Source organism: Microchirus variegatus, assembly GCF_963457635.1.
Source record: "Microchirus variegatus genome assembly, chromosome: 3".
NCBI lineage: Eukaryota > Metazoa > Chordata > Actinopteri > Pleuronectiformes > Soleidae > Microchirus > Microchirus variegatus.
In genome coordinates this window covers 15,351,294-15,423,382 of record NC_139804.1, presented here as the reverse complement: position 1 = coordinate 15,423,382, position 72,089 = coordinate 15,351,294, and the positions used below count along the sequence as shown (strand labels likewise).

General features: G+C 40.2%; 2 protein-coding genes across 2 annotated transcripts; one reads left to right on the top strand and one right to left on the bottom strand.

Moving 5' to 3' along the window:
• Positions 1-13,466: 13,466 nt before the first annotated feature.
• On the bottom strand, positions 13,467-34,617 carry pxylp1 (2-phosphoxylose phosphatase 1; the record flags this gene model as incomplete). Its single annotated transcript, XM_083887304.1, has 5 exons — positions 34,496-34,617; positions 24,000-24,188; positions 22,620-22,746; positions 14,776-14,915; positions 13,467-14,479 (listed from the first exon to the last, which is right to left on the bottom strand). The coding sequence occupies exons 1-5, from the start codon at positions 34,575-34,577 to the stop codon at positions 13,467-13,469; spliced, it is 1,551 nt and encodes a 516-aa protein (XP_083743430.1). The 5' UTR covers positions 34,578-34,617.
• A 10,170-nt stretch (positions 34,618-44,787) lies between these two features.
• Positions 44,788-63,435, top strand: LOC310925344 (solute carrier family 25 member 36-A-like). The gene is made up of 7 exons (XM_083887287.1): positions 44,788-45,087; positions 50,000-50,164; positions 52,534-52,611; positions 56,372-56,472; positions 60,047-60,113; positions 60,260-60,549; positions 62,034-63,435. The coding sequence occupies exons 1-7, from the start codon at positions 45,047-45,049 to the stop codon at positions 62,225-62,227; spliced, it is 936 nt and encodes a 311-aa protein (XP_083743413.1). The 5' UTR covers positions 44,788-45,046; the 3' UTR covers positions 62,228-63,435.
• The last annotated feature ends 8,654 nt before the right edge of the window (positions 63,436-72,089 follow it).

The window sequence follows — 72,089 nt, the reverse complement described above, 5'->3', positions numbered from 1 at the left end:
CAATGTTTTGATAAAGAGTAGCAGTACATCCACCGTTCCAGAGGGGGGAGCTGTGCTTCTGAGAGCGGGTGTACTGATTATGTCACTTCTGGGTATTGGCCAATCACAAGACAGTTGGGAAGGCTCTACACTGGCTGGCCAATCACAACACAGTCTGTCTTCTCGGGCGAGATTTATGTCTGAAACAGCGCAGCTGACCAGAGCTTCAATAAGGACAGATTTAACTCGGTTCGTTTACAGCAAATAGGAGGTTTTTGACCATAAAAACAAGTTAATGTATGTAAGTAGACCTCCATATCTCACATATATGTGCAACAGGACCACTCAATGTGAGCTTTAAGACAATGCAATATACAGTAAAAAATTCCCAAAGCAAATTTGCACATACATTAGATATACATGTTTTGATTGTGTCATCTATGCTTTTACCTCATTATGTTCAGGAGTTTCATTCCAAATAAAGGATGGACATATAATATTAGAGTTTGTTACCATTGTTATGGCTGAACAGGCTTATTATGGTATAGTGGTCTGAGCGATCTTAGTTGTTAGGCCATTGTCTTCAAACATTGTCTTTAGTGTTTTCCAATACTAGTTAGCAAGTGAAAAAAAGCAGATCTCCGAAAAACTACAACAGACGAGCCTGAAATCATCAACATATCTTGATAAACAGTCGAGGCAAGTGAGAACATGAAATGTGAGTGTCCCAGTGGTTTCCATCCTCTTTCCTGCAATCTATATGCAACCTTCTACTTAATCACATACTTCCTCTCATCTCTCCTCCTGTCGTATCCACTCTCAGCAGCATGTAGCACTCTCTCTCTCTCTCTCTCTCTGATGGCAGACAGGACTGACCCATTTTACCAAACATTTTTTCCCTTCTTCCCCTTCACTCGATCTCTTACTAACCTGCCTTGCTTTACATGCATATGCATCTCTCGCTCTCTCACACACACACACACACTCTCTCACTCTGCTGATGTTCATCCTTTTATCTCATTTTTCCCTCACAGTGCTATTTTTTCCCCGCCAACAACAGTGAGGTGGTCATAATAATGGTGGGCTCCCTTTACATTTGCATTTGAGAGTTTGTTCTATGGGACGATGCTCAAACACACACACACACACACACACACACACATCACTGCTGGACTCACTCAAACACTCAGTGTGTGCAATACATAAAGATAGATGGCAGGCAAATACATTGACAAGTGCGGATAAATAAAAGCAGAGACATGAATGTGGACATACGGGTGTCTGTGTGATGTCATTACATCCAGAGTGACACAAACACAGTACCTATAGTTTCACTGACATATACAGTAGGTCCTATACACATGGAAACTGACCTTTTTCTTTGTCATCTTAAAAAAGTAGATGTGGCATTGTTTCAGGAAACGTCGTCATCCACAAGAACCACCTCCCCATTTGTTTTTAGCAACACCAGTCGATAAAAACGCTCTACATGGTATTTTGCACACGCAAACTGTGTAGTAACATGTCTATGGCTAAAATGTACACAGTACTATGAGTACGACTGATTTACTGTGACACAATTACGACAGAAGTGCTATTAACAGTATAAGTAGCCGTGTGTGTATGGTGGCAGCCATTCCAAACTTATGTGAGGTTGCTCCAAGTTAAAGCTCACATAGAGTGGTCCTGTTGCACATATATGTGAGTTATGGAGGTCTACTTACATACAAAAACGTGTTTTTATTGTTAAAAACCTCGTAGTTGCTGTAAACGAGCCGATAGAAATCCCTCTTTTCTAATGCTGTTCCTCAGCCGCGATATTTCAGACATAAATCTCACACCCAGAAGACAGAGTGTGTTGTGATTGGCCAGCCAGCGTAGAGCCTTCCCAACTGTCTTGTGATTGGCCAATACCCGGAAGTGACATAATCAGCTCACCCGCTCTCAGAAGCACAGCTCCCCCCTCTGGAACGATGGATGCACTGCTACTCATTATCAAAACAGTGTTTTAACAATGTTTAAAAATAGCTTCGTCATGACTCCCCGCCGCAGTCTCTTTTATGACTTTGACCCGGAGTCAGAAGACACTGTCGCTCGTGAAACACCTCCACAACGGACGTTATTCTTCTTCTGCGGTTCAATCAACGCAACCTAATGTGCCCAGACTAGTGCCCGGAGCAGGAGGATCTGCTGTTCAGGAGAACCGCTGTTTACGTAACTGGACCGGGTTTTTTTAAGCGATCTCGCTGAGCCCAAGATTACAATAAAACACAGCGTTCTCAGCAAGTTTGTTTGTTTCGAAACTTCAGGGTTTCTTAAACAAGGGAATGACGCAGATACACACTAAACAACAGCGTTAATTGGAACTTCCGGTCTAGGTCCGCTTTAAAATTTTTAGTTCCGACTACAAATGGAATGCATGATGCGTCTTGTTTGCTTTGTAAACTTCCCAAAGTCCACACTGATAATGAACAATACTACATCACGTCACACAGGAGTTGTTGATCTGCTGCGGGCCTCCATCATCAGTCAGTTCAAATGTGTTATTTTACTGTGTAACTTTTTAGTGATTTAAATACTTTCTTGGGATTAATGTCAGTGACGCAAACTTAGCAAACAAGGCAGCAGTAAACCAACAGCCTCTGGTGGCCTCTGTTGGTCATATTAGCAAGTGCAAGTGTGGAAGTGCAAACAAACTCCCACTCCCACTCCGTGGGGTGAAGTGAAAAGACAGCAGGAAGATATGCAGAAAGTATGTTGTTGTGCAGAGTTGATGTGGAATGCAGTGCTTTTCGATGGAGCTTGTGTTATAGTGTTTTTTGATGGGCTGAACGGCACTTGATGGAGGAAAAAGACAGTAATGACCAAACTCAATTAGCTCGACTGCGTGGGGCAAAGCCTCTGGCCCGTCACTTACAGCACACAGACTCCTAAATCCTGATTATTTGAGCTAACGATAAATCACTAAAAGGCAAGTACGCACAAGGAGCCTGCTTCACTCACACATACACACACACACACCTGCCTGGTTATTGGGATGTTTGCGTAAGTAAAGAGCTTAATAAAGCCTCACATCTGAGAAAACACACTGGTGGCACAGTCTAGACACTGACAGACAGGACACACACACACACTGCAGACCCCAATTAGTTGACCTTAAACCTAACATACAAACTCCTTTGGTCTCTCGCTCTCTCTCTCTCTCTCTCTCTCTCTCTCGTCTCCTCTGTCACCTCATCTCCCAAAAATGTCTCCCCATGTGCTAAGAATATCACTTTCCTTGCCTGGCAGGTCTTGAACTGCTGTCATTTTCCTTTACTCTAGAAAATGGAATAGTTTCACAGTGTTGAGAAATATATATTTGCTCCTTCTTTTGCAAAGTTAAATGAGGGGGGGAAAAAAACCCTGAAACTCTATCTGTATGCTAAAAATTAGCTAGTTAGCCTAGCTAGCATTAAGACTTGCCACAGTGAGAAAGATAATAGCCTCGCTGCTCATTCACTAATTAAAGCTGCAGTTATATACAGTTTATTTTTTATTATTTTATAACCCTAACCCAATGAGCTGGGGGCAAGTGAGCGTATAGTCTGGTCAATGGTCAGCCAGTCTAGAGAAAAAAGTGGAAAAAAACAACCGTTCAGTAGCAAGTGAATGATAGTCACCATTATGATATCGCAATTAAGATTCATGTTGATATTTAAAGTGCTTGTTGTGATATGGAAATATGTATACTTCACAGTAAAACATATATGATGCAACATTTAAAAAAGTAATATGTTATTGTTTTAGTTATTACTGTTATAAAAGTATTGCTAGCAAATATATGTAGTATTATGTTCTGTCTATCACCTCACTGACAGCTGGGCCTCGGCCACATACACTTTGTTTAAAGGAAGAGGGCAATGTTTTCATTATAAACATTAAAGATTTTTAGGACCACATTTTAGAAGAAGGGTTGCACCAGCACTGGTTTGAAAGGGCAGTGGGGTAAAATGAGCAATGCATGCTACGCTATGCTAGCAAAGTATGGACAGGTTTGTGAAAAGAGTGGCAGGTAAACAGAAAGCAGAAGACAAACCAAACATGACAACTACCAAAACAAAGGCGAGAAAATATGAAAAATATGATTGATATCAAGCCCCTGGCGTCACAAGTAGACCGGTAGGTGACGACCACCCAGAAAGGTTAGAGACACTGACTTCAGACAGTGTGAAGCTGAACAAGTTAAGACGCCGCATGGAGACAACATCTCAAACACAAAGAGATTTTTCATTATGTGCCAATTAAAGGAGGGAGGCCTTTCGGTAAAAGTTTGGGAACTACTGTTTCTGCTTTGTTTCCTCTGTCCAATAAGGAGCCAATGAGCAACTAGTCTGGTGAGGAGAGGGTCAGTGAAGTGAAAAACAGGACACATTCCTAGGGAAGAAACAACTGATCAGTAGCGGTGAGCAAATATGAGGTTATCAACATACTCATCATGACATCAAAATAACTTTGTGACAATGATTCGCCCTGTGATAACAGCTAGGATTGGCACCAGCACCCCCGCAATCCTCACATGGAGGAGTTGAGGGAGTGAGGGAGTGAGTGAGTCAGTGAGTCAGTGAGTGAGTGATATACGAACGGTGTAAAGTTGAAAAATGAATCCATAAATGTCAAAAACAGCAAGAAATGACTGATAATTGGAATATTTTTCAGATTAATATTTTACACAGACTGATTAATGTGGATCCTTCAGTGGCAATTCTGGGAATTATTATAATTATTGATTCAACTTTAGTGAAAAGCAGTATAACATGGTTTAATTTGTCTGTGCACAAAGATTGATATTACACAAATTGAGGGCGGAAAACAGCCACAACTGATTCAAACCTTATGACAGACGTTATAATGCACCTAGACCAAAAGTTCTACAGAATCTGGCAGCCATTTATGGATCATTTTAAACACAATACAGTCTGATGTCAAGGTTGATAATTGGTCCTTCACCTAAATATAAGGAAATTATTTATTTATTTATCTTCACTCACTCTTGCCCAAGAACACATCGACATGTAGACTATTGGACCTTAGGATCAAACCCACAATCTTCGTTGAAAAAGGACTCAGTAACTCAGTGTTTGTATTATTGTCTGTCATGTGCAACAAAAAAAAAAACAATAAAGAGAGTTGGAAAAAAGAGAATTAACTCATGATAACTTCATATTAAGTGACATGAAACCAAGTGAGGGGCTGTATACGGCCCACAGGCTGCAAGACCTCTGATTTGGCTTGAACCCCAGCTTCTCCCTCTGCCTCTGGTCCGTCATCCACAACCTGCTCTCAAAGTGAAATCTAATCTCCCTGTGACCTGTGGCTACATCTGTGGTTTTGGACAATGAGGGAGTCTGGTGCTGGTTCCACAAGGTTAACACTGAACCACAACATCAGCTTCTACCCCCTCCTCCTCCATCTTTGCCTCTCCTTGGCGCCAACCGCAATGGTGCTAAACTACTTTCTGAGCAGACAGTCCTCTGTCCTATAATCTCACCAAACAACACACACACACACCATTTACTCTTTTTTTTGTTTTTCAGCAGAAACTGAGCTGCTGGTCATGTCCGACAGCTTGGCTGTGTTTGGATATCTACAGTATATGTGGGATTCTGTGGCCAGACTGTCAAGCGGGCATCGTTCCGTAGCAAGACAAAACAAAGTCCAAAAAGCTCACACTGTTCAACGCAAGCAGGGAACTGCATCAACAAACAGCCAGTTCACCTTGATCTGTCATTACCCTTCTCCTCACAGACACACTGAGGGACACCGGTGTGTAAACCGAGGCCAGAGGCAGCGTAGCGACATCAAAGATTGAACAGGGTTGCGGCAGGAGGAAATTGCTGCTCCGCTTCAGTCTGGTGGGATGACATCAGAGGCGTGGGTGGCACAGGGATGTCAGGGCCTTGCTGAGAGAGAGTGAGAGAGAGAGCAAGACTAAACAGGGAGGAATCGGGCCGGGCCTGGTAAAGGTTAGCTCCTATCATTAACGACCCTGACGTCAGAGCACAAGATTGGAAAATGGCCTGGGAGAAGGTTTGCCTGTGAACCAGGGAAAGTTTGCGAATATATTTGCATACATTTGTGCATTTTACCTCCAAATTTAGGACTGAGACGAGTTCAGGGTTTCGATAAAAGTGAGGGAAATCAATCTCTTATCCAGTGTTTCCCAAACCTTTCAAAATGGTTTTACAGATTTACAGCCATATCTGTAACATATAATACTTTTTCAGCGTCTCCCTCTCTAGGGGGTCGCCATATCAGATGATCCACATATTTGATTTGGCACAGATCGTTTTGGCCGGACACCCTTCCTGACACAAACCTTCCATTCATACGGGCTTGGGACCGGCAAAAGAAGTACAAAGACAACTCCCTCAACCATGGTGCTACCATCGCCCCCAAATACACATAAATCTTCACTGAAAGGTTGGGGGAAAAAATTAAAATCTCATGTGACTCATCTCTGGGTCCCAACCCAGTGTTTGAGCACCACTGCTATAATCCACTGGTCCTGGAGTTTAAATCTTTTTCGAATTGATAACATTACCATGTCGCTTTTGTCAATGACAAGGTTCAGTGACTGCATGAAAACATATATAGGACTCATTATAAGATACTTAAACTCATCCAGTTTACAACTTCTCGAAACGTGGCTGCATTTTCCACTGATTTATAGCGCAGCTAAACTCCTGCTCCAGCAGATGACATCTCTAATCTGTCTACAGCATCAATTCCATAGCCTTTTATACACTGGCAAATGGCTCTTTACGGCCACGACAAATATAACATCCATATACTGCAAATGTAATTTAGCCGACTCACTCTTGTTATTGCATTTTTCCAGTCAATAGTATCCTGATTCTGATATTTCTCAGTGGGGAAAAAAAAGGGCACTTTTGAAAATGAGTCGTACAATTGATATCGTGTCAGCGTTGTGTTATGTAGCTAATGATGATGACACATGACTTGTTTAGTGGTGGTGGAATAAGCACTCAAGGTCTTTTTCATTTAGAGAAATGTATTGACGATGTTCTCTGGCCCTGAAGCACTGCTGACAAAATGGATAACTGGTAGCTGATGCCGGACTGGGAGTCAGGGATGAGTTCTGTGGTGCTAATACACCATCTAGTGGTAATATTGAGAACTGCATATGGAGTTTCAATCATGCAGAGCAGGGGTCTCAAACTCGTGGCCCCCAAATCAATTGCATGTGTCCCACCAAATAATATCAACTTCTAATGAGTTTAGAGCTGAAATAATTAACTGATTATTTATTTATTACTAAATTAATCGTCAACTATTTTGATAATCGATAATCGCTTTGAAGCTTTTTTCATGATTAAAACAAGATTTCTGATCGTTTTAGCTTCGTAAATGTGAACATTTTCTTTGTTTCTTTGCTCCACATAACAAATAAATCCTTAAAACTGAATCATTTTGGTTTGTGGACAAAAACAAGACATTCGAGAACATCGTCATTGCCAGGTTTGACAAACACTGATCAACATTTTTTTTTTTTACTTTCTGACATTTTCTGGACCAAACGATTAATCAAGAAAATAACAACAGATTAAATATCAACAAATTAATCAATTATGAAAATAATCATTAGTTGCAGCTCTAAATTTGCTATTTCTGTATGTTTTTTATTACTATGTAATGTTGCTATGTTTATTATTTCATAAATACGCTTATATTGTCAACTTTTTTCGTTCCATTCAATCAATACAATTCCATACAATCACTTTTATTTTGAAATTATGTGAAATATCATCATAAATATAATTATTTCCATTTCTTTTTCTCAAAAAGTTGGCCTTTTCTTTTAATTCACCGGTCCCTTACTTACCAAACTAGACACTCAGTGGCCCCGGGTCATATAGGTAACCCCAAACTTTTGAACAGTAGTGTATATGTGATGATGGATCCATCCATCCATCTTATACTGCTTTATCAGGGTCACTGATGACAATCTCAGATAACAAAGGGTGAAAGGCAGAGTATACACTGGACAGGTCTTATATACATATATATTATATTATATCTCCATAACCTAAAAATATCCATATATTATTTACCAGCCTTACGTCAGAGCGATGAAACTTACCCTGCATTGCATTCAACCTTTTGTTGCATTCACTTTCAGATAAACCCACATTTGATTGCTATTGGAGGACTGAAAATTAGTACTAGAGAGATTTTGTGAAAATGGACATAATCTGTCACTGATGTTACCAAACTCTTATCAACAGAACAAACAAACAAACAAACTGTCAGAACCTTCTTGCTGACATGGTTGCTACATTAGGGGACGATGCTCCAGCTGTATCAACTGTGCAATAGTGGGCATGTGAATTCAAGAGGGTTAGGGAGAGCCTTTGGAGATGAGCCAAGTTCCAGGTATCCTGCCAAAGCCACCACCAACATTCTGCAGCACAACGGACTTGGCATGTCGAAGCTTTCTGCTCGCTGGGTGCCACAGCTTTTCTTTGCTTGTAAATATATCAAAAAGTCACACAACAACAGGATGTGACATAAACATCAGAGCATCATCAGTAATCTGAAATCACATAGACTTATAACATGACACTGATAGTTTACTCTTGATATTCACATTTAGCAGATGATCGTTCAGTATGTTTATGACAGTTGAGTAGTAATTAGTGACATCTAATGGTGAGACATACTTTGTGCTCACCCCTCTCTTTTCCCATATGCAAATGCCAGAACTTATGTAAACACACTTTTCTCCTTTTTTTGTTGATTCCAATTATTATTTTGTAATATTATGTGTTAATATGTACAGTATAATTCCACAAAATGTATTTTTGCTGTCCACCGTTTCTTTTTCATCCCTTTAGATAAATATTTGATGATGTTTTCTTGTGATATGTGAATGTATTTTTATTATTTTTACTTGATAAGGAGCTCCCTGTGTCTGAGCGGTGTTTGTTTGTTTGTGTGTTTTATGTAGTTTCTGTCAAGTATGTTTTCCATTGTCTTTTTTTTTTTGCTTTATGGACTTTCTGTCAGAAATTAGAATGAAAACTGATTCCAAAAGAGTTTGTGGTCCAGTCCTGATTTCTTTTACTCAACACAAAGTAGAGTGTGACCCCCATGAATCCATCCATCCATCCATCCATCCATTATCTACCACTTTATCCTCCACCGGAGGGTCACGGGGGGTGCTGTGCCCATCTCAGCTGACATTGGGTGATAGGTGGGGTCCACCCTGGACAGTTCGCCAGTCCATATATAGAGACAAACAACCATTCACTCACACTCTCACACCTACGGTCAATTTAAAGCATGTATATCGCATGTTTTTGGACTGTGGGAGGAAGCCGGAGAACCCGGAGAAAACCCACGCACACACGAGGAGAACATGCAAACTCCTTGCAGAAAGGAGTCAGAAAGGCCCAGGAACCCCCGGCCTTTGCAAAGCAAACTTTTTATTCTAAGTCTACATGATTTGTAAGTGATTATACACTTATACTAACATAATTAGGGACAGTATCTTCAATGTCCTCCAATAGAGCTCCTCACAGTCATATAGTACCTCTGAACAAGGTACCCAGTCCCCATTCCTCCCCACATTAGCCACAGTGACGGTCCCAAGCCCGGATAAATGGGAGGCCTGTGTCAATGGTTAAATGAGGCCAATTAGGATTAAAATGAATGTGAAAACCAGTTTGATGATTGTTAAATGGACTAAACAGTGTCTTCAAACACTGGCCATCATCTGGCTAATACAAGTATATTACATGATACACCTTAACTTACCCCAGTGTCTCCATAATAGTTAAAAACATGAAGCATTATTATAGTAAGTATTAGTATTAGTAGATATCAGTAAAAAATAATAAAAAATTCAACTATTTCTGCTGCTGCTGCTTATATACATGACATCATAGTTCTATAAACATGTCATCACTGACTCTAACTTTCCTGTATAAACTTATAAGTTGATACAGTTGTATATCTGCTCCTGGTCTCCTTCTTCTTTCTCTACCTCATCTCCCTCTTGTCCCACACCTCTCCTCTGTCCCCCATTTTTCCTTTCACCCCAACCGGCCGAGTCAGATGGCCGCACATCTTTGAGTCTGGTTCTGTCAGAGATTTCATCTTCTGTTGAAAGGGAGTTCTCTCTCTCCACTGATGCCTAGTGCTTGCTCATTGTGTGAATTGTTGGGTTTCTCTGCTCTCCATGATGTTGTCTACAGTATGTACAGTGCCTTGAGATGATGTATGTTGTGATTTGGCGCTATCGAAATAAAATTGAATTAAATTGAAGGCATGTATGTTATGAATTGGCGCTATACAAATACAGTTTAATTGAAATTAATGTAGTGTTTATGATTATTTTTAGTAGGTTGCAGAGGGAGCAATGGAGCAACCGAGTCAACCAGGATTGATAAAATAACACAAGCTGGAAAAACAACTAGACAGACATTTGGGTGTCGAGTGAGTGTTAGGACTGTCTGGCAAATTTGCCCCAAAGGATATACTCTGTCTTATATACCTCAAGCAATTCAATAGCAGAGCAAGCACAGATTCTTAGACTTGTTAAAAGTTAATTGCACACAACTATTTAAATAGTGCGCAATAAGGATGATATTATCACTGGTATTTATTTCTTTTGTCTTCATGGATGAAAAGAATGTGCCAGGACTGGAGTGTGGACAAATGTAGCCCAACACTGAGGTCTTAGAAGTACAGGACACCTGGAGCAATGGAGTCACATTTTACAATGTAAAGATGACCATGAGCATGTAGCTCACGAGGGTCTGGAGCTGCTTCTGTGGGACACGACTGACTATCCCTCAACCAGGAGCAATGGGATAAAATGTCAAAAATTCAGGTGTGCACAGCTTGTGGAGACTCACCAAGAAAATTGGAAACTGTATCTGTTACCACACCTGATTCTATAAAGTACTGAATTATGGGTCTGGTTATATTTTTCTTAATTTGTTGTATTTAGTTTTGGATTTTCAATATATTTGCAAAATAAAAATTCTAAAAACATGGCACTAACATGTGGAAAAGTTACTGTACATACAAGAAGATGCTGCAATGACTGGATTCTTCATATCACGCTTAAACACACTTAAACGCATTTGCATTGAAAACACGTTTATTTTACTCCGTGCATTACAAAATAAAGTTAATCTTTTTTGTTGTACTTCCTTCAAGCTAAATGTATGTGATGTGCCCAAAGATAAAAAGTAGAAACAAATGCCCTGTTAATTAAAAACAACTTACAAACCAAAATTTTTTGTTATAACTTTCCAAATTCAAAGTACCATAATAAATTTTAATAAAAAGAAAAAAAGATTAACAACAATTACAAGAAGAAACGAGCAGTTACAAAGACAGGGACTGCAATAAACACATTTAAAGGAATGTTTAAAACAAATGAGTTCATATCACACCGAGTAACGTGGTCCAATTAGCCAAAAAGAGTATTTTCATTGAACAATTATTACAAAAATATTTCTCAGGAATGTTGAATCCAGCATAACATTTCCAGCTTTGATATTCCCTTTACTTCTTACAGACATCTGGGACTACTTCTTACAATTCCACCGTATCATGGAATGTACGGATAAAGTGGCGAAGTGCCGTACAAAGAGAGCCGTGTTCAACAAAGAGAGCTGTATTTCGTTTTGTGCTCCATAGTTTATATGACATAGATGCTGTCAGGTGAGGTAACGAGGAGTTTGTACCTTGAAGAAATTCACTTCTACAAAGATGTGAAGGTCTCCGCAATTACCTTAATCATCATGTAACCGTTTTGATACCTATGCGAGAATGACACATCAAACACTATGGACACAGTTAAAAGACAAAATTACAGTCAAGAACAAACAACAAAGGAAACTAAACTCATCTGTTGAGAAGGGTTTCTATCAAAGTGCGGTCAGTTTAGAATGGTAAAGCTCTGGGCCAGGCTTGCATTTCGACTGAGTACAGTACGTCACCTTGGCAGGCGCGAAGTGGACTGTGCCTGATGGCCGCCTCACCGAGATATGTAGCGTGAAATCGTACTGGTTGCAACGACAACTAACAATGACATCGGACGTGACACAAGAGACAACAATGGAGGACATCCAGCAGCTTGTGTTTCCCTGCTCAGGTTGTGGCTGTTTGTCTCAACAATTCGCGAGGGAGTGAGATTTTTTTGTTGCCCAATAAGCTGACTGCTGTTGGTAGAGCCGGACTAGCGCCACTCTGACCGTACCATAACATTTTACTCTGGTATCTCAAGGGAAAGGTTATTTTGGTACTATTCCTAATGGGAGAAAAAGAGATAAAAAGTATCGTACTGAACCATCCCACTCTGGAAACGCAGCTCAAACATCTGTTAAAGCTATACTTACCTTTCTTGCATGTCTCACAGCACTTAGTAAAAATTTGAACATGAACACCTCCGCCTCCCTCAAAGTCCCACCCTCTAGGGCGGAACAGCGGCGGTCATGCACCTGCTGGATTCATTGGCAGTCTGGACACAGAGAGCTGAGGTTGTCTCTACTCTGACTGTAGGCTGGGACTGCGGAGGTTACTGTGAGGGGGAACGCACGCTGCTTGTTTAGCACAGTAACTGCAGAGTGATACATGCTTTCACGTAACAGTCTTCAAACACCACAAAAAGTCTGCAGATTTAACGATAAAGACCAAATATTTTAATTGGTCATACCATTGATTCTCTAAGTGCAGCTCGGGGGCCAATGGCAGCCCGCAGAAACATTTCTGGCGGCCCGCAATGAATTACAGTTTTAATCCAGGAGCTACTTAGCTTATTAAATGTTTATTGGACATTACTGGATACAGACCAATAAGTGTAAACTGTACAACTGCAATCTGGTCATTAATATTATTACAAATGGGATTTATTTCTCTTTTTTTTTTTCCTTTGGCAGCCCTCAGTCCAACATTGGGTTCCTAAATTGGCCCTCAGGTATCAAAACTTTGAGAACCCCTGGGTCTTTTATCATAATAATAGGAGAATTAAATAATGATAAGTTTCAAAACCTGGTGGGTTTATTTTACTTTTTAGAGTGCCATACGCTTATTAGGAGCAATTTAAGATTACAAAAGAAAAGTGTAAAAATGCAAGAAAGGTAAGTATAGCTTTAAGACCTGGTCGCCAATGAAACAAATACTGATATGTGCAGTATCTATCTGGATATGATCACACAGCAACATACAACTCTCCTAAAACTGATCCTATATTCCCCACAATTGCTTGTGAAAGCACTTTCAAACTTTCAAGAGAAAACTTGACACTTATGACTAGATTGTGCAGAACTGAGTGTGTGTCTGTCACTCACTTTTTTCACAAGAATGTTAAAGGACAACATTTAAAAAATATATGGACTTTTAAGACACTGTGAGCAGCATAAAAGTGCAGCATGTTCAAAAGTGGAAACCTTCATCTTGGTATAGCTATGTCAACCAGAGTGTGTGAAGCAGGCTCCCTGGTAAGACGTGGCATTGACAATACTGAACATGTCTCTCCTGACAAAAGACAGGAAGTTCTTCAGCGGGCATAGAGGCTGGCTGGCATGGCGCTCATGGGAGCGACAGAATGTGGTATGAAACGTTACGTCTTCGCCGTTGTACAGCACCCTGATGAACACTTCCCCGCGTTTTGCTCTGCCAGCTTTCTTCTTCGGCTGCCCCTGAGTTGTTGGGGGACTCCTCCACAGTTCAAACACCACCCTCGCAGCAAACCGTGGGAACCTGGCCTCGTCCAGGCCCAGAGCGCTCAGCAGTGGGGCCATGGTGACATCGTGAGCTGAGGAGAGGGTGAAGACCTCCTCGCCTGCTGCTCGAGGCTGTCTGCCAGCCTCGCTGCTCTTGGCAACGCGCTCCATCTTGGAAGCAGTTCGGTTGAGATAGGGGTACATAGCCAGGATGGCGTATTTATGGTACAGCCCAACTCTTCTGCGATCCACTTCATCATCAAGCTGCTGCCGGCGAATCACAGCAAACTGTGCCTTTGTCAGACACCCACCTGTGCCAGCAACACCCACTGGAGCACAGGGGAATGACAGGTCATGGCACAGGTGGCACAGCAGGGAGTCTATAGGGTTAGCAGCTCGCAGCTGGCGAGTGGGCACACCCAAAGTCTGCGCCATCTCTGCGTAATTCCTCTCCAGCTCGGTGTCAGCCACTCTAAGCCGATATTGCCTCCTCTGCTCCTCATCCAGGTATCTGTTCCTGGCAGGACAGTCGCACGCCGAGCCGCAGTACAACGTGCTCCACTGGTGACGCATCGTCAGCTTCGACCAGTCAAAGTCTGGAAGGAAGCCGTAGAGGAATGCCAGTCCACTCTGGAGAGTCCGGCTCTTACCTGTGGTCTCCACCCACAGCTGACGGGGCGACCAATCACGGGAAAGGAGATTGTGATGCTTGTAGGCTTGTTGGAGGAGCTGCCCATTTCGTAGGTGTTGCACCACACCTGGAAAAAGATAGAGACTATTCAAGCAGAGAAAATTAACGTGTCTTCATGGGGGAATTCAAGGAGAGCGGAAAGGTCAACTGAAGCTAACGCCTCCAAATGCCTAGAAGTAGGCTGAGAGCTGAGTGAGGAGGGAGGGAGATTGTGTTTGATTCCTGGCTGCAGTAGACAACATGCTGATGTATTGCTCACACTGGCCTGTGTGAAAGTGTGTAGGGTATGTGAGGAACACATTTTATTTTCTCTCTTGTGTGGTTCCATGTGATATTCATTGTAATAAAAGGTTGCTTGCCTACCTGTCTGTGTGAGTTCTCCCATCTCACAGACACTGTGGTTGGGCAGGCGGGGAACTGAGCTCAGTGGAGACTCCCAGTGGCCTTGTCCTCCCTGACTCATGTGGCTGATAAAGGACTTCAGCAGAGGGTGGGTGGGCTTCCTAGAGAGAGGTGAGGAAATAGTAAGAAGAAAATAAAACAATAAAAAAAAAACACAAGGGAAAAAAATTTTTTTGGCAACAAAAAAAAAAGAAGGCTCCTAAAATCTGCTAGATCTAAGTCTGTGTTACCTTGAGCTGTTTGCAGCTTTATCACAGTGTGCCTCACAATATGATACAATACGATACATGTTCCATGACACCAATAATAAACAACAAAAAAGTTAAAAGTACAGAATTTCTCTATTTATTCACAATATTAAGGACAAAGTGCATTTCTTATTGTAACTTTTTCCACCATTATCTCACTGAAAACTCCCTCTTCTCTAGCCAGGTTTCCAAATTCCATCCAATTCTCATTTGAGCAGCGCAGCTGCAGGGAGAAATAAAGTAGTGAAACTGGAAGGGACGGTTTACTTAAGAGCACCTTAACTTGTTAATTATAAGGATATTGATATTTGCCCTGGCATATCTATTGTAGTATTGGAAGGAAGGATGACAGTATATCACCATATCGATATTTTGACCGACCCGTACTGAAGATATACTGTACGAACTTAATCAGGCGTAGACTTAATCACAGAACACCGTTTTGCCTTGTGCTGGCCTGCTGACAGCCATTTTTTCTGAGTCAGCACTGGCTATATGTCAGTACGTCTTTATATTTTGATATTATAATGGACAGACTGAAGTGTATATTTTAAATGTATATATATATATATATATATATGTCTTTTTTTATTATTTTTATTATTATTATTAATATTTTTGACAGACAGTACAACATTATATAACACCATCACAAAATGCAAGACATTATATACATCCACTGTCCCATTTCAAAAAAAAAAAAAAACAACAACACGACATGTGCCTTAGACTTATATTTAACATTTGACCTCTCATTCTACCACACAAACGCTACATTGGGTTAGCTCTCTAACCTAATATAGATCAGATAAGAATTTAAAAGTTCAATGAGGGAAAAAAAAAGAGCAAAACAAAGAAGAAAGGGAACGTGTCTCACCGTTGGAGTTTTCGCATTATCAAAAGACTCATTACTGGGCTGCATCTTTAACCTTTTTCTTCTTTGTAATCTTAGGAGTAGATTATTATTATACCTAACATAAATATCCATAATACTCACAGTCAAATTGTGATTTTTATGTTCTTTTATCTTGCAGTGTTCTTTGACTGTTTCATCTTTTTTCGGTATTTAAACTGTTTTAAAACTGTTCCCAATAGAAACCTGGATTGAAGTGGTTTTAAAACTGCAATAATAGCAATGGCTTTTTATAATGATATATTTCCCTGCAGTGTGATCTCTGCTCTTTATTACTGCACAAGATCTGCTATGCAAGCAAAACTGCCTAGCCTTAATTAATCCTGTATCCTTCCTCAACTAATTTCAAAATAAACGTTGGGTATAAAATTCAGTCCAGGGTTTGTTTAGGGTTGTATTTTTGTAAACATACATAACAATGACTGCATATGTATGGTTAACAGAACCATTGTAAAATCCAGTCCCAACATCCATCACTAGGTGTCTCCCTAACACTGCTGCGCTACAACTCATGTTCCAATATGTGTGGGTGGGAATATGGGAGATGCAGATATAAAAAGATCAAGGAATGCATTGCTTTGGGACACACACATACAAACACACACAGACAAATTGACCTGGCTTTCGCTAAATCCTCACTTCTTGTGGTTTTGTAAATGTATTGGTCCTCCCAAAAATATATGTAGAAGCACCATGTTGAGGTCAGTAAAATGAGCAGTTGGTGATCTCATAGATTTAGAGATGATTGAAGATTATGTGAAGATTTGTGATAGCTGCAGCTCAGCTGCTCAGATTAAAACCCACACTCTCTCTCTCACACACACTGTTTCCATAGTGATGGTGGACTGGTTCAGGAACATGGCATTAAAAACAGGACCCTCTGTCATCAGCCTTAACTCTCACCTGTAATTATAGTTTTACTGAGCACAGAGAAAACATGACCTAGCAGTGGCATTATGATGAAAATAACTACAAAAAACACACAACTGATGCTGGTGAAAATACCCTACCCCATACTTTATATTTTCAAGGGTGTTATTTTCTTAAGTCATACATGAACACAGAAGGAAGACATGGGTGAAACAATGAAGACTGCAGTCTCCAGTGGGACACAGGGATGTCAGTGAAGAGAAGGACACTAATGTGGACAAAGAGCCAGCCAGGCTGTCTATTCAGCTGATTGTTGCTAAACGGAGAGTACAGATCCCAATTACATTACGCAGGGATTATCATCACTGGATAGGCCAGTAAAAGAGATTAGGAACAGATGGAGGTGGGGGGGGGGGGTAAAGAAGTAGGATGAATTAGGGAAATTAATAAAGAGAAAAGGAAATGAGATGGCATGCTCTCAACTCGGGATGAAAGGAAAAGAGGAGAGTGGGTGGTGTGTCCTGCTGAAGAGAGCGCTTCAGTTAACCGCAGACGGAGACACTGGGTCAGCAAGCTGGTGCCAGGGCGTGCATGCACACACACACATGCACACACACACACACAGTGGTTTATAAAACAGAAGTACCTACATTATTACCAGGACACAGCAATAGCAAAAATGTTCCATCGAAGCCACGCAGCCTCGCTGTTCATTCTCAACTTCAGCTTTCAAACGGTTGAAGTGTTATTGTGGTTATATAATTAAATGGTGCTGATGAGCATGTTTGTCCCTTTCACTACATTTTTTCACAGCCTTTTTCAACTGGAAATATAATTTTGTGTTGCTATCTTAACTTTGCATTACCCATGCCAAAGTCCATAGAGATAATCAGAAAAAGTCCACGTGTCATTTTGAGACCTTCAGTCAGTGACACAAACTTGCCAAACAATGCAGAAGCACTAAATGCAACTTTAGTGTGGGAAATATTTGCAAGGGGTCGCACGGCACAGTCAAATACTATTTGTGAGTAAGTGATAAAAAAAAAAAAAAAAAAACACACTTCAAAAACAAAAAAAATAACATACACTAATTAATACAATTAAAAATAAAAAGTTTTTCACCTGGGAGCAATGCGAGAGGCCATACTGAACCGAGTTATCGTGGATTTTTTTTTCCCCACATAAAGAACATCCTGATGGCTAATGAATAAAAGATGTGGAATCCTTATTCCCTATAAAACATGAACATGGTAGACATTTCGATCCACTCTCGTATCACAGCTGGCTCCATCAGTTTACTGCTGCTCACTTCCTCTTTTCCAGTTGACGGCTGGTGTCGGTTAGTTGAGCATGAGAACGTGACTCACGCTCATCAAGCAAATGTTTGGAATTTGGTGCAGGACACTTAAGTTAACATCAAAACTATCATGAAAAGAACATACTAATGATGCAACTTTCTGTATCAGCTTTGACACACTGTTACTGTATTCATTCCCAAATATATAAAATAAATACAGATTAAAACTGTGTGGAAATACTCTCCACTCTCCCTAACAAACTTTTGACTGGTGTGTCCAAACTTTTGACTGGTAGTGTATATATTAATACATTTATTATTGTTAAAAATTGGGACCAGCTACCCCTGCATCCCACAACAGGATATGGGGGCCTATATGCATGAAATTATCATGGATCTATCAGCTCAAGACAAAACATATATGTAATTTCACCTGAGGATGGCGTGCCTTCTATCCATGGTTTTCTGTAGCATTCAACATCTTGTAGGACTTCTGGGATTTTGTTTTGATGATACAGGTATAGTAATTCTCTGACACAGCAAACCAGAAGAATTCATTCATCAGCAGAGCTGCAGAGCCTCCTTCTTTTATTTATATGACAAGTTTTTTTTCCAATATCGTTTTTATCGTTGCATTCACAACATGGGCCCCTACAGCTGTTTGAAAGCAAGACACTGACTGGTGATGTCCACTTGCCAATCAGGTGGACAATGTCCATTGTCATATATTAATGTTCCCAAATAGATTGTAAAAGCTCTGGTTACTGATTTTGCTTTTCGTTTATGTCCATAGATAAGTCCAACTGTCCACATTAAGGATTGTCTTTGTGGTCAGCACTAATAGGATTGTCATATTTAAGATTGGTCTTGGTCTCACGACCACATCTTGAATTTCTCGGTCGCATCTCTACATATGCGACCGAGATAGGACTTGGGACTTTAAATTCATAACTGATTTATTTGTACAAATCTTTTTGTTACAGGTTTTGTGTGTATCAAACTGGTTTTGTTACTGAAAACTGGGTCATGTTTGTGGGAGTATCCCACAGTTGAAAGCAATCCATTCAAACAGGAGCTTCAAGTAACTGAAGTTCAGCTCGAAACACTAAGAATGAGAAACTAAACCTCCTCCTGTCACTGCTCATAAACACTGGCCACATACAGTACACAGATGTGGACACAGAGAAAACCATCACTGGTTCACTCAAATACCAAGACGGACCACAGTGTTGCATACCCTGCTGTGAGAATACAGTGGAAAAACAAGTCCTAGTGGTTTGGACTGGCAAGAAGCAGCTATGGCAAATCAGCAAAGGGCCCATGGAAAAACCCTTAAACCAGTAAACACAGTTTAAACAGCAGCATGTTAGCATTTAAATCACAGTACCTTTATGCCTCAGTGCAGCCTGAAAGTGATGTCACCATGGCTATAGACTTGTTTAGAGATCCAGAACTGATCACCATGAGGCTGCTTGTGATTCTCTGCTGTGTGTGTCCACATTAAATAATCGATCAGGATGACTGGTGAGTGATCTGTTGGTTTTTTACTGACACGTTATTTCATTCATCCTTATATATATTTATACAGTGTTAACAGATCATAAATGTATCTGCTAAATAAACATTTTTAAACATTATTAACAAACAATATGTAACCGGTCAACTAATTCCAACATCTCCACAAGATGTTTCATTGTTCATCTCCATGACCCAAATTCCTCTTCTTTGTTTCTAAGATGGTAAGTGCTTTTTTTATTTCTATAATCTCATCAATTTCAATAATTCCCAAATGCTAATGGAGAGTGGGTCAACATCAAACCATTTTCTGTAATTTGTTTAAAGCAGAACTATGCAGGATGTTTACCACAATCATACAGCTTTGGTACTGATTGGCACCGGCTATAAGATCGGGCAGCGGTCAAGTAAATTTTAGAGGTTCATCATGGCAGAGCCGGTGAAAAAAAGCTGCGAAAACTGGTGTCAGAGGAAGGGAGGAAGAGGAAACGACTGTCTGACCGTAAAGAGTAAACATCAGACCACCATTTTTCGAATGGCAAGATTTGAAAAACAAAGAACCATGGAAAAAACAGACCCTCAGTATTTTGATTATCTTGTTTTGAAGGTTAAGTGTGCAAAATGTTATTATACACACTGGAACTTCAAGGCCTGCAAGCTAATAACATCACAAACGGCATTATACATCAGTATAATATGTCTTTGTGCTTTTGATCTGGTTTTGATAAAAATCAGTCAAGTATACTGAGCGTGTAACTAAAGAGACAGACAAAGGGTTGAGTGGAGTACCACAGTCAGGATGTAAAGAGGAAGAAAAGCTTGCTAGAGGAATCAGCTGTAAAAAAAAAAAAAAAATCTACTTTCTCACTATACACACATGAAGTCCACTGTGAAAGCTTTGCAACCTCCAACATAAGAGGCTTTTGTGCAGGATGGCCTACTTTGAGATCAAGTTCAAAGCTCAAGTGTATTGAAAATATCTAATAATCAAATGTGCACGACATACCAACTGATTCATATCATTCTGAAACGCAACCAGACTGCGCCAGCTCATAATATTACATCAGGCCTGTTCACATCCAGATGTGCAAAGCTGATGTGGCTGCAGTAATGAGCTCAAGCGCAGAATTAGGTTGCTGGTCGAGATGGAGTCAGGCGCAAGTTACTGACCCACATGGTTGGAATAAGTCACCCACCAGAATGTGGGTGCTGTATTAACCCATTAGAGCCGGGAGAGCGGCTGCGTGTTTTATTCTACCATAGACGCCAGTAAAGCGGATACGTCAATTTTCGGGGGGTATAAGAGTTCCTCGCGACATAGTTTTGAAATTACTTCGCGCAAACATGAAGGACTCTGACAGCGGAGAGATTTCTGAAGGCAGTGATTTTGAGGAGTTTTGTCTTCGTTGACATCATCGCTGATAACTTCGAACGCGCTGAACAAATTGACCGGGATTTATGGTTAAGACATAATTATGTTTGAGACGACGAGGTCGGCGATAATGACGATAAATACCACCTTAATCGACGGAGTGTTTACAACCGTGCAGCAGGGGTGACAGTGGATGTGGATGCAGATGCCACAGCGCTATAAGCTCCATCACCGTCACATGTGAAGCAGACTGTTACAGTCATTACATGCTGTTCTTGTTCTTCACACTCCATCAGGACTAAATCAAGGCACTGACACAAGTTGATATTACTTTATTTTCTTACTGTTTTTTAATTGAAAATAGTTATTCACTTTAATTTTACATATTTGTGTCTAAATAAACTAAATTTTACAAGAAAGCCACAGGTGTAAGCTCTCAAATACTTTTTGAAATGTGTTCCTATATCTGCTACAGAGGCTGAGAAATCAGTCATTTAGTAGCCATTGAAGCTCAGGTTTTAGAGACATTTTTTCCAGGCGCTTCAGGCCTAAATGGGTTAAGACTAAAGCCATGTTTCTACTGTGCAACAGTTTGGCTTGGTACAGTATGGTAAAACTTGTTTGTGATTCCATTCGGAATAGTACCAAAATAACCCACCACCATTCCATTTTTGACACCCTTCCTTTGGCATACCAGAATACAATGGTATGGTATGATATAGTCAGGGTGGAGCTAGACCGGCCTCACCCAGTCAGCTGATTGGGCGACAGAAAAACATAACTCCCTTGTGACCGGTGTTTCTTCAGCAAGCGAAAAAAACAGGAAAGCAGGAAAAAAGAGCAGCTCGATGTCCTCCATTGTTATCTGTTGTGTTGCGTTCAATGTCATGGTTCATTGTCATTGCACCGGTACAATGTTGTGCTACATATCTCGCACTACATATCTCTCTGACGAGATATGTAGTGCGAAATGAGTGCGTCTACCAGGTAAATATAATGTTCAATCAAAACGCAAGCCTGAACCAGGGCTTTACCATTCCAAACCATATCGCACTGTACCAAACCGAACCGACAGAAAGACAGAATTGATTACATTTTCTAGATCTGAAGGTTGAGAAAGTGAAAGTTGAGAAAGTTTTCATATTTAGAGTTCACCTAGACCTCACTTCCTGTATACATACCGTATATAAACTGTAAAAGTGTTGATTTCAGACTCTTGAAGCTCAAGTGCTGAAGTAAGCCTACTTATATTTAACTCCCTCTGAAAAAACAATAGAGCCACTGTGAGAGGAGATAGCTTACAGTGGGGGGGGAAATAAATAATAAAAGATAAAGATGACAGATTACAACATAATTAATCAAAGGAGAAAATTTTAATTTCAGTGTGTAAGTGTGTCTGTTTTTCACCTTCATTCCTACTCTGCCAGAGCTGCTAAATGAGGATGTTGCTCAAGTCGTCAAATCTGCCTCGAGAGACTGTAAATGTGTTTGTGTTTATGTATGTTAATCCATCTGTGCCAGAGCACAGCAGAGCACATGCAGCAAAACAAATGCACTTGCTATCGCTGATGCATGAAATAGCTTGAGTACCTGCTGCTGGACAGGGTGCAGTCGATGGAGGGTCGTTTGGTCTTGGGGATGGAGTAGAGTGGGTAACGGTCTCCATGACGAATCATGATGTGGACAGAGAGCAGCTTGTAGTCGGCAGGACTGTGACCTGTCAGAGGATAGTTTCATCAGTAGCCACATAAAAGCTTATATTATGAAATAAAACAGCATGTTAGAAGACGGCCAAGGGAAGTATGTACGTGCATTGTAGTGTTTGATGAGGAATATGTAAAATTTAATGAGAGCTGAGGTCAAGTTATTTGTCAACTTTTGCCTCCATCTAAAAGTTCAGATATGCACTACCAAATGAATTATATCAATTTACATCACGTAGCCTACATACTTGTGTAAATTAAAGTGTCAAAAGTGCTTATGACCTGATATTCAAGGCAATGTGTGGGCACCATTCCTGCAGAAAGCAGAATTAGCCAGGATTTTTACCCCAAACTTAACAGCTTCAGAGTGATTGTTATGGTTAAATGCCTTGTTGCGGGGGATATCAGGGGCTGTCTCCACCCCCCCTACTGAATGTCAGTGGCGTTCAAAAGTAGAGTAAACATTGGACTGACTTTTTTTAAACAATGGTAAGAACTGAAAAACACAGAAGCATGGAAAAGTGATGCCGACCAGCATGAACATAGCTCCACAGCTTGTGTTCGGGCCAGGAGAGGGGAAGGGAGGGGGAGAGTCAGCGCTGAGTTTCTATGACAGCGAGGATAAAGCAATAAAGAATGTACTCCAAATTATTGTAGGGGGAGCTCCGTAGAGAAAAGTGCGAAAAAAGCAAAAAAAAAAAAAAAACCTGAACTATCACTTAAAGCTGATCACCTCCCAAAATTGTATTAAAGCTAATATTAAGTACATAGAAGACAGCAGGGCAGTTTCAGGGTAAAATCTGTAAATCCAGCTTTTCCGAAGAAGTAAAAAAATGCTTCTGCTCAAAGGACTTTAATTAAAGGTCTATGAGCAGTGCCTTCTACAACTAGTCTTAAGTGGTGAGGGGAAAGAAAAATACCAGGCTCCACACTGCCGTGCTGTAGAGAGCACACTGCAAGCTTTATGGATGTTGCAATCTGGAGGAAATGATTTAACACATCCCCTGAGTACCGACACAATAAATCTGACATTATTGCTACATTATATACGATATCAATCAAATCATCTGTCAAATCAGTGGGAGAGATGCACTAAATTTGATTTTGATGCCCTTAAACTGGAAAGAAATGCTTCAATGAGTCTAAAGTCTTTCAGAAATAAGTCACACAACAGCATATACATGTTTGCAACAAAGTCATTGCACTTAATGCTCTTGGCCTATAGATTAGAATGTTTTTGTCCATGGGCCCCGAGTGTAGCTCTCACCCTCCCAAGCCTGTTCTGTGTGGTTGGGGGTGTTGCAATAACCATAAGCCTCCAAAATGGGGTTGGGTTGCTGGATGTGCAGCACCGGGAACACTCTCTTCCTGCTCTTTCCCAGAGCCACCCCAAAGCCTCCACCTATAGCCTGGAAGGGTTGCTCCTCCACTATTGGAGTGGTCGGGATCAGGTTCACTGTGGCAAAACAAAAACAAAAAATAAGAAAAGAGAGGGTATTGAGAAAATAAGTGAGAAGGGAGCGCCAACACAAAATCACAAAAATTGAGGAAAACAACACCAAGACTTCCTGCACACCTCCTGTGGCATGTCAAGCCATAGTTCCCTGTGATTAAGGCTCTTAAAATTAAATAAATAACATCAAGGACATCGACTGATGATTGGCTTGGTAGCAGTGGTTAATGTAACCTTGACTTATTTCCAATGACATTTGCAATAACAATGTTTAGGACAATATTAGAAAATACTAAACTGAGAAAAGGCACAGTATCTCTGCGTGATCTGAAGAATCCACTTAGGTAATGATCACGGAAATCTGGCTAGCGCCCAAACATAATGCTCACAATGGCAAAGATAACATACTAATGTTTGACAACTCTTATATTTACAATGTGCACCACACGCTAGTTTAGCACGTGTGCACAATGCACACAGAGTACAGCTGATGCCGATGGGAATTAGTTTCGGTCACAAATCACAGTGTTGGACAAAATTAAGTTTGACCCGATGATATTGCTCAATGAAAAATCAAAGAATCAACCACTTCCATTTTCTTTTACACATCAAACTTGTAAATGAAATGAAATTTCAGGGGATCAGTCCTGGTTCACGATAAGAAAGTATTCTCATGCTGACAGTGAGATGAAAAGTCATAGAATTATAATTTCACCATATGCAACTATCATCAATCTCAAAATGTCATGGTTATCCATCCAATAGAGCTCTGGGAGCTGATGTCACACAGCCAAGGTAAGACCCTCTGACAGGAAACAATGCTGTTCACCTCTAAAGATGTATATTATATATAAGAAGAGACATCTTCGCCAACTGTTTTCATCATAAAATTGAAGATGGTTGATCGATGTTGTGTCAAAGCAGATGGAAACAGGCAAACAGGAGAACATTTTACCGAATCCCCACAGATCCAGAGAGACCGCTACAGCAAGGAGAAGAAGAGGGAGCAACAGGAAATGACAATGACAAAATTGAATCTTTGACTGCTCTGCTTATGTTTGCTGTCATGGATTGATCTGTTTGAAATAAAAAAAATAAAAAACACAACACTTATTTACATTACACTGTTGCTAATGCACCGGGCAGTGTAAAACCTTTGCATATATTTAGCCTGTGGACTCTAGAGTTCAATGTTTGTCAAAAAGTAACTATAGAGTAAGATGAAGGGAAGTTAATCAGAAAGTCGAAGATGTCAGGATACTGCAGGTCTAGAATAATGTCCTCTCCACCTGGTTCCAAATTCCTAAAAAGCATGTTGGGGCATTATAAGGATCAGATATATTCACTCTGTTAAAGTTTTTCAATATATTGGTAAATCCCTGTGGATGTAAAGTACGGAATGAACTCAGGTTCAGGTTGAATCTGGTGCTGGAATTCAACCTGTCAGAGTTCACTGCGTTCATTTTTGCTGCATCACAGTGGTTCATAAAAACCGGGTCATGCAACATCAGGAGGTCTACATAGTGATGTTGGAAAAAAACTCAAACTTAAGAATTTGTTCTTGCAACTGATCTTTATACACATTATCTAAAAATCCAAATGTACAAATCCAAAAAAACATTCAACTGAGCAGGCAATGACAGGGTGTCTGAGACAAAGTTTGCCAACGCAGCCATAGTTCATCTCCATGTCAACAGCTCTATATCCGCAAACTCCTCAGTGTGACCATTGTGTTGCCTGGATGCCAGTGACCCCTGAGAGAGCGACATCCAACAAGGGGTTATAGCTGTTGTGGGAAATGCAAGGACCATTCACAAATGTCCATCTCTGAAGAAAAACAGCTGAAGAAAGACCCATGCACCCCTTTGGAAAAACACATTCCCAAATCTTACATTAGTCTCACACATGCCCATATTCCCATAAAGTAAAACATTTAGAATTTAATATCCCTGCTCCCTGCTTGCTGTTGAAGCCATGGAACAGTGTTAACAGAAGAACATTAGAGAATAGAGTAAAGATATTGTCATTGAATAAGTGAAGTACTAGTAATTAAGTGGCAGTGCAATGATTCGGTGCCTCCTATAGTCCACAGTGATGACATCTGCAAACTTCACAATGATGTCACAAGATGAGTGTCGATTGCTGATAAAAGGTACACACAGAGGATACAAACATTGGTGTTGGTTGTGTCCAGGTGTGTCAGGGTGGAGAGCAAAATGGTGGAGATGGCAGTTGGCTGGGGGGCGAAAGGCAGGACACACAACAAAATTCGAGGAGTTTGGCAACTCTCGGCTACATAAAAACAAAAAATTGCTTAAGCAACACTTAATCGTCCATTGACAACAACACCACCTTTGGCTGTTTGATTCCTGAGTTGAATGTTTGTCAAAAAAACAGATTGTGTCTATTTGTTTCCCTCCAGACTCTTGCAAACTCTCAGTGACTCTCTGGAGTAAGATGTAGGGAAGTTAAGATGTCAGTATAGTGCAGGTCTGGAATAATGTCCTCTCTGGCTACCTCCAAACTTGTAAAAAGCACAACAGGGGGCATTATAAGGATGTGATATGTTTAATCTGTCAAGCTTTGTGACACAACGGTCGATCTCTGTTCATTTAAAGTGTGCAGTGATCTGTGACATGTTGAATCCAGCACCATCCCATTAATTTTTTCATGACATCCAAAGCCTTTTTAGTCTCTTATTCACAAATGGAATGGACAAAGGATAGTGGCTTTACAATCCACAAATCTGATTTGAGCCAAGATTAATATCCTCCTCAGCACAATTAATTAAGCACTAATGCTCAGTAACACAGCAGAGGTGAGGGATATACTGATAAGCTTCTTATTTACCCTCACTGCTGATCTGAATCATGTAATACAATGTTATATAGAATGTTATCTCTTGCCTATTTAGAGTACAATTGTATTTCTTGTTGCTCATGTTGACTCATCACTGCCAAACTAAATTGACAGCTTACTGAATCATTAGTGCTGCATGGAACAATGAGGGGAAAACGCTGTGATGACCGACACCATAAGAAAGACAGTCCTTGCATTATTATTGCAAAACACACAACGCACTACAGAAGGATCAGCTTCCCACCTCACACATGATAAACTGCTGCCTGTCACAAGTTAAGACAAGTTAGTTCAAGCAACAGGCAGCTGCAGTTCACTCCACTTAAGCACCTGTACACAGGGAAATTTGTTCAGGAGGACCTGCAAAGGGTTTGTGTTGTTTAGGTGTTTCACTCACTCGTAACTGGTGTTTTCGGAGCCCTGAAACACTTTTTTTTGAAAATGGGTTGAAAATGAGTGTGTATGAAGACATTCCTTGAAACAATGCCATGTTCACAGAAAGCTTTGTCAAGGGAAAGTTGTGTTTCCGTGTGCAGAAGATCTAATGACTCTCCTTTGGCATACATGACGTGTGGTAAAATTGTTAAGAACAGGTTCTTAAACAGCAGATGTATTAGGTACTGGCACACCCCAGCTTAATAAACAGTTTAAGACAAATAATTGCAGTCAGTGAAGATTTTACTCACTTAACATTAGTATCACCCGATAGATTTTACACATGCTTAGGTTTAAGCAGGGGTGTGATTGGCAAAGGACAAAAAAAAAAGGAAAATATACGGTGCACGCTGACGCGACAGCATTGTGTTTCAAAAATTTAAATAAAGTACAGTAGCCGACATGGAAAAGAGTGATGTTTAAAAAAAATAAAATGTAAATGCTCTTTCACTACTCACAGAGACTTTCATCTTGGGAGAGATGGCCTCAGTGCCACAATATCCATCTTGAAGTGAAAGTGGTTGTCAAAGAAACACTGCTAGAGATGTATGTTCAGTGTTTAATGAAATATACTGTTTAGTTTTAGAATCAATTTGTCAATTACTTTCTCGATTAATCAAATGGGTTTTTTGTCCATAAAGCTAAAAAATCACAAAGGTTGTATTAATTGTAAAAAAAAAAAGATCTCTCTAAAATCAATTAATTCGTTGCAGCCCTACTGGTTATCTAAATGTTTCACGAATGTTACATGATAACAAAAAAAATGCCCAGCGGGCATTGCCCGGTACACCCGATGGCCAGTCCATGCCTGCACACCCCTGTTTATGATACGTTAAGAATAAATTAATCTCTTTATCTCGCCATCAGACGACTATAGAACTGAAAGCTTAGGACTTAGGAAAGCAGGCTATACCTATGGCTTCAAGGATAATTTAAGCACATCAAACACACAAAACCAACAATTATGGTGCTTCAAAGATGGATAAACAATCATCAAATTGCAATGTACAAAGAGATTTCCATCTCTAATGTTGCTACATGACCATGATTTTTGGGAGAAAAACATTTAAAAGGAGTTTGAAGAAGGTGCTTTTAATAGCTGATACAAAAAAAGTTAACTGTAAAGCAGCCGTCTCAATGAGCCAGGCTGCCAACAAAAAACAGACACGCACTTCTTCTGCTTTTATTTCTCACTTCAACAGTGGGACATCACTTCTCGGCAGCTGATGGCACTTGAAGCACAAGATGTCGAGGCAGTTGAGGACCGTATGCTAAAGCAGTAAAAGTGCTCTTGATGTTAATTATCTTTAAAGAGCAACATCTGAACAGTGGCTAAAGTGATCTCAATCAAGACTGGTCATACCGCAATAAATAACAGAAAACAGACCTAATGATAAATGTATCTTTTCAATATGAACCTCCTCTCTATCTCTGACAATAAGGTCTTTGTTAAGAAGAATTATGTTTTTCCTCTATGTAAATAGGGTTAAGTTTAAAAACTCACCACTGATGAGGAGGAAAAAAAGACGTGCGGCAGCAGCAGAGACCATTTTGACGATGGCTTGGTAGCTTGAGGTCTCGTCGCACACACAGTGGAGCTCATTCATTACCACAACCTGTCCCCCTCTCTGCTCTGTGCCCAATAGACTGCCAAACACACACTTGCACGCACAACACACACACACTGAGCTAGTGTCTGCCTGAGCTAGCCAAACTTTCAGAGGGCCAGCTTAGTCACAGTCGCCGCACAATGAGGCTTTTGTAAACTGGCTGTATACTGAGTGCATACACAGCACTAGCACCCAAAGTATAACACATTCATACACATTCACACCACAAATGGCTAAAGCAATATTCATTTCCTACATGGGATCTGCAGCACAGCAGGAGGCAATGTGACAGTGCTGACATCTCAATTTTACACCAATAAATGTCATCAATCTCTTTGGTTTTAATGATTAAAGGTTTATGTCATTAAATTCAATAACACTCTCTGCTGGGAGTCAGCAAACACCGGAGCAACGCGGTTGCTGCCGATCTAACACACCCTTGCTGGAAAATATCCAAGGTACAGTATGTCCTCACCAGGGCTTACATTAGCCGGTATCTGCCAGAGTTTGGCCGGTGTCATGTGAATTTGGCCGGCAAAAAAAATCTGTCAAAGGCAAAAATTATTTTATGTCTGAGACATGCTTATGTCAAAATGCCATAAGGATGAAGCACCATAGAAGTTCAATCACCCTGCCACAACAGCCGAATGAAACTTAAGGGACAGGAAATTACATCAGCCACAGAGGCTACTGGGAGCTAACAGTAGTTATAATTTGGAAAAGTAATCAACTGCTGTAGCAGGCACATTACTGTCATATATAACATGTATCCATGGGACAGATAAATCCTCTGAGGGTGAAAGTTTGTGTTGGACCCTGTGCTGCACTGTGCAGCCAAGAATAGAATTTTGTGGGCTTCTGGTTTTCGGATGCCGTAGCCCTCGCCAGCACTCTCACGTGTTTTATGGACAAAGTGGAGCTCTGCAAGACAACAATTCCAGGAATTAAGCGCATTCTGATGTCCCAGTGAGCGCGGAAGTCAACGTCGCATGCTTTATCTCCTGTACTTAGACTGAGGAGGACCACAAAAACAGGAGTGAGTCATCTTTTTTCACACTTTAGGGCCCTATGATTTCCGTGTTAACGGAATCGCGGACGGAATCGCGGAATTGGCCAATAAAAAACGGAATCTAATGTTAAACGCTGAATATCGCGGAAATTGACATAATGTGACTGAAATGCTGTCCCACCACCCGTGCATCTCCTCACAAACACTCACCCAGCCAGGGTTTCCCCCAGTGCGTGTTGCTAAACCGCTGAACAAGTGCGCTCAACCGCATGTAACTGGCGAGTGTCCCCTTGTCCAGGTGCTGATTGAAACTCAAGTCACACCATCAAATACGCCATTATTACAGTTATATTGTGATGTCAATAAAGATGTCATATTTAAGAAAGCACTGATAATTCGGCAGCCGAAACACAGCGAGTACACTGTGGAACATCGCCTATTATATGCTGGAAAGTCTCTTTGCGCAAAAGTGAAACTTATGAACTCCCTGCGACATTCACTTCACACCAGAGAACATTATTTCTCTTTGAGCAGTTAACTAAAGAGATCAGCTCATCTGATGCATCTGTTATTATCTTAATTGCATCGTTGTAGGGGTAAAACAGCATGTAGAGAAATTATCCAGAAATCTGTCTGCACCAGATGAGGGGGCACTACCACTTTTTTATTTATGTTAATTATTTTACTTTTAAATGTGACCAGCATTGCATGGCTTGTTTTGAGATTCACTGACCCGATTTACTTAATTAGGATTTAACTTAAGTTAAAACAATTGAACAATCGAGAAGTCAGTGGATTCAAGAAGAAAGTTGCATTTCAAAGGACATTTTATTCACCGACACAAAAGCACACACTCTATGGTGGTAAAGTACGTGTAAAAGGTAAAAAAAATGGAATTAAAAAAAACATTTAAATGGAAAAAACGGAATTCTGAAAAATTAAAACGGAAAAAATTGAATTTGGAAAAAAATAAAACAGATTTCATATGGCCCTACACTTTGGCGACTGATATGGCCTCCAGTGTCCCAAATATATGGATTAAAATTATTAAAAGTGGATTTTGCATAATATGGAACCTTTAATAGTCTTTTTATTTTATCTTGTCGAGAGTTTCCTGTGTCATCGTGTGACCAATGCAGCGCAGAAGTCAAACAGCTCCGGGTAATGTGCACATCAGCTTGATGATGAACTGAACAGGATGTCTAGAGCTAAACAGACATCTCTGGGACAGTTTTTGTTAAAAAATAATTATTTTGGGGAAATCTACCCTGACTGGGCAAAGCTGGGCAAGATCGCCACCATAATTCCTGTGTCCAGCACGCCTGCCAAAATGCGGATTCTCGCTCCAAAAACCGAATCAAAAACAGCCCAAAGAAATGATTTCACCCTGAACAAAGTGACAAGGTTGATGAGGACCATACGTTGTCACAAATACTAAGACCATTTTAATTTCACAAAAGCAGCCCAACACTTCCCTTCAATGAAACACAGACACAAACCGACATATGCAGAGGATCGTGACATTTGGACCAAGTCGTGTTTTCATACGTTATTATTTATTTAAATCCTCATTTGAATGTTTGACAGTTTTACCAACCACTGTCAATGAATAAATAAAGAATGAATGAATAAAGTCAGTCTGAAAAGACTAGATATCACTAGAACATGTCCTGTCTTTAGAGATTTCACACACATGGGTGATAAACGTGTTGAACCATAAAGAAGTAGGAGTAGTAAATACAGTAAATACAGTCGGATGGGTGTCACTCGTGCGGCTGATTTGTGCATTACTTTATTGTTAAGTATTTAGGTTTATGACAGAATGTTGCTAGATTTGTGCTCGTCGGTTTTTAATTTAATTTTATTTTTTTAAAGTCACTGGCGGTATAGTTTTGTGTCTTGGAGCTTATCGGTAACTGTACATTTCAAAAAGGTCACTGAAGTGATAATCCCTGCTTCAACTGTGAGTCAAGAGTGAGAGTAGGAATTGGAGGAATGCGAAGAAAAGAATTTGCTAAATACCCTGAACTCTGCCAACTGAACAGTTGCTGATGGACTGGTTATGGAGAAGTTACAGAAACTGGCTGTGGTGGGAAAAAATCACCACGATTAAACTGTCAAACAACTTTAAGTTCAACTCCACAACTACACATGCCTCAAGTGTCTTCTCCATTTCATTTAATCACTGAGCTCACCTCAGCTCAGGCGGTATTCATTTCTCCCTTTCAATATTTCTCAGTGTAAATCTACCCGATTCTACAGCAGCACTTAACATCCATCAGATTCTCCCCTTCATTCACACTCGGCAGTCGTCCTCTCTGTGGAGCACTGTGAGCTCTGTAACACACTCATCCTCTGGGTGTCCTTCATGTGTCAGTCAGCACAGATGCAGTCGTTTGTCGCCATGCACAATTTTAATTTCAGGCTGCCTGGAGCCAGAGAGAGGCATTTACTCTGCCAACAATCATCCTCCATCATTCAAGATTCCCACTGTGGTCAACGAACAACAATAAACACATGGATGGGCTTTTCTCAAAAGCAGGGGGAGCATGAATGACTGCAGACAACATAGTAAATAAAAGTGAGCAATATCAGAAAAATTGGAACAAAAACCGAAGCTGACCATTTATTAAACATGAGGAGAAATCCCATATGATTTCATGCTATGCTTCTCCAAGATAATAGCTCAAAACCTTCTCTGCGTATTGAATAAATGATGACACGACAGCAGCTTTACTCCAACAGTAGTCTTGATAAAAAAAATTAAGTGAGAGCATTTTTGAAAGGGACTATTCTCACAAGAAATGTACACCTGATTAAGAATTAATCTATTCATGTAAATTTCTGATGCAAACAACTGGAGGTCAAATCGAAGAAAGATGTAAAGATCAGATAAAAAAAAAAGAAGAAAGATGCAACTTAAAAAAATTGCACTGGGGCATTTTTAAATGTGGTTGTAGAAGGTATTGACACATACTGTAGTCAGCTAAGTGTCTACTGGAATAGAGTATGAAACAATCAAAAAATAATAATAAATTAAGAAGAAAAAAAATTATCATTTCAACAATGTGCTTGATTGAATCAACGGAATGTTGAAAGTACAGGCACAAACACATGCATTACTGCATCATTACATTCAATACACCTTAACCAATGAACTGGTTAAATGTCACACGGTGTGAATGTCTGCCTCATCTAGTAAGCTTTGGCAAAGATACCTGGACAAGAGCTATCGCAGAAGTGTAAAATCTGACACAGCATAATCTTGATTAGAACATGTTGGTTTCGATGACGCACGGGGAAAGAAGTGAGCTGGACAAAATCATGCTGTGTAAAACCAAACTAAAACTTTGACAACACAACCAATGTGCGACAATGTATCGTGTTACCACTCGCCATTGGAGGATAAACAGCTCCTGCTGTTGCCGATGATCAGCAAAATAAATAGTAAAAAAATGTGTTACTCTCACTATTAGTAATATATTAAAAAGATACAAAACAAATATTTTATCAGTGATTGCATTCATAAAAACAAATTGTTCTAATCCAATGACAACTTAATTTGTGGCGCATCTATTACCAGAGGATGGCAGCAGCAGCAAACATTTAGTTTAGGGATGCACAATTATTGGCATTATATCGGCTCAAGCACTCCTGATATACAGTATTAGCATGTCGGATATCGGCAAAAATTCCAATATCGTGCATCCCCAATTTAGACTTTGTGTGTTTGCAGAGGTGATAAAGTTTACAGGATTCTTGAATGCATCTTGAAGTTGCTCCCCTAAGCTGAACATGCTGTAGATCCCAAATGAAGTGATGAAATTTACCATGGCATCTTGTGCCAAACCCTAACCCTGTGAACCCAGCATTAGTTTCACTACCTCTATTTTTGCTAAAAATGACCATCCCTACGATCTATCGTCATAATCTTATGCAGAAAGTTCTAGACTGAGTTTCATTCAAACTGTACCAGAAGCATCAGTCTGTGTTTTTCCAATCATTCAAGTGAGGCAGGAATATACAGAGACTCTCCTTTTATTGAGCAATGGTTTCCTTGCATTCACTGTGGCTAGTAAACTGGGAAATGCTGTCTAGACAAAAAAAAAACACAGGAGGTGCCAAACAATGACTTAATAGTGGAAAAGAGACAATTCCATACAGCTCAGCATACACCAGCAGATGTGAGCTTGTATCAACTGAGTCTCACAGGGTCCCACTCTAGGTGGTGGATATTTATAGGAAGTCTGCAGGGGTCTCTTCTTTGTTTTTGGTATGAATAAGAAAAAAACGACGGGATGTGAATGTATGCACACAGAAGCAAAAAAAGAACACAATTGTTTCTCCAGAGAGCACTGACATGGGAGACATAAACAGTAAAATAACAGTGCACTTACAAAACTGAAGGCTCAAACTGATGATGGCCAGCAATGCCCCGCCCACCACCACCAGGAGGAGGAAACGGTTGCGAGCCAGCATCTTGTCATGTGATTGGTCCGCGTCCCTGACCGTCAGCCATCCAGACTACAGCTCATACCAGCGACCTGGAAACAAGGAGTACTGCATTTTCATCTAATAGCAGGGCATATTTTATGATTGGTTACCATTTTATCTCTGTTACTAGTTGCAACTTCACGGTAGCAGTTTAATTTTATTCTTATTTTGCCTTCCATGGAGCCGATTGTAACATTGAGCCATGGACAGCATACTTTTTTTTTTGTCTTTTGTAGCACCCTGGCATATTTAGAGAAATGTTTAGTAAGTATTCATCTCAAGTAAACCAATAAAATAATAATGAAACTTGTTTTAATTATTAAAACAACATTCAAACAGATCAATTGATTAATTATGAAACTATTTTATTAACTGGTTAATAATCATATGATCAAATTATTGTTGCAGTACTATCTTAAATTATTCAAAACGTATTAAAGGAATCCCTCCACCATAAACACACACGTTATACCGGTCATGTTCATGAATACTACATGCAAGGCCAAAGGGTTGGAAACTAAACAGAAACCTGGAGATGGACTGCAGTAAGTGTATGCCTACACACAATCAACCCTAGCATTAGATGGTCTAAAACTAAAAACATGCTTCCCAGGGATCTTGGGTTAGTCTTTGTAATTTTATTTCACAAATGTTGAGGACCTGTGGGAACCCTGGTTGTAGTACTCTACTCATGATTCTACATTTAGAAAGCTCAAGGCCAGAACATCATTTTTGTGAGTGGATGGTAAATTTCTTCAAATGCAACCAATAAGATATGATGTTTGAAAACAGCTGTGAGACCTTCACACCAAAAGTTAGGTGAATAAAGACAAGGAGAAGACCTGTGTTTTTCTATGAGCATAGATATTATGTGTTATAAACTGTTTTCCTTATTTTCCACAAATAATTCACAACTCACAGTGTGTTAGTGGACACTGACGAAAGAGAGAGGACAAGAGATGCGACAGCACAGAGTGGGGATCAATGAATGCTCTAACTCCCTGGAAAAACTGTATGAACTGCTCTGTCCTGACCAAAGAGGACAGTGCATTACTATGCTAACTGTTGCTAATGTTGAGTCCAAATGCATGGTTACAGATCACTATGCTATGTTGTCAAACCCTTTGCACATTCAGTGTGGTGAGCAGGGCTGGACATGGACTCTGGACTCTGTAGAGATAAGATTATTTATTCATACATTCATTTTCTACCACTTTATCCTCCACATGAGGGTCACGGTTGGCTGGAGGCAATCCCAGCTGACATGTGGTGAAAAGGTGGGAATACACCCTGGGAAAACATATAGCGATGAATAACCATTTACACAAATTGTCAATTTGGTGTGTCCAATTAACCTAATCTGATTTTTATAGACTATGGGAGGAAACCAAACTGCTGAAAATGGACATGTTCTTCTTCGTTTGCAACTTCACATCCATGTGGCAGAGACAATATCCATAAATCCATCTTTTACAGCCACCCATCCCATAAAATACGGAATCGTCCTTTATTTGGCAATTAAATGTTGTGTCCCGCATTGAACCGTATTGTTCGGTATTTCCTCAAATATCCAATCCACACGTCTACCACACATCAACACTTAAGATAAAGATGAAAATAAAACAGAGAATACTAAGGCCAGCAAATTGTCATACCGGGATCTACAAAGGATCCCGGCAGCCCCGGCTCCGGTTCTCTGTGCGTGTGCTGCTGTCACGGTTGCCTAGCGACAGACACCACACATCGTTGCTGCTCACAGTTAACTAAATACATCAGCTCATCTGATTAATCTGTTATTCCCTTAATTACAGCTAAACTAAAGCATTCTACAAAAAGACAACGGAATGAAAACAATGAAAAGTGCGCTGTTGTTGTCTGCCTCAGAGAGTTGTTAACACTAAGATCAACTCGGATCCCCTGCAGTTCCTCGCAACTATTATCGTCGTCTAAGACTTATTATTGGATGTAAAGATAAAACTGCGTGAAGAGAAATGATCCAGTCTGTGCTGGATACAGAGGGCCCACTTGGAGGAGAAGCGCAGAGCGCAGCTGCGGCGCACAACGCATGAGAGCGAGAAGCCACAGTGCAGGTGCGCTGTGCAGAAAAAAAGGCAATCTGCACCAGATGAGGGGGCACACTCTATAATATAATATAATTGCAATGCCTTGACTTTAGTGAGGGAAGTACACATAGTCCCTGCCATAACAACAAAATAAGATTTTTTTTTTTTTTTAAACAATGGTGCAGAATTGGCATAATAACTTATTTCGGTTTTTCGGTTTCGGCCAACTGTTTCCTGATTTTCGGTACATCCCTAGTTATATTGCTCTTGCCAATAAAGACATTTCTTGTTCATGTGTTCCCCCAGCTGCTTCCCAGTGCATATTTTCTGTAATACAGAGTTCTGTAATGTTCTGCGTCTGTGGTAACTTGCCCATTTTGAGTTACTTGCCCTTACTTCATGAGTCACCATAATGGTCCTTCAAAAAGCCTCAGAATGCCCCATTTTTACCTCAAATTTTCAAATGCTCAGCTCCGCACCAACCCTCCTCCGCTCGGTCGCTCCACTCCCTTGCCATGTACTCCCCATAGTGAAATTTTCCTGGAAAAACCCCTGACACCCTTACAACACAATCGCCTAGATGTCCTAGATTAGTCGGGTCCATGGTGGTCATGGCCCCAAGGAGCTTTCTGAAGGTGGCAACCCTATCCACATGAGGGTCGCCGGGTGAGCTGTGCCAATCTCAGCAGACATAGGGCAATAGATGGGGTACACCCAGGCTGGACATATACTGCAGATCTCACAATCACACCTATGGTTAATTTAGAGTGTCCAATTTACTTAATCCCCATCTTGCATGTTTTTGGACTGTGGAAGGAAGCCGGGGAACGGGGAGAAAATCCAAGCACACATGGGACGAACATGCAAACTCCATGCAGAAAGAGGTGTTTATTTTATCCTTTCACTGAGACGTACTTTGTACATACATTTTGTGCGGATAGAAATGGGCTATATGATGGTATAATAGCTGTTTGCCATCAACAGAAATACTATAATACTATAGAAATATAAGCTATAGAATATAAGCACCCTGCTTCTCCTCTCTCTGCATAAGGCAAAACAATTCCCACTCAGACTAAGGTGGCATTCATCAGGCAGCCCCAGTGACACGGACCCACGCTCACACAAACGCCGCCCACACAGACCCACCTCCAGACACACATATTACCTCTAGTGACAAGCAAAAACACATCCATGCCACTACACTAGTGATAGGATCGGCAGTTCATTTGAGTGTACTGAATCACTAGAATCCGTTCATTAAAATGATTCGTTCAAAAGATTTGTTCACCGAATCGTTGAGTGCTTAGCAGGAGCCCAGTGCACTGCTACGTGACTCACGTCCTCCCTGAGTGCAGTACGTTCGCGCCGCGGGTCATAGAGTGAGTGATAGAGTTTCATGTCCACAGCCACAGTTCTCCAGTTCTGTGTCAGTTAGCGAATCATGACCGAGTCAGTGACTGACAGCAAGAACGAATCACAGCAGCACGGCAGACACAGTTCTTCTTACTAATCACTCCCTCCCCACTCGGCGCACGTTGGCTGGGGTCGTTTGCCGACGATTCACGAGTGAGTGACGGTGCCGGCGAACGACTTCATGAGTGATTCACAGAACGCGGCAGTTCCACTCCCGGCCACCACGATCGCTGCTGAGCTCTGAACTAAGAAAGGAACGAATCAGTTCATGAAGTGATCCTAGTCACTTCTTTCGAACGAATCATTCATGACCGACACAAAACTACGCTACACCAACCAAGCAGAGACAAGATAATAAACCACATAATACAAGTTAATGATGTATTGACATTATGCCCCAAGTAGGGCTGCAACGATTATTCGATAAAAATGATTAATCAATGTCTAAATTAATCATCACTTTAGTAAGTATTTTAATAATTAATTCATCAGTTTGAGGGTTTTTAAATAATTAAAACACATTTTCGATTTTTCAGCTTCCTAAATGTAAATATTCTCTAGTTTCTCTGCTCCATATAACCAATAAATCATATAAAACTGATGACTTGCAGTTTGTAGACAAAACAAGACGTTTAAGAGCATCATAATTTCAAGGTTTGGGAAACAATCGTAGCCATTTTTCAACATTTTATGGAACAAACAAGTACTTGATTAATAATGAAGATTGTAGACTAATTACTAATACTGTAACTAATAAGTATGGAAATAATCATTAGTTGCTCTTTAAAATATTGCCCAGCTATATTCCTGCAATGCTCACAGGGAATGATTTGTTGTATGTCCAAACCAAAAACCGTGAGCCCAAAACTGAGATATGAATGAACCATGGATTTTGTTTACAGTTCCACCCCTACAGCACGTAAATAATGTCAAATAGTTCTGGTTCACAAAGACCAAACAGAGGCTGAAAAAACAATCTGCAACGAAAAAAAAATCACCAAAAGTTATGTACTGTAGCTTTAAATATTTAAGTATGAACACACTTACACAATTACGTTGTAAATGTATGGTTGACTACATAAAACGTTGAATGTGGGGGGGGCAGAGTACACTACGCACAAATGTGCTGCTGTTGCTGCTATTTATTATATGATAACTATCGTTAGTTGTGAGTACAACAAATGACGACATTTACGTCACGTCAGTTAAACAACTGGCGGAAAGTATACAACTCTCAAACATACTGAAGGCTTTCACTTGAAAAAGACAGGTTTCTGACCATTTGTTTAAGTAGCAGCTACCACTTATACGCATGTACTGGTCAACTAGTTACCTAACCGTTAGCTAGCTACTTACGTCCACGAAGCTTTGGTGTCTGCTGAACTAGCCCACTCAGACTCGGTGACTGTGAAAGGACACAGCTGTCGACACTGTGGTGGAATGAAAACGATCATTTTAACCTGACTTTATTTATTTTTAGGCTTTTTGTTGACGTCATGTGCACGACTGAGCACAAGTTACCGTGTTCACGTGCAGCTCCTTGTTGCTACCACTCCATCCATGGTCGCTTCTTCTCACGGAGCCACAGCATTTAAATGCCACATCAACAACAGTGCTCGCGACTGAAGACCACCGACCAATTAAAGAGCATATCATTTGAGCGTCTGAAATGGTCAAGAGGGCAGAGTTGGTTTGGAAAAACAAAGAACAAAAAAACTATGTTCTTACCCACAGGAGCTGAGAGTGTCGGAGCCACAGAGCCCGGTTAAACACTTGAATCCAGCGCTCCGGTTTCACCGGGAGCAGCACAGGCAGGAGCAGCGGAGACCGCTGTCAAGTGATACATGACACCAGACCTAACTTCCTGTTCACAGTAAGACCTTCAAATTAAAGCTCATACGCAATTCATCCATGATGTTATTTGTTATGGGATGCTGAATGTACGGAAGCGTATTGCACTCTCCTATACCAACATTTTTTAAGCCACTAAATAACACTTTAAAACTTTTTGGTGGTGGCAGCAATGAATCAACAACGACTGTATGACTTTATATAACATTGTTGATTTTCTCTATGGGGTTTGGTGTTGGAAATGGGCAGTTTACAAAGTGACACAAACTTCAATTTCTAGCTAGTGTGTTGGTGAGAATAAGTGGCGAACACATTTTTTTAAGATATCATATACAAAAGTGGTCATGGCTTTTCCGAGATGAGCCTTTTGATAGGGATCTAAAATCTTGTTTTTACTTGTGTCAGATTGCAATGACTATGTACTGCATAGCTGTGCAAACACAAAAAAAACCATGAACCATCCCTTTGAAATCTAGTGAACCCACATTGAAGACGGCATTGAGAATAACTCGCAAATGCAAACACTCTTACACTTCATGAACACCATGGACAACAGATACAAGAAGGAGTGAATACTGGCATACTAGCAGCAGCCATACACTTTTATTTTGAAATAAAATGTAATTGTTTTCCGGCACATTTTCGTGTACCCCTGCGTTGCTCTTTGTACCTCGACAGACGTAGAGAGGCAGATCTCGCTGGCTGGTTTGACACAGTCCTGTCATATTCCTAACTTAGTACCCCACCTACTGGTCAGTTAGCAGCACTGCATATGTTGCCTGAAAGGCCTCATTTCGAGATGTTGCATTACAATTGAATTGTATTCTCCAGTAGCTCCTCTGGGATAAAGGAGGATAAAGCCAGGATAACAAGTCTGGCTTTCTCTGTAATCCAGGTTTTGGTAATTCTCCTCAATCAGTGTTCGTATGCATCAGATTAGCCATATTTCCTGAGATTTTCTCTCTCTTTCTGCTGCAGTAATGTCTGAAGGTACGTCATTCATATGAGCCCAGCTGCTGAATGAGCAATCACTTAACTCCATTATACATTCCTGTTCTTCTCACCACCAATACAAGTCATGGGACAGGAATGACAGGGAGGATGTGGCTAATTTGAAGTAGAGAGTGTGTGTATATTTCTGTTAACATCCGTATGGAAAAGAGCTGCATTTGTTCCATCTCGTATGTGAGCAAAGTCACAAAATATGTATTTCCAGGACAATGACTTATTATCTTTGCTAATATTTCTCATTTTTGCCTCACAGCTTTGTGAAAACATTCTCTAATTCTCTAATATTCATTTTTTAGTCTTGGTCCCTGTATACCTATAATATGTATTTGTATAAAAAAAATGTATGTCGATATCTCACTCAACCAAAAATGTAGGCATTTTAGTCACCTTTAAACTGCCTGGCTAGAAATGATAATCCACTTTTGTGTGGACGTTTGAGTCCTCACTTAATAAAATTTACACCTGCTTAAGTTTAAGTTCTCACAAATACAGTATTTCCTTTTTTATCTCACTGTTCGACGGTGTCTTTTCAAGTGGAAATGGTAGTGTGGAATCCTCTCACTACCCCCACACCAAAGTCCAGAGAAAATCAGTTTTGTTAGCTCACAGTGACACAGGAGTTGATAATCTCCTACTGTCAACCCCCAGTTTTTAATGTTATATTATGAATTCAGTGTTTGAAATCTTTAATTGACACAAACCTACCAAATGAGGCAGCAGTAGACCAGCAGCTCCACTGTCCCCAAAAGTTAAAAACACTGAGTTTCTCTGTGGACTTTGGTGCAGGAGAATGAGTAGTTCACATACTGGTAAGATAAAGTTATGAATATATTCTTATGATGTAAATAGGCATAGTCACTTTGTACCACCATTTATATTTGTATGAAAAGGGTTAGGGTTAGCTCCAGTTAGTAGAAAACCACCAGCTCCATTGAAAACTAGAAAAGCACTCGGAGAGTGAAGACCTCTGCTAAGGCAGCTTTCTGGAGGTGACTTTTAAACACTGCAGAATATTGTCTGAGGTCATACACATTCCAAAAATACAGCAAGAAGCTTTCTCATATATTCAGGCAAGCCGTGGTGCCTGAATGGGTCAGGAGGCAGGACACCCATACTCTCAACTTGCTATATTCTTTTCTCACAAGGGCTTACTCAGACATTTTTGAGCACTGACAGGAAAAGCTTTGGAAAACGACCAGATAGGCATTTCTCACATACAACACCTCTGGATAATATCAGGTATGTGTGAAAGCAGCAGAATGGTGAAGTGAAAGTCAGTCTGAAAGAATGTGACTGGTCACTTCTTCATCAGCTGCTTCATTGAATCACAGACAAGAATAATACAAACAGAAGGTCATCAATCTTTCACATAGTCTATGACGATTAGGCCGATCACAATTATTACTGAATTGCCTGATTCCGATTGTTTCTTCTTATCCTATTTATTTTGAACAATTGTCATAATTGTTGTCACTGTTACCACTTTAATTTCACAAACCATTGTATGCTCTCTGATTTTTTATTTTTTTCATTATCATTGTTATTGGGAAGCCCATGGATGATTGTAAGGGAATTGGGGTTGTAGCCGGAGGGTTGTTGGTTTGAATCCCTGCCAGGTCAAGGGCTGAGGTAATTCTCTGCTTCTTCAGCTAAGTTTAGAGCCAAGGCATTTAAACATAAATAAAATAAAAAATAAATAAATTGGAAGTCCACCCCATCATTACTGAAGCTATACAAATAGATGCCTTTTTGTATTCCCATCGTGTAGTATCTTACTATATGAAACTTGGAGTAAATAAGGGAAGTCATTTTATTTTGCAAATAAATGTATGACAATTGAATGTCATAATTAGTATTCTGTTCAACATTAACACCAGAATTGTTTATGTTACCTATTACAAAATAATATCATGTCAAAGTCATGTGTTCACTACAGTAACTAAAATTTGGGAAGCACCAATAGAATTTCCCAGAACCTTTATGGTTAGTTTTTATTTTATTTTGAAAGAAAAGAAGATCCTTTACGTCAGGTCAACCCATGGCTGTATTATGCATGCATTGAGAACTTGATAGAGCACCGCCCCCTCTGCCTTGAAGACAATTTTGTCATGGTGGCCACTCTGGGTACTGCAACAAAAATACTCATGGGGCCCAAAAAGCAATGTTCCCATTTAGTAAAAGAGACACCTGTAAAAGTGTCCACATGACACCTCGAGACATGGACACAGGCTTTTATAGATCTTTATATTCTATATTTTAGATTCATAGAGTTTCATATTTGAAAAACCATCAAGACTCAAGACTTTCATCATGATTCAAGACAAGTAGTTTGGCTGATCTACCAACTCATAATGAACACTTTCCACAAAAAAACTATACTATAAATATAAATATAATTTATCCAGGGAGGCATCCAGGAGGCCACCTCATCTGGCTCCTCTTGATGCGGAGGAGTAGTGGCTATTAGTTTATACCAGGGGTGTCAAACTCATTTTCAGTGAGGGCCAAATCAGCATAATGGTTACCCTCAAAGGGCCAGATGTAACTGTCATACAGAATAAATGTAACTAAATGTAACAAAATATAATGTAAAATAAGGGTAACTACTCTGTAACATATTGCTAAATAACTTTCTGTATTTATTACTTATTCAATTTCACTCGTGTGATACATATACAATGATACACTGCGATCTAGTGGCAGGATGCCGTCACTTTGCGGGTAACGCAATTGCCATGCATTGTGGGAAATGTAGTTTATGGTCAACGCACGCCTTAAAGCAGCATAGACCTATTTTAACACAGATTTTTAAGACCAATTAATCACTTGCGGGCCACATAAAATGACGTGGTGGGCCACATCTGGCCCGCGGACCTTGAGTTTGACACATGTGGTTTATACTCTATGTCAGGGGTCACCAACCTTTTTGAGATGAGAGCTACCTTAAGGGTAAAAAATAATATGGAGGGCTATCACATTAACATTTTTTTTTTGTTTACCATTTAAATGATTAATATTATGCATTCAACTGCATACACATTCATTCCAGTGCTTACCCCTAACGATTATCAGTTTTTATAAACAATATCAAAGATATTTTACTGAGCCATCATATGGATACATGCAAGTGAGGTGAAGGGAAGTGAGCCCGCGGGCACCGTATTGGCTGCCCGCGGGCACCTGGTCACCACGTTGGTGACCCCTGCTCTATGTGTTGTTGCAGGAATGTTGTTTTTTTGATTTGCCATTCACTGATATCCTATATGCTAATAATCGAAAATGTTGTAAAATCTAAAATTGTCTCAGTGTAAACTGTGCACAAACCTACAAAAAGACACTATGGGTAAAGTGTGGAACATGTTTACATTAATTGGGTGTTTATTTGACCTCAAACAGATAAACATGTTTAATATTTATCCAACAGTTTCATTGTTCACAATGATGAAATTCTTCATTGTTTTTGCTCAGGGATTTTATATAATAGTGTATATATATAAAATACATATAAAATTGTCTTCAAAGAAAAATGGCTGATCCACAATTTCTTAATCTAGTTTGTATAACCTTGCATTTTCTTTCTCTTTTTTCCGTCATCAACTGCGAAATTGTTTCTGCCTTCCTTCAAAATAAAAGCTCCACCACACGATACAGTCGTGAAGGGGTGGGTTCACTGGGTCCTCAGCCAATCAGCGCCTCTGTTTGGTGTGTTCCCATTCGACGACCTGGCCCACAGGAGTCCACTGAGACTGCAAGCTGGACTCGTCGACGTGAATGTGGCGTTGTTGTGTCCACGCAGTCACGGACATTTCCTCCCTACGAGGCTGGACTAAACTCACCCACACTAGGAACTCACACTATGTTGGATAATTATTATCCTGCTTCAGGAGGAGACGCCGCGGGGCTGTCGCTCTGGCACCGACCTTTACCGACGGAAACCGATTAGCTCCGATAGCTTGCGCAAGCTAGCAACGTTAGCTGTTAACATAAAAGCCACTGACCTCAAACACATCTAAGGCACATACTCGGTGTTGGACACTTGCTAGGTTGGAACCTCATTCTCCCCGTTATCTCAGCGTGGTGTGTCCCGTGGACGGTCCCTGAATATGATATACAATGAGTCAAAGAGATACTTTGGTTCATCTGTTTGCTGGAGGGTGAGTATACGCTTATGTCATACAGGATGCAAGCTAGCTAGCTCGCTGCTAACCCACCGAAGCTACACATTCTGTGTTTTGTAACTAGTTAAATCACGGTGCTGGGATCCGGTTTGGAATGATGTGCTAACCTGAGCGTCAGTATTAACATCGGTGTGTCAGCTGTCAGCCAACGTAAAGTGTCTGTGTACGCATGTGTACTCCAGAGGAGTTGAGCTCAATGTCATACGTTGCAATGACACTTGAGAGGATGAATACACTGCACTTACATATTCAAGCCATCGAGGGTTATTATACAGCACCTTTCTTACATCTTCAGTTTAACACAGTTTACACGTAAAGACACACATAGTGAAAAAATGTCATTGACTTTCTCTATTCTTCCAGTCATTGTCAGTTTTTGTTGTTTCTTATTTGGACATCTCTCTATTAACTGAGTGTAGTGTGTGTCTGCGGAAGTTACCAAGAGTATTTAGCGACGAATTATGAAGAAGTCGAGCATAGACTGATGGGTTCACACCTTTTGAATGTACCCCTCATTTTTCATTGTTGGCCATTTTGAATCCCTCTTTGTCAATGACTGAAACAATTACTTACTAGAGGAGCTAGCTTATATTTTAGCAGAAACTGTAGGTGAAGCTCAATATAGTGAATTCAAGTAATATCTCTTTATCATATAACTGTCCAATGGTTCCCCTGACAGACTTCAAACTAGGCAGTCAACATTGCTCCAGGTGTTTGCTCCCGGCAGTGTGCATATGGGTATGAATGATTGAAACATACAGTGAATGAATGGGTGGATGGCAAAACTTTAGTGTGGTCAGTTTTGAGTGGTCATCAAGACTAGAAAAGCTCATTATAAATACAGACCATTTTCCATTTACTTACTACGACCACCAGTGTGTGTGGTACCGGCTTTGACTTAATTTGATGTGAGGGTTATTGCTACAGAGCCCAAAGAGACAGACATTGCCCCTCACCTTCTTGATCCTTGATCTATTCTGTATGCAGTTTACTGCGGCAACCATCACACACACTTATCTGGCTCACTGTGTCACAGGTTTTCCACTCAAAGTATTTGTCGATTTTATTTTTCTCTGCACCAGTATATGCAGTGCCGACTTTGACGTTGTTTGCATGCGAGTCTGTTGGTTGACGGACTTCAAACGCATGGGATTAGCTCGGTTTGTGTCAATATTATATATAAATAATTAATTATATATAATATTATTTTTATAACTCTTTTCACAAATCAAACAAATCTATTCGCAAATCAAACAACACGTTTTAAGAAACAAAAAAAATATTGATTTAAAGGGGACATTTTGCAAAATCAACTTTTTAATCAATTTAAAGGGGACATATAAAACAAAACTAAAAGGGAAACTGTGTAGTATTCCTGGGTTTATATTAGGGATGGGAATTTCACAAATTTTTAGATTCGATTGTCGAGGTCCGTGTCGAATTTTTTGTCGACTTTTTATTATTATTATTTTTTTAACATCAGCAGCAACAGCAGCAATGCGGGGGTGTAAATGATTCTACACTGTACTACTTAATTTTAGCCTTAAAAACATGGCTGTAATGTCCATTATTGACCATCAGAACGGCGATAATAAAAAGAGGGGCCAAAAAAAAAAAAAAAAAGACCAAAAAACCACTTGCCAGACGGCTCGGGTTTTTGAACCTGCGCTCGTTAGGTGTCCACCAGAGTGAAGTACAGTGATCCTGACTGGGTGAGATGCCGTCTTCATTTAGCGCTCGTGTTATGTCCCCCACTCCCGTCCTAAACTTAAGCGCAACCTCGTTCGCACTGCACGCACACACACACACGCTTGGACGCGCACAGCCCCTGGAGAGAACGAGCCGGTGATGTGCGAAACATCATGTGAGAGCGCAGATAGTCTGGACAGCAGGATCACCTTTACGTGCACAGCTTCTTTAACCTCCATGGTCGTGAACTTTACGTGTTTGTGACACTTTGTCGAGGTGCGCACGTGTCGATTGTTGATCGATTTGTCGACAAAAAAGTCCCATCCCTAGTTTATATGACCCAAAATCCACTTTTGTATACATATTATGTGCTCCTGCATTGTCTAGTCGCTGTATATTATTCTTTGTTTCATTTTCGTAGTGTTTCAAAAAGTCATGTAAAATAACATGGTCGCGGGCCGCTACTGCATTGCCACGACGCCATGTTTCTATGGGAGCCTGTACAGACAAAACGCGAGAGAACAAATCAGTAAAGCGTCGCTTTACTTGTAGCAGAAGTCCCGCCTTCACTCTCTCCGCTTCGTCTGCTACGGCCGCGGTAGCGCGCCCTCTCCCTCGCCTCACGAACCTCATCTGCTGACACTGTAGGACTCTGTGCTGCACTGTGGAGCCAAGAAAAGAACATTTCGCAGACTTCTGGTTTTCGGATACTGTTGCTTTTCCAAATGCTAACTGCTGTTAGCTGCCGGAGACTCAGCAACACTGACATAGTTTCCTGTGTCTCATTTGCATTTAAAGACGGGCACTCAAAACCAACTGTTCTGAACAGAGTTGTTTTGGGGTGATTGAACTGCTGTATTTTGACCAAAGCATGCCACAGCCATGTTCATTAGGTTAATTTTTAGCAATGCGGTGTAATATGTCTCCTTATACCTTATGTCTCCTAATTATTTAAAAATATTGTATTTTGTTGTTTGTAAATACTTTGTTCTGTTCTTTGTGCTCCCTGGTTTGTTCTTTGTACTGTGGTTTTTTTGTTTGCTGGCCTTCAGAAGCTGTTTGCTTGCTTTGTGTGTTGTTTGATTCCTGATTTTGAAAATATAAGTGGTGTTTGATTTGTGAAAACTTGGCAGGTGACTTCCTAAGGGCACAGCGTGTGTGCAGTGCAGACTTAAATGTTTGAATAAGAAATCTAAGAGAATGGATACGGGCACTGTGCAAGTATAACATGGATCGCATGAACTTACAATGGTGTCTTTTAAAGCAGTGATAACAGTGGCCCGAGGTTGTACACACAACCACAGACAAACATACATGCTGCAGTGTGACTGATGCAACATCTGAGCTGTGTGACTACATGGAAGTGCAATCTACTAGTCTAGTATTCTCTGCTGGTCTGCCCAGTATGACTCTGGGACTACATTTACATCAATTTTATTTAAATGCAGTTCGCACATATAAGGGTTTACACAGTTGTTGCTTCTAGACAGACAGATCTGAACAATATGATTTAGAATCAGTTGATCATTTTTGCATTGTCACTGTCAGTTTCACAAAAAGGAATGTCATGGCAACAAATTTTGCATATTATCGAGGGATGCACAGTGTTTGACTTTTTTATGAAACTTCTCCAGTTTCCTTGCACAGTCCAAATACATGCAGATTTGGGGATTAGGCAAACTGGACACTAAATTGATGGTAGATGTAAGACTGAGAGTGAATGGTGGTTTGTCTCTATGTGGCCCTATGATGGACTGCCGTCCTGTCCAGGGTGTACACTGCCTTTTGCCCTATGTGAGCTGAGATTGGCACAGCTCCCCCCGTGACCCTCAGTTAGAGGATTAAGCGGTAGAGGATGGACGGATGAATATGAATCCTTAGTAACATGTATCTGTTACCGTCACATTTCCTCTGTATCCGTAAACTTTCAGAAAATGTGAAGTACAGAGGAAAGCTTGTATGCAAACCAAATGAAGTTGAGAATAAACAGAAGACTAATTTGTTTAGGTTTAAGAATCTGAAAAATAAATACAACTACACAAAATAATATTTTTACATTTAATGCGACAATAAATTGCAGCTATTATATTGTTACTAACCCTAACACTGCACATGCATGGGAAAATTAAGCTGCCAAGTAACAGCGCTTCCAGGATAGAAGAGCAGCTATCTGCGTGGCGCGTAACATCGTCGCAGGATTAATGATTTGACAAATTTTTGTGGTTAGAAAAAATCATCAGCCCTAGGTGTGGCACTAAGACGAGCTTGTTTTTCAAAAGAAACGCCAAGCATTCCTTCCTGACTAGTTCTTCCTCTTTCTATACATTGCAGGGTGCATTATAATATGGAACAGCACCAATTAAATCATGGAAAGCCTCTTTGCGCAAAAGTGAAACTTGGCTGCATACGTAGCAGATTATGAACCCCCCGCGACATTCACTTCACACCAGAGAACATTCTCTCTCTTAGCAGTTAACTAAAAAGATTACCTCATCTGATGCGTCTGTTATTCCCTTAATTGCAGCGCTAAAACGTCTTGTACACAAAGATTGAGACTATGGAGTGAAAACAATCAAAAGTGCGCTCTGCTCTTAAGAGTTTGTCACCACGTTTTACTAAGATCTACTCGGATCACCTGCACATCGTGACTGTACTCGATCCTCGTCATAAAGAGAATTATTTGGATATGCGTAGCGAGTACAGTACAGCGCAAGGGCGGTGTGCATAAATAAAAGGGTCTGTCTGCACCAGATGAGGCAGATGAGGGGGCACTACCACTTTTTTATTTATGTTGATTTATTTTACTTTTAAATTTGACCAGCATTGCATGGCTTGTTTTAAGATTCACTGGCCAATCACTTAATTAGGATTGAACTTAGTAAAAACAATTGATAGTATTTATTTTAATTTCAAGAGTGCGTCTTTTTGTAAGACTCTAGTAGTAGGTGTTTCTGAAATTTTCTGTCAGCTTTAAACATTTTAGTTTTAGAAAAACACAGAGAGGCCCTACCACTGGGCTTAGTAGGTTTTCTGGGTGAAACCCTGCATTGTTATTTTTTTCCACATGCTAGAGAGATACGGCGTTCCAGTAACCACACTCATTCTTAGAGAGACGATTCAGGCTGTTTCAAAGGACTGTTGGTATCTGCCTTTTTGCTGACTCACCTTTCACCGTTTTTCGTCCCTGTTTTCCTGACAGATGTGGAGGCACAGTCGGAGCCATATTGACATGTCCTCTAGAAGTTGTGAAGACACGACTACAGTCGTCCTCCATCGCCCTTTACGTGTCTGAGGTGCAGCTCAGTACAGTCAATGGGGCCAGTGTGGCTCGCATGACCGCTCCAGGCCCCCTGCACTGTCTCAAGTGAGTTATCAGCATTTAGCACTGTTGCACACACCATTAGTAAATGGGAGACGTCCATACACCAATGTATTTGTATGTTTCTTATTCCATGTTATTCTGTGCACACATTATAATCTCAATGTGTCTTTTCTTAAAGTATGGCTTAGAACATTGTGGTTATATGAGTTACTGGCACCAGGGGTCGCGTCATTGATAGATATTTTTCTATTATGACGGAAAAAAATTAACACTGTCCGTCATTTTGACAGATAGAACACAGAGGTAATTCACACACAGAACCTTCAATAACCACCTGAGGTTCCGACAGTTGGTATTGTTTTGGAGTTATCAGTGTTTTGGCCATAACTTGTTTATTGACCAACAGCGCCTCCTAGAGGCTCCCACATTACATGTATGTATCAGGATGTATTATTTATACATTTATGCGCACATATTTTATACATATAGACAATTTTTTTATCTAGTAGTCCCTGTTGTACTACAATAAAACATATTTAAATGAATAAGATGGATTTTTTTGTATCTTTAATCAACTACCTACTAAATAGGTATTCCTCATGGTTTGCCCTCTCAAAGGTTGAGTGGAAGTTCTCCCCCCTGAATGTCCACTTGAAGATGAAAAGGAGCCATTGTAGGAATAGTGATATTATTCACATGAACTAAGTTTATAGTGAAGACAGTGAGTGTAATAATTACGTTCATGTGTCCTACATTTCCATATAGAATTATACAGAATTTGATAGTAACATATATCGCATCTGTTAATATAGCCTACATTGGCTTTAGGTTATGAACAACCTTTGTAAACCATATATTCACAGTATAAATTAGGACTTCTTGATGGAGTTTCCCCTGAAAGATATTCTTTTGTTGGTGCACCATTGGGATATTTCGCAACAGCAAAAATCATATGATACATCAAATAGGCTACTGCTCTTAAGTAGTGTTTATTGGTTTGCCTTATTGACTGCAATTATCTAATACAATGTTATACGGAAATAAAGTGATAATGCAGTTGGTCTTCAAATGCTGTTGGTAATATGTTCCCAAAAGTTAAATTCAACTTGCCTAATGTCGCCGTTAATGCCTAATGACCCAAGTAGAGAGCCAAATAATGATGTCGGCCTATGTATATTACAAAATATAAATGCATTTGTCTTTTTCTTGGCTGATCTAATTATAGATTTTCCATTTAGTTTTATAGATGACAACATTTATGTATGCTGAAACGAAAATTAAGAAATCACAGGTCTCGTAAATACAGCAAGTTTTGGATGTGGGCGGGGCTGAACCTTCCAATCCGGATGTGGGTGGAGATGTCCAACTCCGCCTTCCTTTAGGCCGCAGCCAGTAGTACTTGGCAAATGGCGAACTTGGAGCAGGAGACCCGCTCTGATGCTGTTGTTGCACATGCCGCGGTGGCCCCACAGCCCGACATGCGCGAGGGCAGCGTTGAAAATGACTAGTACTGAAAATAACTAGTAAAACTAGTAAACCCATGAGATGAATCAAACATTTCAAGGTAACATATGGAGGCAATTATACTTAAAGTTAAAAATACGACATTGACTACACAAAATTGATTACACTTACCAAACTATAATATCACTGTGATAATGGTTTCCAGTTTATTCGTAAGTAGAACATCAAATCAATTTAAGTCAATCATCAAAGTAGTGTATTAAAAAAGATAACTAATAATTTGTCTGTGACAGACAAATTGTCCCTTGACGGAGTGACGGACACTTAAAAAATATTTTGTGCAGTCGGAGATGACGCAGAAGCTCCCCGACAGGCTCTCCGTCGACGCAGAGGACTCTGCGTAACCTATGCAGAGCACTTAACGCAGGAGTATGAATTGGGCTTTAAGGGTTTTAAAGAAGCTATTTTGTATACTTGTTCTGTTGGAGTACCAGGAACGTTGCATTTTAACATGTTAAAATGACAACAACTCAACTTCCTGGGACACGACGTGCCTGTTACCAAACTGGTACCAGTTGTGCCAGAACTTTATTACACTGTGTGCTAATAACTAAGTGAATTATGTAACCTCTGGTTTCTTCAGGCTTCATTAAGATGCTATTTGAACTGGCACTATCAGCAAAACAACATATTGAAAACATGAAATATATTACTTCGTCCTAAAACGGAATGAGGGTAAAATTGCAACATCCTCCAACACGTTACCAGAAACACATAAACACAATACGTAAACTGTATTGTAGAATCATAATATACTAATGCTAAAAGTCTGTTTACAACTGTATCTGTTTGTGTGTGGCTTAGTTACAAAAAATGTAGCTGATTGTTTTTTTTTTATATATATATAAAGCAACACTAATTGTTTTGTTTGTGTCTTTTTTAAACAGATTGATTTTGGAGAAAGAAGGCCCTCGCTCACTCTTCAGGGGTTTGGGACCAAACTTGGTGGGCGTGGCACCCTCCAGGTCAGCTGGTATATCATTGACTGGTATTTATTTGCAGACAAATCAGTTAAATCAGCTTCACACTGAACATGCACTTGCACTCATTTGACTTCACCACATCTAATCTTCTCGACAATGACATTGCACTTGCCATGTTGACACATAACAGCCACATAACGTCTTTGATTCTCTGCTTTCGTCTCTACTGCAGTGAAAGACTAGTTGAGATTAGGCAAACCAGTGTGGTGACTAACCCACAACTTAACAAATCCTGACCCATAAATTACAATCATTTCAAAATAAGTTGTCATTCTAGGCTTCTTAACAGGAAGCACCCATTATAACAACAAATAATGAAACGACAGCAATGGTAAACTTTCAAGTTGTGCTTTTGCAAAGAGATTAACTTTAGTATCAAAGCAAAAGCAGCTTAGCTGCTGGATGTTTAATGTCAGGTGTATTAAGAGCTGTTATACAGGCTAAAATAGAACCCTGGAGCACAACCAGGTATGTTCATTGCTCCACCCTGAAGTTTTGTGAACTTTACCTTATACTTTAACCCTTTACCCTCATGGACCAGAAAAAACATTGCGTATCATGAATTGTCTCATGTGCAGGAGTATTGTCCTAAGACATGGTCACGTGGTGGTGTTTATGTTCAATGACATGTATTAGCAGTCATTTCTTGAAAAGGGATGTGATGTCACATGTATTATTTGAGCAATAAATAAACATTAGTGGTCCTGTGTGTTGTTGTTTTATAAAGCTGAATGGCTGTGAGGAACATTGTGTTACAATGCATTAGGGACCAGGCCATTTAGATGTCATGCATTCTCTGAAAATGTTATGTGCTCTTTTGGAAACATGGCAACAACAGCACTGTTAGGATATGTGTATGTGGACGTGCTTCTTAAAGCGGACCTAGAGTGGTCCTGTTGCACATATATTTTAGTTATGGAGGTCTACTTACATACATTAACTTGTTTTTATGATCAAAAACCTCCTAGTTGCTGTAAATGAGCCGATTGAAATCCTCTTTTCTGACGCTGTTCCTGAGTCGGGATATTTCAGAGTGAACTCTCACCCCCAGAAGACAGAGTCTTGTGATTGGCCAGTACTATTCAGCACATCCGCTCTCGGAAGCACAGCTCCCCCCTCTGGAATGGTGGATGCACTGATCCTCATTATCAATACATTGTTTTAACAATGTTTAAAAAAAGCTTCTTCACGACCCCGCCGCAGTCCCTTTTATGACTTTGACCCGGAGTCAGACCCAGAGTCAGAAGACACTGTCGCTCGTGAAACGCCTCCACAACGGACGTTATTCTTCTTCTGCGGTTCAATGTACGCAACCGGATGTGCCCGGACTAGTGCCCGGAGCAGGGCGATCGGCTGTTCAGGAGAACCGGTGTTTACGTAACCGGACCGGATTTTTTTAGAGATCTCGCTGAGCCCGAGATTATACAACACAGCGTTCTCAGCAGGGGCTGAACTGTTTGTTTAAAACCTCAGGGCTTCTTAAACAAGGTAATGACCCAGATACACACTAAAAAACAGCGTTAATTTGAACTTCCGGTCTAGGTCCACTTTAACTGACTGCACTTAGTTAGATTACATTTGTCATGATTGGGACACAGGCAAAGTGGTGGCTAATGGCAGTGGGGCAGGTCCCAGCGCTAAGCGTTTGTTGAGTGTTTGGTCAGCATGTTACATGACTGAATACTAGAGGTGAGCAACCAGGCCTGCTAAGCTGTAATGACACAGATTTAAAGATGACTTCAGCACAGATGGACACATTTCACTCATGATTGTAGGAATAATCAGCTCATCAGTGTTAACGGCTTCAGCTGCTAGAAGAGAAAAGAGAACCATTATAAACATGATCATTACAAACCATCTTAATTAGATGTGCTTTTCTACTGGAGGTCCTCTTTGTTTTGCTTGTCTGGTTTAGTGCAACGGCTCATTAGCTGGACCTGACAGGCCACAGTTTGATTAGGTCATGTGGAAATAAGTTATAATGTAAACTGAAACTAACCATCTTTAAAGTAAAACACAAAAGGACAACATGCACTGACTGACTAGGGATTAATATTTTTCCTAAGAATGAAATGTATTAAATCCTGGGAAAAGAACACAATGTTCTTGGTAATCCTGGAAAATAAGAATAAGAAAACAAGTTTTTCCTTTTTTAAGCCATAACCCTAGCTAAGCTCAGCTTCCCAGTCTGAAACTTTTTTGTATAATTTTTTTATTCTGGCTAAAGAAAATAATTTATGTCCATCACATACACACAGTGCACAGCTTTGTCCATGCAAACCACTCCTCGGCAATCCCTAATGGGTACATGGTCTTTGGTCAGCCCAAGACTTTATGGGGCCCTCAGTTGAATTTGTTTCGAGGGCCACCTCCCACCACCTTGGTGTAGCCGGTTACTATTATTGATACAAACGTAAAACTATAAATTGCATTAATTAATCCCATTAGTTGTGTTATTTATACCAAACCAGTGTCACTCTTGTTTTTTATCCTTAGAGGGCAGATCAATCACAAAAGTGGCCTCGTATTAATTTGCACTTTTGTATTCAAAGAGAAGCACCCAGTGTGGTGACGCTGAACATGAATTAAACAAGTAAACCAGTTTAATGACTTTGGTTTCTAAAACTTAGATTGATGTGCAAATGTGCAATAAATAAGCAATCTTTAACTCAAAAATAAAAACGAATAACACTAGCTCAACTCTATTAAGATATCTAAAGATATCTAGATTTTTTTTTTATATATCTTAAAATGTTTGGTTTTTTTCTCCACACACTTTAGGGCCACCCCTGGTGATCAGGGTGCAGGTGTCCCTGTATGTGAAACAAGCATCTAATGTACTGTTTAGACCATGTTCATGTTGGTTAATGGCGCAGGGGCTTTCTGATGCACCAACATAGTAATATCCCAACATTGCGCCAAAATCACACCTCATGTTAAGAACAATGGACGCACACATGCTCATCCCACCTTCAGCGTCAATCAGCGCAAGTGAACGAGACTCTGAAAAAAGGAAGTTTGAAGCGGCACCGTCTTCGTATAAGTCCACTGTGTGAGATCATTTAGGATTCAGCGTAGACTACGATAAGTATGACAAAATTAATGTCAACAAACGATCCACTGTGTGCAGGCATCCGTTATGCAGCGCAGTGAAGTTGGTTTGAAGTTGGATATTCGACAGACACTCGCTCTACAGCGCCACCCAGAGCTAGCGTCATCCCCCGTCTCTTCCACTTGGAGCAGCATGGTGTATTTGTAGTTGTAGTTTCTGTGAGTGGGTTAAAATTGTGTTTATTTTCATTGGATAGCACTAAACTTTATTTTTAATTTGTGTGGTTTTATGTTTGCTGTCCCATTTGATCCGATAGTGCACTATTGTTTAAATAAAGTTTGTGGTTTGATTATATCTGCGCTTTTAATTATTTTTACAATGTAATATTGTCTTTGCTTGTCTGAGCATTTTTATATTAAGATATCGAAACTGCACCGATACCGTGGCGCCAAAACCGTGATACATACAGAACCGTGGGAAAACTGTACCGTTGCATCCCTATCAAATACTATAATCACGTGTATTGAATGTTCTTTGTTTTATGGAGAAAAAAAACAATGTTTTTTTTTTACCCATTTCCTGCCATTAAAATTACCTGATTGGAATTCCTCTGAATCCCGTTTCCCGTGTTTAAACCCTATCAATGACGTTCTGTTTTTCCGTCGTTCTTTTCTTTTTTACTTTCAACAGAGCCATCTACTTCGCTGCTTACTCCACTGCCAAAGAGAAACTGAATGGCTTGTTGGAACCTGACTCCACACAAGTTCACATGGTGTCAGCTGCAGCGGCAGGTAACTATATATCTGAGTTAAAACAGTGACAAGCACCACCAAGTACTGTTTTTCCATAGATGGTAAACAAGTGAACATTTGCAATTCGCTTATAGGAATTGAGTAAATAGATCTTGACTGGTTAGTGCTGGTTAGCTTAGACATTAATGGTGTTGCATATAATAACAGATCTGTGTGATAATTTTTTTCTGGTATATTGATCAATGTGTATAGAGCATGCAGTATTTGAAGTAGGACATGTCTTGATTGTCCTGATTCTGCTGAAACTGTGCATTTATTTTATTTAGGGATTACTCAATAACTCTTTACTACTTTTTTGTGTCTGAGACAATACTGATGTCACATCCGCAAATTTATATTGATATGAATATCACCTCGATATGTTTTTTTTTTACCCATTTTAAACAACTTGGCTCATAGTTTTCCAACTGTTTTGCAGGGCTTCACAGCCCTCACTCACAGGACAGTAGTTGTGGACATCTCTCTTTAAAGCATGTTGCCATAATATGGCAAAAAACATGACATTATATCATGTTGTTTTGCTATTTTTTATTTGATATCCAGTCTGGTGATTTTGGCCGGTATCAAACTGATACAGAGTATCGTATCAGCTCATCCCTTATCTTATTTCCTTCACCTTTTTGTAAAATATACTATAGTCTCAGGCTGTTAAATTAAACCTGTAGCAACCTTAGAGGCCACATTTAAATATTATGTGTATTCTCAAATGATTTGTGTGTCAGGGGGTAGCTTGTCTATTATTGTGCCACTGTGATCCAGTTGGGAATGTGGAAGCATTAGAATGTGGGTCAGAATTGCAGCAGGGAACTTTTGCATGTGTGATGGTGAATCAGTCAGAGTCATAGTGTAGCACAGCATTATTGAGACCTTTCCAACACTGGGTCAAGGTCAGTATGTGTCAGTATGACTGAGCCGAACTTACATTATTAACTTAACAATCATAGACATACACTTGATAGAAATAGATATTAGCCATGAAAAATTAAAATTAATAGAATTTTACAATATTGTTCTGTGTTCTAAAAGCGCTCTAAAACACACTGATATTTCATTTATATTTTTATTCTTAATTTGTTAATTATGTAATTTAATAATTAGTTGAAAGTGTTGTGTTATTGTAATAATAGCAGTGTGGAGTTCAAGTAGTGAGGTCATTTATCAAAAATTCATGATAAACCAGTTGTCAAACAGGTGGCCAAAGGCAGCAAATGTTCTACATGCTGGTTATATTGCATTTCTCTCTTCTCAATTGCTTTAAAATGTCAACCAAAATCTGGAAAACATGGAAGAAAATGGAAAATTACCATTCGAATGGATCGAAGAATTGCCAAAATGGCGAATATCAGCTCCAGGGAGATCAAAGACGCTCTAAAGATTCCTGTTACAATTTGCAAACAAACACATTGACTGGCCTTAAGAGAAATGGCACAACATTTTGTAGACTGATGAAAGCATGCTTGTTCTTTTTTGGTATAGGGGCCGCAGACAGTTTGTCAGATGACCCCCAAACACTAAATTCATGCCACAGTACACTATGAAGTTGTTGAAGCATGGTGGCACAAGCATTGTGATATGAGGATGGTTCTAACTCTATAGTGTCTATTTATCATATGCCAGGGATCATGGATCAGTTTCAATACATCAAAATACTTAAAGAGGTCATGTTGCCTAATGCCGAAGAGGATATGCCCTTGAAATTAGTGATTCTACGAGACAATGACCCCAAACACACTAGAAAGTGAGCAAAATCTTGTTTCCAGACCATAAAGATTAATGTTATAGTGTGGCCAGCCCAATCCCTGGACCTGAATCTAATAGAAATCCTGTGGGGTGAATGCTTTAAAACCTTTAAAGAAATGCAGAGAAATTTTGGAATGTAGTGCCATGGTCCTGGGCTGGAGGAAGTTGGTCAACTCTATGCAACAGAGACTATATTATTTTTCTATATATTTTAACAGCCTGTTATTACTTTTTATTAATGTTCTGTAAAGGATAATTGAATAAATTATTTTTTTTTTTTGTATGGAAATTAAAGCTATCATATGAATTTCTGAGCTTTACTCACTTCTATAAAGCACACTGCTATTATTCTGAGCACGGGGAACAGCCCTACACTGAGCATTGACCTCACAACATATACAATAATAACTACATACGAAGGGATGCACCGAAATTAAAACTGTTGGCCGAAACCTAAAATCAGGAAACACTTGACCATAAACCGAAACCGAGATTATTATGCCAATTCTGTATCATTTTTTAATCTAATTTTGTTGTTAGGGCTGGGACTGTGTGGACTTACCTCACTAAAGTCAAGGTATTGCAATTATAGTATATTATATTATAGACAGGCCTTTTTTTCCTGCTTACCGCCCCTGTGCCGTTCCCTCCTCCGTCTCCAAGCGGGCTCTCCATATCAACACAGACTGGATAATTTCTCTACGCACAGCTTTATCCCCACATCCAAGTATTGATCTTTATGATGAGAATCGAGTACAGTACAGTCGCAATGAAGTGCAGGGGATCCGAGTAGATCTAGTATAACGTATATAGTTAGCTGTGTCAAGGATTGTGAGAAGAGAGAGAATGTTCTAAAGTGAATGTCGCGGGGAAATTTCACCTTTGCGCACCTTACCTTTTTGGTGTTCCAAACTTGGACAGTCTCTAAGCGGGAAAAGACAGGTGTGTGCTGGCCGCAGTTTTTGCCTCATCACAACCTCATTTTGGTGCTTTTGTTTGTAGGTGATAAAAGTCTTTAAAAGTATTTTTCGGCCGATCATATTTGGATAATTTTTTGGTGCATCCCTACTACATACATAATCTATATTGTGTAAATTAAAGCTGTAGTTGCAACCAATTCTGTAGTTAACCCCAATTCTCTGAAACATGACTTTCATCATCACCCCCTCCCCCCGGCCGTAATTAGTTATTGTTAATATGCTGAATTGTTGTGTTTTTAGCTGTTTGCTTCCAACCTTCTGCTGTCTTGGTTGCAGGGATGGTCATTTTCCATAAACATGGTGGGTTTAAATCCTGTTGGGGAAATTTGGTTGAAGTGAAATGGTTGCATGCAGGTCTTTTCCGCTACACACAAGCCTGTGTCTGTTTTAGGCTTTTACCGTAGCTCTCCTCTTGCAAGGGCAGGAGACCCCCGCACCACCAGGGGTCTCTAGCTGCATCTGTGAGGAGTTACTTGAGTCTGCGTGAGTACTCATCACAGATCCCCCCCTCCTCTTGTGTATCTGCTTTTCTCTCCCTCTCTACACACACTCCTGTCTTTTTTTTCTAGGATAAGAGTCTTGTTTGCATGACACATACAATTTTATTGATTTTACTGCTACTACACATAGTTTCTAGAGCTCTTCTAGAGCTGCCCATTACATCAAAAGTTCATGTTTACATTAACTTGAGCTACATGAATGCAGTTTAAACAGTATTTGTTATCTATGTAAAGATAAAGTTTTTAGGACAGTTTTCTGTGTCACAGACAGTTTGACACGTTTCTAGATTTTGAACAAAAATATAATCCAGGCATTTTCTTTTTCTTCCACAGGTTTTACAGCCATCACCACAACTAATCCAATATGGCTTATAAAGACTCGTCTGCAGCTGGACGCAAGGTAAACTCAACACTGTGCTATACATATTTTAATATTTAATATATTACAGACAGAAAAAAAGTCTGTGGCTTCAAGGAAGACACATTTTAGTAGAGAATTCTTCATTATTTTTGAAAAGCCCAACAATCCACAATTTTGATCCTCAGGAACCGAGGCGAGCACAGGATGAGTGCGTTTGAGTGCGTACGGAGGGTGTACCAGACTGACGGCCTGCGAGGCTTCTACAGAGGGATGTCGGCCTCCTACGCGGGCATCTCAGAGACCGTGATCCACTTTGTGATCTATGAGAACATTAAACGGCGCCTCATTGAGGCCAAGGCACCACAGAACATGGAGGAGGAAGAGGAGGTGACCAGAGATCCGTCCGACTTTGTTGGGATGATGCTCGCAGCCGCCACCTCAAAGACCTGTGCCACAACTATCGCTTATCCTCATGGTGAGAATCCAAAAATTTATACTCTAGGAATGGAAACCACAGTGCACCTCACTATGCGATATGATTAGTGCTGGGCACTTTAACGCACAACGCGCTTCCATGATGACTGACCGGAAAAAGACGCATGGCACCGGAATCCAGGAACCGCTTACCAGTTAGCTCCGTTAGCTTGTTAGCAGACCCCTCAAACTGGAGTGGTCTGTTTGTCAAACGAAAAGAGCAGCGCTACAAATAACCAGCGTACCTGTGTATGTGTGCGTCTGTTTTTAAAGTTTAGCGTTACTTTAGAGAGTCATTTTAACAATCGGGTCACTTAAACATGACGTCACACACATCTTTTTCCGGTCAGTCGTCATGGAAACGCGCCATGCGTTATCGTGTTAACGTGCATTAACGTAGACGCCGTTAACGTTCCCACCACTAGATATGATACACGGTCCATGATATCAATTATATAACGATACAACAATTCTGCGATAATCAATATATTGCAAGACAGTCATGTAGTGATACATCATAAATCTGTCTAATGGCACTTTACACTACACAGTCCCAGCACGGCTCGACTCTACATGTCTTGATATAGTTACTACATTACCTCCTGAATGTGGGCGAAGTCATCATAGCAAGGCTGCACAAAAGTTCTGTGACTTTGTTTTATACGATACACACACACACACACACACACACACAGACTAGTGACTTGTAAAGCAGTTGCTTTACTGAATCTTTTGAATCAGTTCATTAAAAACATTTGTTCAGTACTTCCTCCATGACCTTAGCACAGACTCCTTCTGACACAGTCACTGATCTGAAATATAGCTGAAATGTTTGTGATGCGGCTCACGGCTCTTGATCGCCGCTTTTGGCAGTGTCGTCACTAAATACACCAGACTCCTCTGTTAGATATTGTGATTTTAGATATTTCCTTGCTAAATGTGGGAGATAAATGCAATTTTCAGGATTTTTAAGTTGTTTTAACTGATCTAAAGTTCGGCATTGTCCAGTTTGATTCTTGTGTTGCTCATGACCAAGGTAGTATGACTAATAGAATAGCTAAAAACAACTGTGCCGAGTCATACTGTGTCGTGGAAAAGCGCATAACTAAAGAAAACAATACATTTGTGAAAAGTTAAAAGTGCAGGATTAATCCAACGTAGAGAACAAAGTGCATGCATGTACGTCTATGTATTGAACGTGGATTGGGCCTCTCTTATCGTATTTTTCTCCTCCATTATTCCGCTGTAAACGCCCTCTTCAGCCACATAACTTCCGACCAGGTTTCCCTCATTCATTTGAGCAGTGAAACTGGCAGAGACTGTTTTATTTTAGAGCTTAATTTATTCATTAAAATATCGATATTTGCCCTGGCGTACCGATTATCGTATTGCATGTGGAAGGGCAATGATATATCACCAAATCAATACTCTGACCCACCCCTAATACTCCATTAAAGCAGTTTTTTGTTTTTTTTACTTTTGCAGAAGTGGTCCGCACCAGGCTACGTGAAGAGGGCACAAAGTATCGCTCTTTTTTCCAGACTTTAACAACCGTGCCCAAAGAAGAGGGCTATCGTGCCCTGTACCGAGGCCTCACTACTCACCTGGTACGGCAGATTCCCAACACCGCCATCATGATGTGCACCTATGAGTTGGTGGTCTACCTCCTGAATGGTTAAGGTCCCCACCCTTCTTTTCAGACAGTATGTGTAACCCTGCTCCCGTTTAGAGATGGAGATAAAAAAAAAAGAGCTACTGCACACCAGTTAGCGCAACAATCTCACCAGAGGACAGGGACAGCATCACAGCGACCTTTTTGCTCTGCGATGAGAGCGGTTGTTACAAATAAGTCTGTAGTTTGTTTCGTATCCAAAGGGTCTGACACGAGGGGGATTGAAAAAGTCGTTGCATCAGTTTTTGGCTGTTTTTGATTTCCATTCCATCCCCTTTTTCCCTTTGGTTCAAAACACGACAACCTTAGATTCAGAGGGTTGAAGGAAGCACCAGCGTTATTCTGCCATTAATAACAGAGGAGAAATACAAAGATAAGTCTTTGCAACATGCAGGATGCAAATAGCAGGATTTGTTGTCATGTTGCATTTCAAGAGGCCCTGAGTATAAAGCTGTCCAGATTCAGTCGTGAGCAGTCAAGGGTTCAATAGTTGGTATAAGAGAAAGGAAGAGTAAAGTGAACGTGCCTTGTGTGAAGACAGGATGTACAGTAGTACATGATGAACAATGGCTGCAGGAGGAGGTGGAGCTTAGATAAAAATGTTATGCACTCTTACAGACGCACAAGGTGGAGGCTTTAATTATTACTAGGGCCCAAGATTGTTACAAAGGTCCTTTCGTTTTTCTCCTATCTTGTGTTTTTTGGCAGCTTGAGTGCGCACAAAAACTAATTTAATGCATAAAACCTGATTTTATGTTTCAGCTACTAATTGTTTTAGAAATATTTGACTTGTTATCCCATTGAAAAAGCATATATTTCAATTCTCTTACACAGTAGCCATGTCAACCAAGGTCAAGGGTAGACAAGAAGGTAATGAAATCTTCCTCACCCATCCAGTTTCCTGAGTTAGCAGCAGCACACAGCTATGTTGCTATCCAGCATGCACATACATCAGTGTGAGGGTCTGGCCCCCTCTGCTGACTGCTTGCAATCCAGAAATCCTCCAGTAACGGTCCATTTGTAGTCGGAGCTCAGAATTTCCCACTTGGAATGACAGAGCAACCTCATGTACCCCGAGTTCAAGATTCCATACAATCTGTTACCGCCATACAAGCACTGTTACCTTTACAGCCAACAGTACTGTTGTATTCTTTCACACTAAATCAGTCATACACATAATAGCTAGTCTGACATTCATTTGCATCCATGTTTTTTTCTGACTTCTCAATTGGAACACTGTGAACTCACCCCCATTTCTGACTTCTGAGTTCCAATGTAAATGGAATGCAGATATAGTTGGAAATATTCGGTGTGTTTACATGCATATTAAAAGTCAGATTTTAGTCGGCGTGAAACAATAATTTGGTTTCCTTAATCCCATGTAAACACATTAGTCCGACTAAAATCGAGCTAAACTATGTCAAACTAACATACCTGGATAATGCGATTCAAAGTCAGACTGGAGTTGTACTTTGTGTTCTGTGCATTCACCAAAATGTCCGCCCCGCTCTTTGACACGGAAGTAAGAAATTTGTATCACAATTTGTATCAAAAATATGTGCAGCAGGTACAAAACATACAAGAACCACAGCACGATCCATCTCACCGTTAACTGTTTTTTTCCTGTGATGTAAAGGTCAACAGGAAAGGCACTAGCTTATAGGGAGAAGCAGCGCCACCTATGGAGTCATACGTACACGGCCAATAAATCTATTTTTCTCCTTGATTAAACTGTACTGACTGTCTCAGCGATTCCCCACTATATTTTTCCTGCGTCCACCATCTGTTCCTCCGTTTTTTTACCCGATTCCAACAATTCATAACAAAAATTTCCATTGAAAGGCAATGGGAAGAGTGAGTGACCTAAAATGGGCGAAATAGGGAAACGATAGCTTGCAATAGCTGACTCGGCATTCCAACCATTGTCATTGGTGACCAAAAAAGGGCAATAAAGAATGCAAACATGTACTCGGGCATTCCCAACATGGAACATGGAGCATGTGCATTTCCCTTGTGAAATGCACATGTTCCAGTTCTTATTGTTATTAGTTCTGCAATTATTCCTAGTTTGCAAGTATTCCAGTTTATCAAATCTGATTTATGCATTTAAGTTCAAACCATAGACGTCCAAACATGCATCACAGTCGGCCATAACAAACACGTGTGTGATATCTTCCATCATCAACACGTGTGAATGCAGCATTTAAACACATGATGTAGAAATGTAGTTGTACACTGGTGTTGTGTGATTACCTCATAATGCAGGGACGCACATGTATTGACTGCTCTTTACAGGAAATCACTTGTATGATGAGTATTAATTTTGAAGAGAAAGTCGAAAATCCCCCAGACTAAACCAGAATATAATCCACTGTATACAAACTACTGCAGTTTAAATAAGAAGGAGCAATAACTCTACTAAAAGCAAAGAAGCAAGAATGACACATAATTGTCAATTAACAGAAATAGGATTAAGTAATTGTACTGATAATAGATGCAAGCAAGGTTGTTTGTTCTTATAGCACTTTTTCAATGTCTGTACAATCTTCCTCTTATTTTCCTAGGCTAGGTCAGTACAATCCTCATAAAAAAAAAAACAGCATGTGGAGGTAGTGGAAGAAGTTGGCAAACAAATATCAACCTCCATTGTTCTAAAACAACCCTGCTTTTCAACCTTTTGTGTTTGTTTGGGTTTTTTGTATTAGTGGATGTTCTTATATGCTGTGTTTCCATTATGGTACAGTATGGTATAGTAGGTACAGAATGGTAAAGCCCTGGGGCAGGCTTGTGTTTTGACCGAGAAGATTACCTTTACTTGGTAGGCGGGGTGCGGGCTGGGCCTAATGGCCGCGCCAGCAAGTGATGTACAGGTTTCCACAACAGCGAGCAACATCATCATTCATTGTTGCAAAAACGTCAGCTCTGTATGAGAATAGACTCACAAGGGAGAGACGGTTTTCTGTCAAACAATCAGCTGACTGTCATGGGTGGAGCCAGTTCTGGCCATATGCTTTTTTGTTCTGGCAGCCCAAAGGAAGGGTGCATACCTGAATCATTTTGATTAGTGGGCAAAACGAGACATTCAAGAACATCATTATTTCCGGGCAATCAACATTTTTCATTATTTTCTGATGTTTTATGGACCGATCGATTAGAAGAGAAACCGAGAATCGATTCATTTCATAAATTGTTGGTTGCAGCCCTAGTGTGTATCGTACTGTACCAAACCAAACTGTTCCGCTTGATGGAAACGGGGCGACTCTCTGCCTTGGTCACCTTTTGGCATTTTAAACCAACGTTATGTCAATCCCTTAGCAACTGGGACATGCTTGAAATTGAGCTCTCAATTAGGAAACGTCTGTAATTCTGAAAAGTTACTCACATAACTGTCGCACCGTCTGCAAAATGGCCAGGTGCTTCTCCAAGGGCACCAGTGTGTGCAGTGCTGACTTTGATGTTGTTTGGAAAAGAGATATTGGTAGAAATGTGACAAAACAGCCACATTGAATGGGTACCACACTAGTTTAACTGAATAAAAATAATTACTTGTTTCCATGATGAATGACCAGAAAAAGACATGCGTGTCGTCATGTTTATGTGACTCCCGATTGTTAAAATTAGTCTCTAAAGTAAGGCTAAACTTTTCGTTTATTAAACTGATTGCTCCAGTTTGAACTGTCACTGATGACCTGTTTATAGGTCACTGTGCTCCAGTCGTCAGGTCGTTGGTTTATCACACGCAGCTCAGCTTTTCTCACCTTCTCAGTCCTCTGAAACTACAATGTGATCAGTCAACACTCATACAGCGCACACGATATATACATTTAGATTAGCTTTGTACAAATCTGTTGACAAATCAAAGATGTATTAAAGGAATAGTTCAGTTTTGTTGTGTGACTGCACTGCTGACCATTCTACCTGAAAACATGGCTGTTTGTGTAAAATCTACACCGGCTAAAGTCTATGATGTCTTCAGAATATGTTTGCTTCATTTTCAACTGCACACTGAAACTTGTAAAATCACTCAACCTCCCGCACCAAATTCCAAACAGAAAGGCAAGGATGCTGCATCATGGCTTGTCGGTCTACTTTGGTGTTTGAAATTCTTCATTTAGTTTCCCCCAAGTGACACAGATGTACCACACGAGGCAGCAGTGCACCAGCAACTCCTGTTATCCTAGCAACCTAAAAACACAGATTTTTTTTATGGACTTTGGTGTGGGAAAGTGACTGGTTTACAAAGAAAAAAGCTGTGAAAAAAAGAAAAAGTAGTGAATATATTCTTAAGACGACGTAGAATTAAGCAGGTGGATATTTTAGAGGGAGAGTCTTTTTATGAACACCTGAACTGTCTCATTTAATGTTTGCAGACAGTGCCGTCAACACACACACACACACACACACACACGTAGTGAAGTGTGAATCCATCATTACTGTTGGCAGTGAGTGGATGTTTTAAAGTCCATGATGTAATTAAAGGGTCAGTTCACCCAAATAACAACGATTACTGGCTTTTCGTCATGCAGATGCTTCTGGGTTTATTTTCCCTCAGCCGGTCACTTCAGTCCAAGGTAACTTGGGATTTTATTGTATTTATTATTATTCATTTGGGTGAAACTACCCTCTTTTTTTGCTGTACATTTCTCTGCATCTCCTCCACTTGATTCAGTTATTCTTTTGTACCCACATTTTTGCAGTGAGTGTGTGTACGTGACAATCATATGTCAGTCAGTTGTGTTTTGTGTGTATCTGACCACGGGGGTCACAGAGAACAGTCGCAAACAGTGTTGTTTTTATCTCTCGACATGAATTGTTGCCTTTTCTTGCCTTCCTATTTGTTTGTTGTCATTTTGTTTCCATGTTGTCATTGCTGAGCCGACAGTGAACGAGGCTCAGTCTATGCATTCTCTGATTTTGGAAAATGAAATGTCAATAAAATGGATCCACTGCAAGTAAATGTTAATGCCTGAGTGTTTTTTATTGTTATTCTCACTTTGAATGAAAATCATAAAGATTCTTTGATTCACTCATCACATCAAAACAATTCAAATGTAGCAGCACAAATGAGCCAGGGTGTTTTTTTTTTTTTTTTGTTTTTTTTAAAGTGTGGTCATCCGAAATCTTTGCCCACTCAAGTCTATAATATCTATCTCCATTTAATTTAGCAAGTTTGTTTGGAAACATACGTTTGCATCACTTATATGTAAATCTGTCACAAATGACGCATACTGTGACATGAAACATGATAGTCATTGTACTGTATTAGACCACAAATATGGGAGTAATGTGTGTGAAGTATTTTAGATATTTTATAAACACCTTCTCTATACTTCTACATCATCTATGTCATTGTTTATATTATATTGCCATTGTAATTCTTTTTTTTTTCTGTTGCCTATTTCTTTTACATCTTATTTCAGTATTTGTCAGCTCTCAACTCTGCTGCTCTAATCTAATCTAACATAGTGTAATCTAATTTAATCTAGTCTAATCTATTCTGGTTCTAATACATTCGTGAAAGTTGAGATATACCAGAGAGAAATTTACCAATCAACATTTGGGTCATAATAGTTATAGCTATCTTTAAAAAGGTGGGTTCCCACATAGAAGTATGGGAAACACTGGTTTTGGAGGAAACAGATTAATGTAACGTGACGGCATATGACTGTAAGTACATTTCCAGCCACCAGGTGGCAGTGTCGGTTTAAACTTTGTGTGCATGTTATCAGATGTACCAAGCCAGTGCTGCTGCAGGACAGAACAGGAACAGGTGGAAAGGGGAAAAAAAAAACAGTTTCAATGTGCTTCACACACAAAGTTATAATATGAAATAAAACAGACGGCTACGTGTGACCTGTGTCCTCTAAAACAGTCACGGTAACACAAGTGATGACACAACCTCTGCTCAGAGACACACTCACTCACCTCACATGAGCACAGCTCATATCCTGTCCTGAACGTCACATCATCACATCACGCGCGCACACACACTGTGTCAGACTGAGAGGACGCAACACAAACAGCATGTTCAACAAAACATACACAACAACCTGCCAGAGACGACAATGTGCTCTGAATAATAGAAGAGAACAGAAAATGCCCTGGGGCTTTCACTGTGCCAAAGGAAAGGAAAGGAAAAAAGGAAGGAGAGAAGACCAAAGGAAAGGAAAGAAAAAAGGAAGGAGCGGAGACCAAAGGAAAGGAAAAAAGAAAGAGGACCAAAGGAAAGAAAGGAGAGGAGATCAAAGGAAAGGAAGGAAAAAAGAAAGTAGAGAAGACGAAAGGAAAGGAAAAAAGAAAGGAGAGGTGATCAAAGAAAGGAAAGGAAAAAAAGAAAGGAGATGAGACCAAAGCAAAGGGAAGGAAAGAGAGGAGACAAAACTAAATGAAAGGAAATGAGGGAAAAAGAAAGGAGACCAACTGAAAGGAAAGCGGAGGAGACCGAAGGAAAGGGAAGGGAGAATAAGAAAGGAGAGGAGACCAAAGGAAAGCAAAGGAAATTAGAAGAGAGTAGAGGAGACAAAAAAAATGAAAGGAAATGAGGAAAAAGAAAGGAGAGGAAACCGAATGAAAGGAAAGGAAAATGAGAGGAGACCAAAGGAAATAAAAGGAAAGTAGAGGAGCCCAAGAAAGAAAGAAAGCAAGCAGAGGAGACCAGAGGAAAGGAAATGAGGAAAAAGAAAGGAGAGGAGACCAAAGGAGAGGGAAGGGAGAATAAGAGAGGAGAGGAGACTAAAGGAAAGGAAACGAGGAAAGGGAATGAGGGAAATAAGCAAAACGAGCAAAGCGAACAAAAGATAGGAGAGGAGACTAAAGAAAATCTTGTTTTCCCTTGTGTCCCCACTGGCAGCCATGTTTTCATGTTGTCTCAGGCTGGTTAGCAGAGCACAGGTGCACAGGTAGAAAAACTCAAACTTTCCCTTTAAGCTCAGTCCACATGTTTTGTGCAGAATCAGATAATGTCTTTCTTTTTTTTGTCTCTCAGACAATGGGGTCTTTTCATTTTGGTTCTATGAAAGACGCAATTAGAAGCAGCTTTAATCAAAGACGTCCTTCTCGACACCACATCCATGTTCTGTCGAGAATCTTCTGACGCCCGTGTGACCACGTCACCTTGTGCTCTCCCTCATCTGAACCGAACTTCTCAGGAGTGTCTGTGGAGACAGTGTCCTGCAGGTGAGTCATACACTGACTTTAACATGTGAATTTCAGAGTGTGTGTGTGTCTGTGTGTGTCTGCTGGAGCTGTAGACTCTGGTTCAAAAGCAGCTTGGCTCCAGACTCAGACGACCGGTTCTCACTCTCTCTGCCTCAGATGTGGAAAACCACACCTACTGCATGTGTCAATTACTGAGCTATAATGGTGCTGCGAGACTGATGTATTTACATTTGGACAGAGTCATTCTGGCTATTTTTCTCCTTCTCCTGGCCTTCATGTCAGACTAATCTAACCCCCTAATGCTTCCAGCTCCATATTTAATGGACAGACATGAGGATAGTATCAATATTCTCCACTCATTCTCAGTTTGAAAGCTTGTTTGTTTTTTTCCCTCTGGATGTCTTTAAAGGTACAGTAGGCAAGGCTTTTTTTGTTTAGTTTATTATTAATTATTAGTTTATTTCAGAATAATGTCAATTCAGTTATTTGACGAAGATACACACATATTTATAGCTTGAGGACTAATGCTGGTCACTTTAACGTGTTAACATCGGTTAGTGGCGCTAACGGTGTCAACGTTAACGTACATTAATGCATGATGCGTTTCCATGACGACTGACCGGGAAAAAAAGACACGCATGACGTCATGTTTACGTGACTCTCAATTGTTAAAATGAGTCTCTAAAGTAACGCTTAACTTTAAAAACAGACGCAGTACACGGGTAAGCTGGTTATTTGTAGCGCTGCTCTTTTCGTTGAGTAAACCGCTCCAGTTCGACTGCAGGCGCGCCAACGCAGCTAACAGAGCTAACGAAGCTAACTGGTAAACGGTGCCGGTGTGTGTTTTTAAAGGTGCCATATGTAAGAATGTGGCCAAAAACAGTTACTACATTCAAATCAAAATACTCTTGATAGGTCTTTTAGGTTTCATTTTCTGACGTAACTGGCAACCCGTGGTTGCTCGGTAGCTGAGACTCTACTGACTGCAATGATTGGTAGACAGCGGTAGGTGGCGCCACATGACGCCAAAACATGATTTCAAAACATAAACGTGATTTGCAGTCTTTGAAATCATGTTTTGGCATGTGGCGCCACCTACTGCCGTATACCAATTATTGCAGTAAGTAGAGTCTCAGCTGCCGAGCAACCATGGGTTGCCAGTTACGTCAGAAAACGAAGCCTAAAAGACCTTGGTATTTTGAATTTGAATGTAGTAACCGTTTTTGGCCACATTCTTACATATGGCGCCTTTAATGCTTATATAATAGCTTTCCAAATGGCGCTGTGGAAAAGGCCCACACAAGCCCACATCTGACAGGGAAGATAGCCAATACTGCAGGGTGGCACGTGGGGTGGTGAAACAGTATTGATTATTAATGGGTATTTCGCACACTCGCCTGAACCTAACACAAAACCCAATTCTAACCCTTACCCTAAAACCAATCTTAACCCTGAAAAAGCACCTTTAAAAATGTGATGAAACCCAGACTGTGTGTGTGTGTGTCCTGATTTCAGAGGACATTACATTGACGTACATTAATTTCCTGTAGACTTCCTCTAATCATAAACTAGTACTGACCTAAGCTTGACCTCATCCTCGCCATGCAACGCGTCTTCACCTCAACATGTAATAATTGGGATTGCTTTTGTCTCCATTGTGGAAGACAGGTCCACATAATGTGGGTGTGTAAACAGATTTAGGTCCCCGCAACGTGAGTAATCAGCCTCATTCACTCACAGACAATAACTGAGACAACGTGAAATCCCACAGCATGGTATCTCTGAGTCATCTTCAGTCAAATCTGTCTCTGTCTCAGAAGCATCGTCATCTTTTTTCACTCTTTGTGGTGAAATGTCTGCAGTCTTACTGTAATGAGTAAATGAGAAAAACCCAATCACTCTTAAGTATAATATGATGTGTTAATTAGAGGTTTTAGACAGAGGCCAGCTGTCTTTATGCAGAGCTAAACAAACTGTCTCATGGCTTAAGGTTTATGTTTAATCAGCAGTGTGTGGCGAAGTGGAAGAACCTCACCAGAAAATGACTTTGGCTCAACTTAAAGTCACTGACTCAAATATGACTCTTAAGCTCCTAAAGCTCCAGTGTGTAACTTCTGTCACAGAAACACTGCTCGCGTTGCTACCACTCCACACGCACCCCGCGCCTCAGGTTGAGACTGTAATGCTTTCTCTAGGTCCAGATACCAACATTTCAGTATCTCACTAACTCACTCATGTTTCAGAGAAGCGGGGATAATCTTTAACCCAAAGTTTTGCTGCCGTCTTGCTTCACTAGCATAGCATGTTGTGCTCCCTCAATCATTTGTGAGGGATAACAGCTCACTCTGTCTCCACAGACACGAAAACAAAAGACTCTTTATATTGAAAAGTGACACACGACAGTTTGCAGTTTTAAGGTCATCTAGAGCCGTAAAAAGTTAAAGTGTTTAAATAATTAGTGCTGGGCATGTTTATGCGTGGATGTCGGTTAGCGCACATTAACACGTGGCGCGTTTCCATGACGACTGAGTGGAAAAAGACGTCATCTTTATGTGAAACCAGATTGTTAAAATGAGTCTCTGAAGTAACGCTAAACTTTAAAAACAGAGGCACACATACGCAGTACACAGGTACGCTGGTTATTTGTAGCGCTGCTCTTTTTTCGTTTAATAAACAGACTGTTGCAGTTCAACTGTAGACGCGCTAATGCC

Bases quoted from the DNA above. Each gene is read 5' to 3' on its own strand.
- LOC310925344 (XM_083887287.1), top strand. From the start codon at position 45,047: ATGAGTCAAAGAGATACTTTGGTTCATCTGTTTGCTGGAGG. The intron at 45,088-49,999 runs GTGAGTATACGC...TTTTCCTGACAG, and splicing joins GTTCATCTGTTTGCTGGAGG to ATGTGGAGGCACAGTCGGAG. The intron at 60,550-62,033 runs GTGAGAATCCAA...TTACTTTTGCAG, and splicing joins AACTATCGCTTATCCTCATG to AAGTGGTCCGCACCAGGCTA.